The 72,089-nt window shown below is 44.1% G+C and overlaps 2 protein-coding genes across 3 annotated transcripts; both read left to right on the plus strand.

Moving 5' to 3' along the window:
* Positions 1 to 4,554: 4,554 nt before the first annotated feature.
* On the plus strand, positions 4,555 to 21,712 carry NMI (N-myc and STAT interactor). Its single transcript, XM_077320095.1, is given in 10 exon segments — positions 4,555 to 4,724; positions 8,839 to 8,910; positions 9,037 to 9,192; positions 10,207 to 10,314; positions 11,622 to 11,784; positions 13,461 to 13,534; positions 13,536 to 13,568; positions 15,760 to 15,949; positions 18,528 to 18,634; positions 20,580 to 21,712. Coding segments are annotated over 10 exon segments (1,182 nt in total). The 5' UTR covers positions 4,555 to 4,646; the 3' UTR covers positions 20,781 to 21,712.
* Positions 21,713 to 24,089: 2,377 nt separating this feature from the next.
* RBM43 (RNA binding motif protein 43) lies at positions 24,090 to 35,848 on the plus strand. Of its 2 annotated transcripts, none has more exons than XM_077320096.1 (4): positions 24,090 to 24,169; positions 30,310 to 30,508; positions 31,188 to 31,282; positions 32,931 to 35,848. In XM_077320096.1, exons 1-4 carry the CDS (start codon positions 24,167 to 24,169, stop codon positions 33,693 to 33,695), a joined length of 1,062 nt encoding a protein of 353 aa, XP_077176211.1. In that variant the 5' UTR covers positions 24,090 to 24,166; the 3' UTR covers positions 33,696 to 35,848. The 2 variants fall into 2 exon arrangements, with proteins under 2 accessions (XP_077176211.1, XP_077176212.1); XM_077320097.1 differs by having other exon boundaries at positions 24,101 to 24,173.
* The last annotated feature ends 36,241 nt before the right edge of the window (positions 35,849 to 72,089 follow it).

A 72,089-nucleotide genomic window follows, 5' to 3' on the forward strand; every position in this document is an offset into this window, starting at 1 on the left:
CATGAGCCCCTACCAGCATTCACTGGCAGGGGCTCATGGGAATTGTAGTCCACGGACATCTGGAGGGCTGCAGTTTGAATACCCCTGTTTAAGACCATCAAAATTAAATTTGGTGTGTGTGCTTGAGAGCACATAGGAAAGGATTTCTTCTGATTGTCTCCCCTCACACCACACACATCATGTATAAATCTAGTCACATGACTTGTCCAGGTACATGTGTTCCCATGGAGACTAGGGCTTTTGGGATTTCTCATCAGTCCTGGGTGTGATTGGCTGTGAAAAATTCCCCCAATAATCCCAATATTTCGCCATTAGATTCCTTTCTGTAAATTAGAACTTGCAACGACCTATCTGAGATGAATGATGATGGTAAAGCTTTGTGAACAATACAAATCCTATAAGAATCCCTAACGGTAAGAAGCACTATTACCTAACCTACCTTAGTGAGCCCTAAAGCAGGTCTTTTCAACAAACCTTTGGTTCTCTTAACAGTGTGATCATAAACAAAGTTCTTCCCTTCTAAATCCCTTGACTTCAGTGGGTTTACAGGGGTATAATCCTGTTTGGGATTGAACTGTGTCCTCATTCCAGTGTACTTCATCAGGAACAAAAACAGCTGAGCTGTATAGGATTCCAGAACAGCAACAATTTCATGGCCACAGATAATTAATGCAGCGGGTCTGCTGGCCAAACAAATGATTCCAATAGCGCCTGTGACATTTAAATCTGGAACAAATTATTCACCCCTTCCTTCCCTCAAACTGTGGAAAAATCCTAATCCTGTACACCAGTGGTCCCCAACCTTTCTGAGGCTGGGGACCGGCAGGGCATCGGTCCGCGCCCGCGCGGACCACGCCCGCGCATCGGCCCTGATTCCCTCTCCCCGCCCTCCCGCAGTAAGAAGCTTCCCGGGCCGCAAGCTTGCGCCCTGGGAAGTTTTTTACTGCGGGGGGGGGGGCGGGGAGAGGGAGCCGCGGCCCGGCGCCATGGCCTTTGCGGCCCAGCACCGGGCCGCAGCCCGCAGGTTGGGGACCACTGCTGTACACTGCTTTTGGTGAGCAGTCTTAAGTTTGATTGTGGTTGGGGTTTTTTGACGTTCAGCCGCAGCTGGCTTATGGTGACCTTGTAGGGGCTTCAAGGCAAGAGACGTTCAGAGCTGGTTTGCCATTGCCAGCCTCAGTGTAGCAACCCTGGACTTCCCTAGTGGTTTCCCGTCCCAGCATTAAACAGGACTGACCCTGCTTAGCAGCCAGGATCTGATGACACTGGACCAGCAAGGTCAGGGCAACCTTAAGTTAGTGACTATACATATTTAGAAAGTTAACTAAGGAATTGTAGGGTAAAATAGTCACTGTGTGGATACAGAACATGCATAATGGCATGTCCTGGCAATCTCTAGCTATTCAGGGGATCCCCTGCATGTTTGGAAAAAATATAATTTTGTAGGTTAACTAGAAAAAGAAAGAAAGAAAGAAAAAGAGACCTTTTAAAAATGCCTTGAAGAAGAGTGGTGAGAACAGCTGAATATTAGTGAAAAGGGAAAATGGAATATTAAAAACCAGCCTCAGTCTGTTCGTGGTTCTCAGAGCTTCAAGAATCCTGATGGAGGAAATTTTGGTGGTGGTGGTGGGGGATTTCCGTATTGTCCCCTTCACAATTTATCATGGGCCTTACTAGTAAAGAGTGGCTCTCCTGCCCATCACACAAGGCACAGGTAAGGCTTCTATATGTAAATGCCAGCTGAAGAAACAAGCCATTCTGTGTATCTCGGCTAAAAGCCAGACAAGATATTACATGTTCCATATGTCAGATCTGGGTTCTCCAAACTAAGGCTTCCATTTGATATGACATTGATATGACATTGGTGACCTGGCATTCCACAGTGTCTTGAGCCTTGATTTGGCTCAGAAGAACAGAATAGGGGAGGGAGAGAAGGAGCTTCAGCCTCTTTCCCACACTGTTTTTCCATGTTGACATGCATCCTATGGAACTAGGGTTGCCAGCCCCTCCCACCCTCCCTGCTACTGGGAAGGAGTGAGGGGTAGGGTCATGTTGCCTGCTCCAGGTTGGGAAACTCCAGGAGATTTAGTCAGGACAGGGGTACACTGCTACAGCGTCCACTCTCCAAAGCATTCCTTTTCTCTAGGGGAAATTATCTTTGTAGTCTACAGCAGTGGTCCCCAAGCCCTGGTCTGGGGACTGGGACCAGTCCACAGATCAGTCGGTACCGGGCCACAGCTCCTCCTTGTCCTCCTTCCTGGCTGCTGCCTTGGGGGCTTCTCTGCCACTCTGCTGCTGGCTCACCTTTGGTGCTCTCTGGCGGCTGCCATGGCTGGGGCTCCCCCTTGGCATGGCACTGCGCAGCTGCTGCTGGCAGTGCCTCCCAGTGGGTGGCAGGAAGGCAGGTGCACCGGTGGGAAAGCAAATGGAGCAGGGGCTCAAGTGGCGGCATCCCTCAGCAAAAGACTACCCCCCTCCAGGCCTCAGTAAACTTGTCAAGCGTTGACTGGTCCCCAGCGATAAAAAGGTTGGGGGCCACTGGTCTACAGATTCTGGAAGATTTCCTGGCATCCCTACATAGAACTCAGATCTGACTTGTGGCACATGAAATGTCTAGTTTGGCCCTTAGTAATCTTGACTGCAGTCTCCAATGTATACTGGGAGATTTTTTTGTTTTGTTTTACTGTATGTATGATTTTGCATAGGTACACACACAGAGTCAAGACCTTCAGACACTGAAAATAACAATCCACATTATTAAGCCTGAGACATCATGTGTCAAGATCATGATCTTGGGTGTGTCCCTCCATTTACTTCCCAAAAGCTTTCCTATTCAGAGATTTTTGATACAGAAATGTAAATTCCATTACATGTTACCCCTGAATTGAATTTCACATCTGCACATGAACAAATTGCATAATAATTTCTTAGCTGCAATTTTTTCCTGTCAGGGTTGGTTGAAGTAGTCACTCTGGAGCAGTTGTTTGCAATTACATTTTAATATTATTAAATGATGGGAAAGTAATAGTTTATGAGCGAGGCAGCCTGGTCACATACAAATGTGCTCAGAAGGCAGACCAAGAAACTATTCAAAAGACTTAATGAACCATTTTATTGAAGATTTAATTTTTTTAACCACTCTTCCCCATCTCAGAAAACACATATCCCAATCACATACTCCCTAGAGCTTTTCCAGTTGAAAAAAACGTGGGAACAAGGCTTAACTTATCTTCAGGCTGGGACATTCCAGAAGATTTGGAATGGGGAGGGTAGAGTTTGGGGAGGGACCTCAGTGGGGTATCATGCCACAGAGTCCATTCTCCAAAACACTCATTTTCTCCTGGGGAATTTATCTGTCGCCTGGAAATCAGTTTTAATCACATGAAATTCCAGGCTCCACCTGAAGGTTAGCAACCCTATCTTCTCTCCATGCATCGTAGTCCTAATTTGAGTAGCCTCCTCTAGATATTTGAAAACTAAGTTTCAAATACAGAATGGCCAGGCCACATTGTTGATGGGGCAGAATGGCTATGCTGTGGTGATAACCGCCAAGAGTCCATGTAGAGTAGTAGTTACAACACACTCAATAGTTATGTCAAATGGATAATAATAATAGCAGCATCAAACAGAGAGAATAACATTCTAACAGCCCAACAGTCCCATGGTTGGTTGGTTCAGGCGTTTGGATCCATGGGAGGGAGGTCTGGGGACCCAGTAGACGTTAGTTTTCAGTGGACCTCAACCAAATATCTGGCGGAAGAGCTCCCTTCTGCGGAATTGTTCTAGTTCCTCCAGGGCCTTGATGTCCTCTGCGAGCTGGTTCCACCAGGATGGAGAAAGCTCTGGCCCTGGTTGAGTTCAAGTGAGCTTCCTTGGGCTGGAACACAGTGGGCTAAGTGTAAAGCTGCAAAAACAGATTTTAACCCAATTATGCGGTCAGGGTCTTGGATGATGCCCCCCCCTTGGAGGGTTACTCTAAGTGGCTGCAACTTAGAACCATAGAGTAGGAAGGGTCCTACACAAGCCTGCCCCTGCTCGATGCAGGATCAGCCTCTGCTCAACTTTTTAATGTAACCTTGGCTGAGAAAGCCTGGCTTAAAGCATCCAGGATAAGTATCTGTCCAGCCACTTCTTGAAGGCTTCCAGTGAGGGGGAGCTGATTCCACTGCTGAACTAGTACTGTGACTGTGACCCCCCCCCCCCCCCCCCAATATCTAGCCAGTACCATTAGGTCATTTAAGCCCATTACTGCATGCCCCATCCTCTGCTGCCAATGGGAGCCTTTCCCTGCCCTCCTCTGAGTGAAACCTTTCAAATCATGTCCCCTCTCAGCCTCCTCTTCTCCAGGCTGGACATTCCCAAGCCCCTCAGCCTTTGCTCATAGGGCTTGGGAACGTGTGTTTTAGATGGCACTTCACACACAAGCGGAGACCAGCTATAAGGAGCCTCCTCTGGGCTGGCCGCTGAACAGTAAGCGCTCGCGCTCGCTCTCCCCTCCCGTTTCAGAGGCAACTCTCTCACCAGAGGTCGGATTGCACGGCCTTTCCTCCGGGCAGGGATTTCCTTCGGGCAGGGCATTTGCGCCTTGCTCTCCAGACCGCCCCCCTCGCACGTGACTTTCAGTAAGCGCCGCACTTTCCGCCCCGATGGCTTCTGGCGGAGGGGAGTCCTCCACAGCCCAAGCGGCGCCTCGGCCCCCGGAGCCGCTCTTTCCCACCATGCCGGTAAGTGTGTCCTGAAGGCGACTTTCCGACCGCCGGCGCAAAATTGCTTTGCAAAACTCCTGGAGCCCTGCTCTTTCCCTTCCCTTCCCCCAGCCGCCTCGGCTTCCAAAGCGAAAGCGAAAGCGGCTTCCTCCTTAGGAAGGCGGCAGCTGTGTTTCCTTCCCAAGAGGCTTCCGTGTTGCAGATGTCTGCGGCGTCTCTTACAGATCTACGTCCAACCGATCGGTAGCTTGGAAAGGGGAGGGGGGCTGTTGGCAAAGTCGAATGCAGACCCGTTCACACGTGCAGGCGCCTCACTGGGTGACTTCGGTGGCTCAGTGGCGTGCATGAACGATGAGCAGAGCTCATTGTGGCAAGCGATAGAACACAGTTTGAGCCCACTGATTCTGCACGGGATAATCCCCAAAGCAATTGATTTGGCCTGGCGCATTCACATTTATTATTTTATTTATTTTTATTAATTAACATCCGTATACCGCCCTCCCCTGAGCTCAGGGCGGTTCACATGGAAGGTAGAGAACTACACACTGAACTCAGTTTTGTCAATAAGCTGGAATGCAACAGTGGTAACAATAGTAACAGTAACAGAAAATAACAGTTTAACAAGACAGGTCCGTGTTTAGGTTCAGAACGTGGATTCCTGGGAGGGAGGTTCAGGGGCCCAGTGGATGCTGTTGGTTCTGGCCGATCTCAAACCTCAGTCTTCCAGATCCTTAGTCCAATTCTAGCCATAATGTTTATCTAAAGGTATCATTTTATTTGGAGGGCTATGGTGCAGTACTGGGGAAAGCCGGCAAGAAAGTCGATTTGCTTGAAATGTGTTGGAAGAGAGTTTCACGGATACTCTGGACCTTCAGAAAGAAAAATAAGTGGGTTCTAGACAAAATCAAGCCTGAACACTCCCTAGAAGCTAAACATGACTACCCTGAGGCTACCTTACTTTGGTCACATGAAGAAGACACGAAGAACTGGAAAAGACAATAATGATAGGAAAATTTGGCAGCAACAAGGAAAGAGGAAGACCCAATATGAGATGAATTATTTGATCAAGGATACCAAGGCCCTGATTTTGCAAGACCTTAACAATAGGATGTTTTGGCAGACAGTAATTTGCAGTAATTTGTCATGAGTTGGAAGCGACCAGATTGCTCCACATACACAGTTCTTGCAGTATAAATGGCAACGGAGTGACAAACATATAAAGTGGGATGGGTTTGAAATATTTGCTGTCTACAGTATTTATATTATAAAATAACTATGTTCCCTGCAAGCGCCCAGTCTTTAAAACAACAATGTTATCTTCCAGCAGATCCTCTGTAATAGCTGCACACTTTGGGTTGAATGCTATGACTCTCACTAAGTCAGAGCCAATGATAGACATTTGCTTGGACTTCCTTTAAGGTAGAAAGCTTTCTTCTGATGGAGAATATTGGGGGTGTGGGGGTTTTTTCCTGATGGAGAAGAGTCTTTCATCATTGACAGAAGGCTTTCCCGGTTGGAGAAAAACCTGGTAAAAGTTATAGGATCCAATGTTTCAGCTTGCCAAGTGACCTGGAGAAAAATGTCCTGCATCTTTAATCAAAGCTTAATGGGAATTTTTAATTACCCATTTCCATGCATAAAGGACATTTTTCTCTCGAGACTACCTGGCAACCCTAAACTTAGTGCAAGGGAATCAGAAGATCCAACCCATGATCTGTATTCTATCTAGTGTCAGTGGATTGTCACCTGTTGGTCCTTCATAATGCAGACAGCTACTTGTCAGTGTGAAGTTGCAGTTTGCTTTATTTAATGAAGTTAAGCATGTACACAGAAATAATGGGTGAGATCCTAAGATGCTATTCTACCAGTGTAACAGCGGTTTTGGTAGTAGAGCAAGTTCTGCTGATTTCCCCCTCCCTCTGGTGACACCTACTTTGCCCTTATGATTCCAGAGGGTTGCTAACCAAAGCAGAATTTCAGGACTGAGGAGATCTTGCTCAGCCATTTCCACTATTCTGGCACCACTGATAATCCAGCTCATTGTCTGTAATACCGAAGCCTTAAAATACAACAAATAAAAAACTGTTCTTGTGTTAAAATTTTTGAAACATCATGTTCCAGTGGATTTAATGAGCCAGATGTTCTCCTTAAAGAGTGATTTTGTTGGACAGAAGTATGGCATCATACTTCCTATTTAAACCATTTATTTTTAGTGGTGCACTCTTTTTCTCATATCCTTTATATTTATTTTAAAACAAATGTTTGTTTAGGTGACATAGTGGTGGAATCCCTGTTAATAAAGATATCTTTAGAAAAAGATTGGACAGAGCTTTGGAAACTGTTTGGAATAGGCATACTCAGTACTTATAGGTCAATAGCAATTACCTCATAATTATTCTTCCAGTCTAGGTTTTAATGATTCATATTGAATAAGTATTTACTATTAAAAATAAAGAGATTTTTTTTCTCTTTACAGATTTATGGAACTAAATTTGGCTTTACCTCAAGTGGATGAATTTTTCCGTGTGGCTTTAGTGCCTCATAAAAAATATTTTTCTGGATTTAAGCTAGTATAAAAATATTCATCAAAGATTACTGTAAACCAAGTAAACACTGCATTAAAGAAACAGACATTAGTGGTCTGTCCTTTTGTGGAAATATATTGACAAAATACTTGGATCTGGTTCAAAGGATATTTTGTTTAAGTTGCCATAGTCACACAGTGAACTTATGCTCAGCTGGAGATTTTTCAGGAATTCAGAACTATAATAGCCACCCATGTCCCCATCTGTTGATAGATAAATCAATGGATCAGGGCTACAAAGAGGCAAAACAGATTTTTCTGCACACTTGGGGTTTGCAGAAACATCTGACTTTTTTAAAAATGGGGGGGGGTGTTGTTAAATTTTCACCAAAATAAAAAACCTGATGCCGCCCAGCAAGTCAGGAGCTGCACTGAGTCCGGCAGTGGCTCAGTAGCCCAAGAGCCACACTATGTCTGCCAGTGTTGGCCTGGGAGCCATGATGTACCTTATGGTGGAGAGAACAGCAAGAGAATGGGAGTGAGTGGGAGGGGTAGGGAGTATAGAGTGCCAAGGTATGGCAGCAGTGGTGTTCCAAGTGCGCAGGGGTAGGTGGGAATAAAGCAAGGGTGGGGTGAGTGCATGCAAAGATGGAGGTTAGTGGAGTGCCAAGGATGGGGGAGGGCAGGTAGTGAAAGCTGCAAATGTGCCGGTGAATGAACTGCTGAGGGTGGGTGGTAGGTGAGGAGAACAACAATGGTTGGATAGATTGATGGATAAAAGATGGGGAGAGATTGGGAGGATATTGACAGACAAAGAGAATGGAAGAAAAGTGAAGTAGGGGGTAGGTCAACAGATAAAGGGAATAAGAGAAAGGTAGGAAATAGAGGCATAGGGTATCAGAGAAGGGGGTAGATTGACAAAGAAGGGTTAGGGGAGAAAGACGGACAAGATTGTTAGAGGAGGAAGAGGGAAGGAAGCAAAGAATGGGAAAGGGTGCGCTCGCTCCGTAAGTTTCTTGCAGGTCCCCACTTGTCTCTTTATAATTTTGTCTGAAAAAGATTCTGTTGACATGTTGGAAAAGACTGCCAGAAATGATGAATCTATTTATGTAATATCCCACCTAGAAGAAGTTCAAATGTGTGTGCAAAATTCAGCAGCTGTCAACATGTATGTGTGCTGTCCAGAAATTCAGGGATAGACCATGACACCTAAATGAGATTGTCAGCATTCACTGAACTATGTCTTGACAAGCAGTATTAAATACTGGTGAAAGCTTGCACCACAAAATCTGTCTGAAGATTGGTGTCTTTTATAGATGAATGTCACTGGTCACTGCATTTTACCATAACCACATTTGCAAACAAAATTTAATTGGTCTTCCAAGTAAATGAATTTAAATTTGTAAGCCTAAATATAAGACGATAAATTAAATAAATAAATTTAAAGTATTTTGATTGTAAAGGGTTTTTTGTGTTTTGTTTTCCATTTAATGATAGATTTGATATTGAACAAAATATTCAAATAAAGATCACTTTGATTTTTTAACAACCATAGAAAAATTGAGTTATGATCTTCATCTTCTCATTATTATTATTATTAATTTAAAGAAAGCAGAAGGTGAGATTACTGACCTGGAAGACAGTGAAACTGGAAATGTTCCAGAACTGGAAGAGTGGCGGGTAAGATTTTGAGTTCTTTCTACTTTTCAGAGATGGGCTCAGTTCATAGACTGAGATCAGTAATTGCTGTGAGTTTAAAATCTTACAAGCAACTAAAATTGTACTGATATCTCTTCCATTACCAAGAGGAAGGTTGCAAACGCTGAAAAAGAAAAGGCTGACTTGCTTCTATCAAAACTTGCTGCTCATGAGGAGAAACTGAAATGGGAAGAAGAGCTGAAAAGTCTGAAGAGTATAGAAAATAAATTTACTAAGGAAAGAAAGCTAACTCGGGAGAATCAGGTAATGAGTGAATAGATCACAATTGAGAAATATAGGTACTTAACAAGACCGTTTATGCACTGGGAACTTCACTGCCCCAGCAGGAGCAGAAATCGGGGGTAGATGATGTGCACTGGGCCGAATGCTTCCCTGTGTGGGTGGAGGAAGAGGTGGGGCAACCTGCCATGACTGAAACTCCAGCCTGCAGCCCGACATGAAACCTCCAGTGCGTAAACGGTCCAAGTGGGGCTTAGCCCCAAGCCTGCAATGGTCTCTGATTTGCTTTAAATCTACGGCCTTCTGAAAACTGGGATGGAAGAACAGTAAACAGTACTTTCCCTCAAATGCTTGGAATTTAAGTGGACATCAAAATAAGACTTTTACTATTATTATCTTAAGTATGTTGTGTGAGAAAGCTGTTCCCATTGATGCAAACATTACCTACTTCTCATTGAGTTCATGTTGGTTATAGTAATAAAGGTAAAGGTGTCCCCTGTGCAAGCATCGAGTCATGTCTGACCTTTGGGGTGACACCCTCTAGCGTTTTCTTGGTAGACTCAATACAGGGTGGTTTGCCATTCTCTTTCCCAGTCATTACCGTTTTACCCCCCAGCAAGCTGAGTACTCATTTTACTGGCCTCGGAAGGATAGAAGGCTGAGTCAGCCTTTAGCTGGCTGCTGGGATCGAACTCCCAGCCTCATGGTCAGAGCTTCAGACAGCATGTTGGCTGCCTTACCACCCTGCGGCACAAGAGGCTCTTGATCCAGAGGTAGTGCAAGGCTATTTGCCATAATGCCTCTGAGCTAAAGCTACCTTGTAAGGCTTAACACAGATGTGAGTTTCAGTTACATTGTTTTTTATTTGTGCAGTTCAGGTTGTGAAAAATATGAGATTAAAAAATAAGTTTGTATCCTGAGGGAACAGCAGGGTGTGTAGGTGGAGCAGGGGAATTGCAAAAAATTGCCCCTACCTGCTGGTCAAAGTACCTTAAGCAAGGAGAAAATTATGTTTAATTTTTCTTCCATATTCTGCAGAAGAATCTTAATAGAAAAAATGATGAACTGAGAAGGGAGATACAGTTCCTTAAAGACAAACTTGCAGCAGAGAAGGCAAAATGTAAAGAGCTTGCTCAGATGTATAAGGTAATCTATGTTTTTTCAATTAACTTTGAAAGGGGCAAATGTTCTACTTTTCAGTGTGGGGAAGTGTTGATAATGTATGTTGGGATAGTGCCTGGAGCACAATGGATCACTTTTTGAAAAGATTTTAAATGTAAACATTTCAAAATTGAAAGATTTCTTTTAAGGTTTGTTCAGAGTTACATAGGGTTTATTACCCTGTGGTCAGGATTACTTCATATGCTCTCCGTGCCCCCCTGACCCATGAATTTAATACATGTAAGCTCTGGCTAACTTAAATATTGTACTGTAACACTATTGCGGTACATAATACAACATACTATTTGTTACCATATCTGCATAAGTGTTGCCTTTTGTTACTGTTCGGATTGTAGGTTTAATTTAAGGTGACCGGATTTTAACGTTGGTAAAGCGGAACACCATTGAGCGGGGGGGGGGGGTCTTGATTAAAATTTGGTCTATAGAGAGGAACAAAAATTTTCATAGAACGCAAAAATAGTATTGTAATAATATATATATTTTAATTTCAACATAGGTACAATTTGCCAGGTGCCCCCAGATGTCCCTCCGAAAGTGAGACTATCTGGTCACCTTAGCCTAATTGTAGCAATGAGTCTGGACTTCTAAGCAGAGTTATTTGTACACAGTTATTTGGGTTGCCTGGGTTTTAATCTTTCCTTAAGGTTCGACTAGAAATAGAGATATGATGTCTCTGTGATTGGGATTTCTTATGGGTTATATTTTTAGTTCAAAATGGTCTTTCTCTTTGTGTGTGTGTGGGACAATAACGGGAAAATGGATTTTACCTTTTGTTATTGGCATTTACTCAGTCTAAATGGCTCCCTCCCCAAATGCTTTTCATTAAACGCATTTAAAGAAGCCCGCTTAGCCTCAACCAAGGCTTCTTTAAATGCATGATGGAGTATGTCAAGTCTAGAAAGATGAGTTGGACTGTTGTTATTTTTCTTCCCATGTAACCCTTTCCCTAATTTTGTAGTAAAGTTTCCTTAGAAGCTAAACAAACATGTCTCTGTCTTGTTCTATTCTCACTGTGCTATATTTGCTTGGCTAAATTTTTCCCAACACCTATGCTGTCTCCAAATAATAAGCTTGCAGTGGTGGCATAATGTCATGACTTGATATTTATAATATTGAGTGCATCTCCAATCCTAAGCATTTATTTGCTGGCCTGGCAAATCTTAGAAAGAATCAGAAACCTTAGGGGTCTACATGCCAGTGCAGTCCTGTACTGAATACACAAATTACTTTTTAAAAAAACACTGTCTTCTGCTTTGCTTTTAATGTTTTAGCTTAAAAGAATCATACCTGAGATGAAAATGACATTTACACACTTGGAGAAAGTTGAGAATGAAGAGATGTATAACAACATTTCCTGCTTTTTTGATGTCTCTACAAACATCCCATTCACGCTGAAAAAAGGCGAAGCTCTTATCACATTTGAAGAGGAAAATGGTATGAAGAGTCTTTTTCAACACAGGACTAGAAAGGGACTTGGGTTATACAAGGACTTTCATGCACATGCAAGGAAAAGTTAAGAGCATAAGAATCTGCTAAATCAGTTCCTTGGGCCATCTAGTCCAGCATCCTGTTTCACACAGGTAGCCAACCAGTTGCTTTAGAGGTCAAAACAAGCAGGGCACAGAGGTCGACGCTTTCTTCTGTTGCCTTGGTATCCAGCCTTGGTATTCAGAGGGTTGTTGTCTCTAAGCATGGAGGTTTGTGATAGTCCACCATGGCTAGCAACAATTGATGGGCCTCTCTGAATCTGGCTAGACCTGTTTAAAAGCCATCTGCTTACGGCCATCCTTATGTCCCACTGGCAATGAATTCCAGGGTAATTACTCACTGAGTAAAGAAGTATTTCCTTTTGTCTGGCCTGAATCTATTTGCCTTCATCTTCATTGGACACCCCTGAGTTCTAATATTAAAAGGAGAGGGATTAAAAAAAACCTATTTTCTCTATTCACTTTTTCTACCCAATACATGTTTTTTATAAATGCCTCTCTTTTATCTTTCTGTATCTTCTGAAGATGATGTGAATATGGAACAATGAAATGTATATCATATAGTTTTCAAGGATTTTTATTGAAATTTTTCTTTGAAATTGCATTAGAAGTACCTTGAACTTGTGAGCCTTAAGCTGCTTTCTAGCAGGCAGGCACTAACATGAAGCCTTATGAAAGCGGCTTGATCAGCAGAGCTTCTGGAGGTTTATATAAGAAGCTTGGGATCCCTGGCTTTCTTGAAAGCTTGGTTGGAGTTCTGGCTCCTGTCAAACACTACAGCACCTCATCTCCTGCATAGCTGGAGTAAGGCAGATCCAAGGCTGTATGTGTAGGTTTCTTCATGGGGTGTGACCTCTCTGGAGGAAGAGTTCCCAACCTGATTGCTGGGGGAGGAGGAGGAGAAGGAGGAGTTTGCCAGAAACAGCATTCAGGACCTCTTAGAGCCTGAGGGACTCCCTGTTCTCCAAAGAGTCTGCCTCAGTGGAACTGGAGTATGCTGTGTCATCATGCCTTTCATAGGAAGAAAATATAGTAGGGATACAATTGCTTTCACTTAGTGAGGAATAATTTTAGCCTTTTCATTTGTGCAAGAATTTGTGATTATGCAGAAATCTTTCATGGGATCCAGCCTAGTGATGGCATGAGCTGTGAAAAATGGAATTGGGAGGGGGGGGGAGGGTCATGGCCTTTGTAAGTACCTGTAGTAGGAGATAACACAAGGCAGGATTATGCCTTTTATACTTTGATCTGCCCTACAGTTCTACTTTCTCCTTTTTTAGCCTTCTCTTCCTTCTCTCCCCTCCACTTCTTTTTAGCACTGAGGGATCTAGTCTGCCCATTAACAGACTATGGGGTCCCTAATGGGACAGACTTCTAAACATCAAAACAGCCATTAAAAAAACAAATGAGAGTGAGGGTTTAAAAAAAAAACAAAACACACACACACAAATGAATCCTAGCCAGATCCATCTTTTACTGAGCTTTCCTTATCCACAAAGTTTGCTCCTTGGTGTGGTGCATATTCCCACCACAAGTATTCTATCACTGATGAACTTTTTTGAGATATACAATCCTAAGAACCTGCGAGTCCAAGATCATGTAAGTGATGTGCTGTTCTTTCAGTTGCCCAGGAACTGCTTCAAACGTTTCGCCATGTTGTGAACCTGGAGAATGCAGAGGCCATTTTGAGAGCCCGGGCCTGTTGAACTGGAAACGGGAATAGCATTTCAGGTAACTGAGAAGTCATTATGAAAGCTTTTCAAGGGACCCAAACTAATTATGTTCTAGTGGTGGTTCTAACACATACTTTTTTAAGAAGTTGTAATCTCATGCATAGTTGCTTGGAAGTAAATCTGACTTACTGATGGGTCTCATTTCTGTATAAATGTGCATAAAACGAGGATCCATCCCTTTGACTTGAATTACACAGCTGTGAATGTTCTTGCAGCCCAGTACTGGTAAGGAAATTGTCTACGACCCACTTTGTAATCTGTGTCAGACATTACACCAAGGATTCCCATTTAATTAATTATATTCAAGTTTCATCATCAAAAAATAGATGCTTTCCTTAGCTCTTTCCTCCTGGGAAAGAACCTGGAAACATTGGGGTAAAAGAAAGTAACTGTACATTCTTATTTTACTACATAAAGAACTTAAATTTCATCATTCATCATTCCATATAAAACTGAATTGTTGGCATATTTATGACACTTGAAACTATAAATGTCTCAGTCTTGTTCAAATGAAATTGCTGACATTCCCCGAGAGAAAGAGAGAGCAAATGCTGGAAACAGGTGCTTTCTTTGCTAGCTAAGAGCATCACTTTTGATAGCAGAAATGCATATCTTCTCCTTGGCTGCTTTGCTACCCACAGTGACAGGATTTTGATTCCCCCCCCCCCCCACGACTGCTGTGCAGCTTCCTTGGTTGCTCCTGCCCCTCTGCAACTGCTGCAGCCAATGGTGAAAGCAGAGGCTGACCACCAGGCAACTTCCCTGCCCTTGGCATTGAGCAATGGAGTTATTAATTATTTATTTATACCTCACCCTTCCCCGGAGGCTCAGGGCAGCTGAGTTGAGGCAAGGGGACGAGGGAGAGGGGCACTGCCCAGTGCCCATCCACTTGCCTGCTCACTAAGCTATTCAGCCTTGGCAGGTGTTCTGCAGCACCCCCTTTTGGGTCCCAGTTGCCTGCAGCCATTCTGACAATATGTGCTGCTCACTCCTGCCACAGCAAATAGCTCACAGGTGATAAAGTATGTTGCCAGAGGAGTTTATGAGGCAGTCTGCTGGTGTTCAGTCTTCAGACATGGCCAAAGCATTGCTATCTGTGCAAATCCAAAAGCGCAAACTGCAATGGTTTGGGCATGTCTGCAGAATGAACACCAGCAGACTGCCTCATAAACTCCTCTGGTGACAACAACCAACTGAATGGACTAATGCCAAAAAAATTATGGCTTAAACAGATTGAGGAAGACCTTACAAACCAGCGATTGACTATCCATATGGCCCAAACTATCACCACCAATAACCAAGAGTGGAAACATATTATAAACAAGGCAAGAAATCTAGTGGCACCTACAGCAACATATTGCCTGAGAGGACAACCTGCTCCACCAATTGCCAGCTGAAGGATAAAAAGAAGAACAGGAAGGAATGTGATGGGAGGAATGCAGAGGGCTGTAGGGGGGCATCCTGGGCTTTTGTCCAGTGCCCTAGAATCATGAAGAACACTGCAAGATCAGTGCTTATTTCTCATAGTCCTTTGCAAAGAGAGGCAAAACAGGTGAACCACAGGAGGCTAGAGACAGGTGTCAAGGTACTGAGTTCTAGCATCTCCACAGAAATCACCAGAGGAAGTCAAGAAGCAACCCACAAGTATAGAAGACCTCACATAGTTCATCTTATTTATGATGGCAGCACTTTCTAAGTGCAGAAACTGTCTACAATGTGGCACAAGTTGCCGTTTATGCTATAGATTGTGCTACCTAACATTGTCCCACATAAAAATCTTTATACGACATGACTCTTAGAATTCATTTCAGTGATTGAAAAGTTATCACTTATTTTTACTAATTCCAGGACAAAAAAGTACAAAGGTGTTCCTCAAAAATTCAAATGAATTTGCTGGATTTTTTAAAAAAAGATTTTTTTGGGGAAAATGAGGGGATAAATTTTATCCTTAGTCCACTTTCCTAGTTGTTTTGCTTTAATCCAGATTTATAGGAGTACTTAATCCCTCATTGTTACTGCTAAACTTGTTGATGAATTTCCAGCTCTGCAGCTACCATTGGCCTTCCTTGTCCAGGCAGTGGGAATGGACACTAATGGCATGATTGTGGTCATTCTTGGTGCGCTGGGCAAACATGGCTATCCGTCTGGATTTTGTTTCAATGTATGATGATTTTGAATTTCCCCCCCAGCTCCATGTTAAAATTTCCCAAAGGAAGATTAAAGTTTCAAACATCCCTTTTCTACCGATCTCTGATGAATGGGTAAAAGACAAGTTGGAACTGAATTTCTACAAAACGAAACTGGGAGGAGGAGAAGTGCAGGATGTGACATATGACAGACAGTCCCAGATGGCCCTCATTACATTTGCCCAGCCTGGAGGTAATCTCTGAAACATTCAATTAATTAACTTTACAGAATCTGATCCCCTTCGATGGTCTTGTTTTGGCACTGCCATTATTCAGTTGTTACTGTATAATTCTAAAATAATCCAAGTTCAGAATTTATGGATGTGATTTTATGAGTGAGCATTTCAGTAAACTTCAATTGTGATAATTGAGCCCGCAGGGCTCTGTGCTCTGCGAGTGAGAATCTTCTGGTCGTTCCCGGCCCTAGGGAAGCACGCCTAGCCTCAACCAGGGCCAGGGCCCCCACCTGGTGGAATGAGCTCCCAGGAGAGCAGCGGGCCCTGCGGGACCTTTCAACGTTCCGCAGGACCTGCAAGACAGAGCTCTTCTGCCAGGTCTATGGTTGAGGCTGGGGCTGCTGGGGTACATCGACTGCTCTCCCCTGGGCTTCTTCTTGAACATCATTGACCTCCTTCTCCTCCACCCCCTCCCTTTTTTAAGGAAGGGGGGTAGAAAGGGGATCTTATTATTGTGCCGCCATGCTGTGATATTTTAAAGTCTTTTAATGGGAGTTTTAATGGGGTTTTAAGACACTGGAACCCACCACGAGCCATTTGGGAGTGGCGGGAAATAAATCGAAATAATAATAATAAGGATACAAGGCATTACTCCACAGAAGGCATTCACTTCTCAACTGGGAGCAGGGTGTGACATGTAGTTTCTCTGAATAGAAATTTTGTCTGCTGCAGTATGAAATTCTTAGAAGCAGCTGAACAGTCTTTAAGGCAGTGAACCCTATGACTGGGTAGTGAGAGTGGACATTCAGCATCACATGGGATACTGCCAGATTGACTATAATCACCAGCTTTCCACCTTTCTGAATCATTTGCCAAATTCACAAACCATGGTGTCTGATTGGAAAATTCCCAGCAACCAGAATCAGTTTTGTCAAATGAGGAAATACCCTTTTGGATTACCCTGCTACCCAAGAAGACACTATCCAGGAACAAAGGGATTAAAAAAAACTTTTAATGGAATTTACTACCAAGTTGTAATTTACTGGTACTATGTTTCTTATGGACATTTTCATACATGCTGAATAATGCAACAACACCTTAATTGGCATATCACAAGTGAGATAATATAATTAATACAACCATTATATGCAGTTTATGGAGATCAACGGTGGACAAATATTAGATTTGCAGCTTGAGCTCTTGGACTGAATAATGCATTTTCATTCCACTTGCAGCTGGATTTTACTGTGTGAAATCGCATTGAAAGTGGATTGAAAATGCATTGAAAGTGCCAATAGCTCTCCCATCCTTTTTTAATTCATTGTAATTTCCTTGTTTTTATCTTCTTATTTTTCAAGACAAGAGGGGATCCATGATCAGATTTCTTTTTTCCCAGGGAATTGGATCATGAAAACATTACTCAGGGGAGAGGGTTATTTTCCTCCATACTTCTATGGAGCCTGTATGCTGATTCTAGTGGCAAATGTCAGCTTTGTGTCTGATTTATAGTAGTATCCTAAGCAATTAATTACTCCTTTCTTATGCACTGAGTAGGATATACCTCTGTACAGCATTGGATTGTTGGATGACCGAACTGGTGAAGGGAAAACAACCCTTATTGAGCAATGCACACTGTTCTAATTTGGCCCCTTTGAACTTATTTTTTTTTAAATAGGAAATCTTAGCATGTGTTTCCCAGCAATTGATTTAGTGTTTGTCTCATTCTCAGCATTGTGAAGCTTTTAACATTTCAGCAGTGCCCTGTTTTTTATGTTTACTCTGTAGCTCCACACAGGCCCTTAGCTACCCTGAGCTATGCATCAGCATGCAGGTGATGCTGGCAGGAGCCAGATACTTTCCCTCCCTCCTTCTCTCCAGTGGCTTCCAGCAGGTTCTGCCTTCGTAGAACTGCACTTACACAACCCTGCAAACTTCCTTCCGAGAAATTCTGCTCTGTCAGATTTCTTTTTCTTCCCTACTGAGCTGCCCTTGGCAGGAGGCTGGGGCTGGGGTCCTGAAAGCTGGGCAGGACAGATTGAAGAATGAGCACCACCTCGCAGTGCCTGCCCATGGCTACAGTCCTGGCTCCACATATGAATCTGTGTGATAGGCTAAGTAAGGCTTGGGGTATAGTGAATTCTGTCCCTCTGAGATGGGAAAGTAGACAGAGGTGTTCTGTTTATACTTTCCTTCAGTTAAATTGTCCTTGGCCATAGGTTAAGTGCTTGGAAGTGAAGTCCTATGCTGTGGTACTCAATCACTGCTTGTACTTGTAATAAATATTAGTTCCATTTTTAAAAGCATCCAGACTTAAAACAGGCAGAGACTCCTAAATACACAGTTTAGGATCGAATCTTGTATGACATTAATAGTGGAATCCTTTGCAGAAACTCACCACGAGCCATTTGGGAGAGGCGGGAAATAATAATAATAATAATAATAATAATAATAATAATAATAATAATAATAAATAATTGCTCTAGTGTAAATCACTGGGATTAGACTGGAGAAAGTCTATGTAGGGCTTCTCACTTTTTCTCTTCAGAGGGTCAAGTATTTGGTTGTAATATTGCCTCATTTTTTTCTAAAATCTAGTTGCTAACAGGATTGTGAAATGGGCAGAATACCCTTTCCATATAAGTGAAGAGACATATATTGTTACAGTTTCCCCTGTAACAGAAAAGTACCTGGAAAGATTTGAGGTAAGTAAATAGTACCAGGATTCCTAAACCGGCAGTAGTAACCAGTGTGACTCCTGTATGTACCACCACATTATATGCATATTTATTTGGAAGCACGTGACTACTAAATTCATATGGGTGCATAGCTTTTCAACTCAAGATGTAAGAATAGCTGTTCTTGCCTTCCTCTTTCCAGACAACACATTTCTTCACACAGAATAGCACAAAAGGGTGGAGTTTCCAGTATTAGTAAGGAAACTAAATATCAGAGGTGTTCCTAAAAGGGTTGACATTCCTATGTGTAAAGTGAAGTCAGATTTGTATATCATGCACTATTAAGAAATTAAAGGCAAGTTTGTGTCTTTGTAATTTGCGTAGGAAAAACAATCTTTCTCTGGTTGTAGAATGCAAGTACCCTCTCTCCTACTACCATGTTCTTTGATTAGAGCAGGGGTAGTCAAACTGCGGCCCTCCAGATGTCCATGGACTACAATTCCCAGAAGCCCCTGCCAGCAAATGCTGGCAGGGGCTTCTGGGAATTGTAGTTCATGGACATCTGGAGGGCTGCAGTTTGACCACCCTTGGATTAGAGCCTTCCAGTCTGGGAGATGTGAAAGTTCCAGAGGTGTCGATTGTTAGTCTGTTGTAGCAGAATAAACCAGAAGTCCGGTGTCATTCTAAAGTCAAAGAATATTTATTCCTGCATGAGCTTTTGTCATCGGGAGCACACTTCTTCAGGTGCTTTGGGAAGAAATTTTTTTGGAGATTTTTATAACCACAAAGTTTGATAGGATTCACACAAAGCCCCTTTCTGCCCCAATGCTTTCCCTTTCCCTCCCACTTCTGTGATTTTTGGTTATAAAAAAATAAGCAAAATGAATTCCATCTCAGAGTATGAAGAAGTGAGCTGTGAACCATGTTGGAATATGTATATGCCCACTCCCAGTATATCAAGCCGTCATTACCGCCTAGCAGAATAAAGGGAAACTTGTAAACTTTTCAAGAATTCCTAAGGGTTGTAGACCCATTAACTTTCTTCTCTAGAAACCAAGCTTGGTATTTCCCAAGTTATATAGATGTTCAGGTAGCACCTGACAACATCAAAGAATCCAGGTTCTTCCTTTTGTTTTTGTAAAGCACAAGAAGTTTGGACATTCCTTCCTCAGATCTCATATTCTGTTTAATCACCACTAAACTTACCTCACAGCAGTTAACCCAAAGCCTACACACTTGCTACCTTTAGAATGCCTGGTAACTGAGGGGAAGCTTTATAATATAAAATAAACCCAGTTTTCCCCAAATCATAGGAGGCTGTATAGGTCCCCTCAGTTGATTGAAGGGACCTGTCACAGATTGATGGGATACAGATGGAAATTTCACAGACAGTGAAATATAAACATTTAAGAACCTTTCTGAGGTAAAAGTTTTGTTAAAATGCCTCCTAAGCGAGTAAAAGCACTTGAGAGGACTCTTGAGCCTGGGTGAGGAATGGGAAGGCCGCTTTGAACCTCCTTCGGGTATGGAAAAGCGGCATATAAGAACCAACTCTTCTTCTTCTTCCCTAACATGTATATCCTTAACTGGGTTGTTGCTTCCACCCCATTTCAGAGAACAGTCATGTTCTGACAAGAAGACCAGTTTTTAGAGGGGTCTTAAAGCAGTCAGAGTCTATGAGTCTAATTATGGTAAGCCCAAGGCTGCAGTCCCCAGAATGTATTCCACGGAGCTCAGTAGAATCATTTTTGAGCAATAGAGTTCAGGCTGGACCTGTTGGCTTCTGTAGTGCTGAAAATCAGTGCCAGCAAAGGGATTTATGGTCTTTTTTAAACTCTAAAATGAATGGAACAGCGCCTTGAGCTCTCAGTAGTAACATTCTACCAGTTCTCAGCAGCAGCACTACACCAATTTCTTTCTTTTTTTTTAAAGTATAAGCAGCATGCTCTTTTCACCCCTTCCTTTTTGTCAGATTTTTTCAGGAACATCCAAGAGGACATTATTGTTGACAGGCATTCAGAACATGGCGGAAGATGAAGAGAACATTCAGGATATGATAGCAATCCACTTCCAGAAGCCCAGTAACGGTGGTGGGGAAGTTGAATACATCAGATACGTTTCAGAAGGAACCAAAGTTACTCACTTTGAGACAGATACAGAGAACATTATATGACAGCCTGTGGCTGAAACCTACCTCACCTTCACCTTTTTGTCTTGGGATTTACAGAATGATTTAAACACTTATGTAATTTTGACTATTTGCCTTTGACGTGTGCCTTTTTGTTTAAACACCGCTGATGCAAATGTCTGTGTTCTAGCTTGCAGCTAGTCATGACTAAGTCCGTTAGAAAGCAGGAGGGCTCATTTGTCATAACAAACTTGTCCGTTTTGACGACACAGTGACTTACTGCAATAGGATTCGGGCTATACAAGCAATTGGAAGATGGAATGTCACATGTAATAATGGGGAGCGATGCTTTATGGTCTGCAAGTATCTGAGCATGGGTGTTCTCTGCAAGTAACATCTTCAGTCTCTGTTTATTGCATCACTTAATCCAAAGTCCAGTCACATATTGTTGATATACATCCACAGGTTAGTGCGTCATATGAACAAGAACCATGGAAACAATAACAGGGCTATAGGCAATGACTGTGCACATGCAGGGGAGTGCTGGTGAATCCCTGGAGGAAATACTTGGGATTTATAAGTCAGACTTGTTCACTCTCTCCCCACGCATGTGTATTGCAATAGTTTTTATTCTGAAGCCATTAATGCACAGTCAAGGTTCTTGGAAGCTTTAACTGTGTTATAGAATATAGGATTTGGCCATTCTTTGCACTGCCTTGGTAGTTGAAAGCAATTCTGTTTTGAAGAGATTAACATCTCAGATCTTCTTTTCTGTCATGGCACTATGCAATTCTTTCTGTTCAAGTTTGGTGGTGATCTCTAGAGTTCCCCTTGGCACACATCCCAAATATCAAACTCTGTCTACAGTGGCCTTTTGATAGCGTTTGTCTGCCAAGAGTTTTTATCTTACAGTAAATGAGCCAGATCTCTTCAAATGTACTTTGTTCTTCCGAATAAACATTTTCTTTAAACATTTATTCATGGCTCTGAAAAGTTCATTTTATTTATATCCTACCTTGTCTCCATATTCTTTAGGGCAGCATTCAAGTATGATTGTTCTACATTAAGGTGTGAGACAGGGTTGTATCCTACCCCCCTTTTTATTTAACTTCTATGTTGACTCCTTAATCAAATGCTTTCAGAACTCTGATATCCATGCCCATAAGCTGGACGATAAGAAAATACCAATTCTTATTTATGCAGATGATATTGTGATCCTTTCACAGACCAAAATTGGCCTGAAACGCGCTCTGCTTATTTTAAGCCAACAATGCAAAGAAGAACATCTAAATATAACTATGAGAAAACTAAAATAATGCACTGTACAGAAACATCACTGGTATATTGACGGGCACATAATTGATCAGGTTAAGTGTTTTAGATATTAAGGAGTCAACTTCCAATATAATGGTGGTCATTACACCCATATACATTTGGTAACAGATTCCGCAAAGAAAAAGTGCTCTAGCCATTCTTAGATTATTTCATACCAAAGGTGGTAAATTTATTCCAGCAGCTATTTTCTGCGAAGGTACTAGCGCAAATCCTATATGGTACCCAATTGGGCCCTTGCAGGAGATATGTGCTGCTTGAAAGAGTGCAATCAAAAATTTTGAGAGATCTTTATAAAACACCTAACTGCACACCAAATATTGTTCTATGCCGAGAATCTGGCCTTCTGAAGGTAGAAGGTAGTTGCCTGGCTGACAACCATCAATTACTGGTTAAAAATTTACCTCCATCTGAAGGGACTAATGCCGGAAATTTTAGCAGTCTCCTCCATATCTCATAAACATCTTAATAGTAAAATACCGTTGGGCCTTCTCAAGAGCACGTTTTAACTCATTCCCCTCAGCCTCCTTCAAGGGCAGGTTTCTCAATTGTCTACTGGAGCCAAGTTTATGCCCCTGTAATAATACCTGACTTGAGACAATTTCACACATTGTTCTACATTATCCTCACAATGAGCTTGTGTGTTAGGCTAGGGCAGGCTTTCTCAATCACAGTTTTGTGATACCCTGGGGTTTCTTGATGGCCCTGGATTTTCTGAATGAGTAGGAGTTAATTCATTTTTAATATACTTATTGGGTGATATGACCATATATGGTTTTGTCTACCTCCCCCACTCCCAAAATGGCCAACGATGGGCCTGGAGGGGGGGGGGGAGACACCCTGGATGGGCATTTACACAGCTACGCTTCCCAACCATATTCTACATGATTGCGCCACTTCTGGGGTTTTTCAAAGCCTGAAGAAAGGCTGGGTTAGGGTGAGAGGTTTCAGGCTTTGATCTCACCAGCACACATTCAGAGGAGCCAAGCTGAAAATTCTATTCTCATGGAATGACCCAAGAACTTCAGCCTATAAACTATTTTGCTGGGGATTATTTGTCCAAAGTAATTATATATGTTTACCATTCTATTTTTTGTCTTTAATGAAGCATGAGCAAATTTTGAATTTATAAAATAGGTATCCTCAGATCTCCCTCCCCACCCCCCTAGTAAACTGTCCATCAAGCCCTTATGTGACTGGAGTAGGGAGCGCTAGTCTACAAAAACTGACCTGGAACAAAAATGTGTTTTTAAGTTGCATCAAGACATCTTTTTGATGCAACAACAATGGTTACCCATTTGCCATATTCTTTTGAAGATGACCTAAGCAACGTGACCCAGAAATAACAAACAGATGCATATCCTATTAAAATATGAAGGGTGCTGGTTTACCTACATGGGGCAGCATCTTGAATTTCTGGATGCAGTTTGAGGTATTGGGGCTTTTACTAGGGATCCCCTGTAATCACAGCTCATCTCGAGACTAGAGATCACATTGGAGAAAATGGAGGATGGACTTCGGCTTTCTATCCCCTGCTTCCCCCCCCCCAAAAAAAAAAAACCGTCTGTCCCCCAAATCTCCAGAACCTAGATCTGGCAACCTTTACTTCTCTTCACCTTCACCCCACCCCATCCAATTCCGCGTCGGTAGCGAGGGGAGACCTAACTAACCCGAAGAAAAATAATGCACCATGAAAAATGTTAAGAGCACATACTGCTCGTGTGCGCAAATTGTATCGGATGATACAACTAAGTCTGATTTTGAAACACAGGAGCGTTTTAGATGAAGAGTGAAAACCATTCCGATTCTTTCCTCTAAAAAACCTATTAAGTTTAAATACATTTAACTTCGGCTGAAGTGGAAGCAACGCGGCTTCTCCAAGCTTTCGTTCTGCCTGGAGAGCGCAGCCTTTTGGTTTTCGTAGTTGATTGCAGTGGACGTTTTGTAGCGCTGCTTATGGGCCCCTGAGTCACACAGAACTACGCTTCCCAGCATGCACCTTGCCATGCGCATCATTGGTTTCCAGGATCGCAGAAACGAAACCAAACTTTGCACTTCTGTGGAGCAGGGTGTGATCGCGAGGGGCTATCTGCTGAGTTATGGCAAGTGCGAGTGATTCATTTTATATGTTGTCTTTTAATGTTGCTGCTGCTGCTGGCGGAAGTTTTGCCTCTGAATGCATGTAGTTCACGTTGCTTTTCTCGGTCCCGTTTCCCTTCTGATTATAAACTGAAACCATCGCGGTAGATGTAGAGTTCTAGAAAAGGAGCAGACGATCTTCGGAGAACTCAGGCCCTCGGCTTCATTTCCTTGTTTGCTTTAGCGTGGTGATAAAGCTAACAGTCGTCTGTTTTATAGAGCTCGTTTAAAATGTGGGGCTAGGTTGCTGCATGAAGACACTAGCATTAGTAGGCTGGATTGTAGTTATGGTGCACTTCCTGGCGAGCAGGGATTCCGATTTCAGTAGGGTTCCCATATTTTGAAAAGCAAAAAAGAGGACATGTTTCCTGATGGATTGCTTCAAACGAGTGATCGCTATTACAAATCTCATTTTAAAGGCCCCCTCTTCTAAGCTGTGATTATTGCTAATAACTTGGAGGATTCCTAATTTGACAAACCCCAAAACGGCCCCAAAGAGGATGGACACCCACAAAACTATGATGTGTCCTATACAAATAGGACATCTAGTAACATCAGTTTAGGTTTTCTAGGGCCTCGATAAGCACTTTAACTGCTGTGATATGCTGTCTCTCACTGGATGTTGTTACTGAAAATAAAAATTGGGGGGGGGGGAGGGGGAGTGAAGGAGGTAAAAAGTATAATGCCATAATCCTTCTGTATGCTAATTCTTCTTGTTTTCTGAGCGTTTTTTGAGGGGGCTTCTTTAGTGCTTTTTGCCTCTGCCTTATACTTGCTGTATTAAGCTACCCCTGAACTACGTATACTAAAGAAAGCTTCTTCAATGAGGATAAAAACAGCTTGGGAATAATAATATCCAGTGGGGGGAAACAGGTGAACAGGTTAAGAGCCCCCCTCTCCCGAAAGAAAACATAAATTATAGTTTAATATTAAATGGGCATTTGAACCTGGATTTCCCTTGCCACTGAAATGTACCATAGTGGTGCCTGGAATCCTTCTGCTGCAGCCCCTTTTAAGGTTTCTTCTGAATGGATCCTACTTGCGCTGTTCCCTTTCTTACACATATAAATAATTACACTGGGATGTTGTGGTGGGGAATCCCTACTCTTAGAATCATAAAGTTGGAAGGGACCTCCAGGGTCATCTAGTCCAACCCCCTGCGCAATGCAGGAACTCAGAACGACCTGCCTACCCACAGTGACCCCAATTTCATAGCCAAATGATCCCCCCCCCCAAACAAAAAATCTCCAGAATCCATCCTGGTCTGGAGGAAATTCATCTACCATCCCACAGTGGCGATCAGCAATTCCCTGGGTAGGCAAGGAAGGACCACAAGAGACAAACACTGGCACATCCCTTCCTGCCTACCCACTCACAATATGCCTACATTCATAAAATCAGCATTTCTGTCAGATGCTTATCTAGCCTTTGCTTAGAAACTTCCAAAAAAGGAGAACCCATCACCTCCTGAGGAAGCCTGTTCTCAAGAACTTCTTCCGGATGTTTAGCTGAAAATTCTTTTGAATTAATTAAATAACCCATTGGTTCTGGTCCCATCCTCTGGGAAAACAGAAAACAACTCTGCACCATCTTCTATATGGCAGGCCTTCAAGTATTTGAAGATGGTTGTCATATCACTTCTTAGTCTTCTCTCCCCCAGCCTTTCCTCATACGACTTGCATTCCAAACCTCTCACCATTTTTGTTGCCCTTTTCTGGACACACTCCAATTTCTCTACATCTTTCTTCAGTTGTGGTGCCCAAAACTGAACAGAGTAGTCCAAGTGAGGTCTTACCAAAGCAGAGTAAAGTGATAACATCACCTCACCTCACTATACTTCTTTTAATACAGCCCAAAATCCCATTTGCCTTTTTAGCTACTGAGTTACACTGCTGACTCATGTTCAGTGTCTGGTCTACTAAGACCCCCAGATCCTTTGCACATGCCAAGACGAGTCTCGCTCATCCTACAGTGATGTATGATTTTTCCTACCTTAATGAAGAACTTTACAGTTATCATGATTGAAATTCATTTTAGTTCAGTTTTCTAGCCTGTCAAGATCATCTTGTATTCTGATTCTGTCTTCTGCTGTGTTTGTTACCCCTCCCAGTTTAGTATCATCTGCAAATTTAATAAGTACTCCCTCTATTCCTTCATCCAATCCAATTCATTTATAAATGTGCTGAACAGGGCACAGGACGGATCCCTGAAGCACTCCACATCAGTCCCCTCCAAGAAGATGACAAACCATTTACAAGCACCCTTTGGGTGTGATCTGTCAACCAGTTCTCAATCCACCTACCAGTAATAGGATCCATACTGCATTTTACCAACTTGTCAATAAGAATATTATTTGGAATCTTATCAAAAGCCCTGATGCAAAGAGGTAGCTGGATATGTATAATGTTAGTAAAAAGAACCCCCCACCCTGAGCAAACAAGTCTACTGTTAGGGATAGGTGAAAATATGCCAAAATACCTGGAGGAAGAGTTATAGACTATGGAATGGATGGGACATTGCCAGACATTGGAGACACAATTAATGGGCATATTGCACAATCTTTTTTTGTAAAAAGATGAAAACAATATCAGACCAGTGGAGAAAATACAGAAGATCTCTGGGCTTGACTTGGGTTCAAATCAAATGAAAACAGGTGACATAGACATCTTCCTTGTCAGAAATAAGAACCACAAAGCCTCTGGTATGTAGACAATGGAGCATGACAACAAGTACATGTATGGATTTGGTTTATCCATTCCCTTTCCCCATCAGTCCGGCGAGACCTGATCCTGGGGGTGGTTAGGACAAAACCCTACAGGGTGCGTGGGTGAGAATGCCGTAAGTAGGCATCACTGGGCTAGCACTAAAAATGCTGCAGCACTGGAATTCCTGCTGATGGGAGGGGAAGGGGTTCCAGTGCCTTGTTCTCCAAGCAGCCCTATACATACCCTGGTCCCAAGCCACATAAAGATCTATAGGTTCAAAACAGCCCCTCGAGCAGTAACTCAAGGTTGCAGTTCTCTCCTTTTAAAGGCAGTCATGTGGTGGGGCTAGGGATGCCGGACCCCAGGTGGAACCTGAGGATCCCCTCGGATTATAGCTCGTCTCCAGATAAGAGATCAATCCCTTTGAGAAGGTGGCTGCTTTGGAGGGTGCATGCCATAGCATAATACTCCTCCCTGCCTCAAATCCTGCCCTCTCCTGGCTCCACCCCTGACATCTTCCGGTGTTTCCCAGCACAGAGCTGTCAACCCTAGGTGTGGCCGATAAGGTGAAACAGTTCAGCCTGCCTTTCAGTGTTTTGGACTGAAGGGCACAACAGCTAGTTCTGCCCAATGACTCAAGTCCAATGGTCTTCATTCGGTACAAACACAGGACTGAACTAGAGTCTGCAGAAAGAGAGCATGTGTCAAGATGTCATGTGACAAACAAGGATGAGCCAAATTTGCTGCACCTGCCGATGTATAAAGGAAATCTCTCAATTGCTGGGCAGACATGCCTTGCTGTCTTGCTGCTTTTTAGCAGGAATGGGAAGAATTATGGGGAAATTATGGTTTTGCAGGGTGCATGTGAATAGGACTGCTAGCTAGTTGGTTGTCAGTGTGCAGTTTGACCACACAATGCCAGTGATCAATGGGAGCTGGGGGCAGGAAATGACAGACATATTCATGACTATGCAGATGGTGCTCTGACTCACCTAATCATCCTAATTTGTCACTGACGTGGATTTTTGAAGTTGTGAAGGGGGGTAAAGGAGGATATGGGAAGCCCCATTGCATGAACAGAAGTCCCTTTCTGCTGCTTGGTATCTCATCCTCTATTACTTACTGGCATTCTGGGATTTCTAAAAGACCCTCACATTTCTGAAAGACCCCCACACACTTACCCTTCTTCCTGAACATGTTGCAGGAAAACGATTCTTGAGTTATGATTCCCCCTCCCCATTAAATCAACAAGAGAATAGTGTAATAAGAAAAGTTATCCTGCTCTTGCGTTGTTTAAAGGGGACATCATATGCTAGAGAAAATGACAATTACATAAGTGGGTGCTTCTGGCCATTTTTAGAGTCCCTTAAAAATAGGCCTGGTGTCTTCTTAGATTAAAAGTTTGTGTTTAAAACTGGGGAGCTGTCTCTTTGGATCTGTCTCTCCACTCCTGCTGGAAATAATAGATGGTGATAGTTCTGTTTGCTCGGCAGGGGGAAAGAAATGCCTGCCTGCAGCAGAGTTTTCAGGCGTTAGACTGCTGCGCTTGTCTAAATCTTCCTACGACGGCAAAGTTCTGAGGGATAGCCATTAAGTACCTTGCACAGAGATGTGACGTAAAATTGACTTTCGTTGCAAGATGTCAGCAGCTGTTGGCAGTTCCTTTCGATAAGCTGACACACCAAATTACGTACAGAGCTGTCTGCATTTTCACATCCATAGCAGCTAGTGACATAAGTCATTCAAGCAGGGAGTGTGGAGACGTAGGACTTTCACCCCCCTCATTTCTCTTTCCTCGTCTGAATCTAGAGATTTGATCCTGCAGGGGCAATATGCCAGCATATTGGAATGTGAGCCTGTTGTGTCAGAGCATTCCAGGAGAATGGAGGTGATCAAAGAATGTCCTTTTCCAAACAGAAAGGAGATTGGAAGGCAGTTTTGGGGAAAGCTTTGTGTCTAGAAAAAGGGAGCAGGCCTGAAAATCAGGCTTCTGAGACATGCAGAGAAGCCTGGGCCAGTTTTTGAAGTCTCTAGCGATAATAAAAATGTGACAACAACGAAAGGCATCCAGAAAGACGGAGACAACATGTAAAATGTATCAGATACCAAAAAAATCAGCAATTATCTACATTTCAGGCTTTCTTAGCTCTTCAGGCCCAGGTCAAATGGCTCCCTAGTTGGACATGCTGATAATCTTAATGTTTCCATGTGTAAAAAATGAGAACTTGGAGGGCAGGTGCAGTTGATAACTGATAGACAATAAATTCCTGAAATAACAGCAACTATTTCAGAAAGGAATGATTTTTGCTTTGAATTATTTAAATTGTAAAACTTAAGAGAAAATTTAAACATGGGTACTTTAAAAGCCTCCCTCGAAAGCTTGAAAGAAAATATATATTGCTGAAAATAGAAAGTGAGGAATATTAATTTTTTCAGCAACTTTGCCCATTTGTATATGTTTATTTTATATTTTATTATTTTCCCACACACACCAAGAGGACACCCCTGCACAAAGCAAATAAGACCTGTTAAATGGCTTTTAAAAATGAAGCATCAAAATCTGCAAGTATGCCTTTTGAAATAGGCTGGTTTGTTTTTTGCATTGTATGATTTTGTTAATATAGTCACTACCTATACAGTTATATCTGTGTGTGCTTCTTCTTTTAGAGCAATGTAAGGGGCAAAGCCCATTGCATTCAGGAATACAACAGGCACTAGATTGGGGTGTGTGCGGGAAGAACTCTGTGGATGGCCTCCCCCTCCCCTCAGGACCTGGAAAGGCTGCAGGCTGGAGGCCCTGAGCAGGGAACTCACTGGCCCTCACATGGCAGGGATCTGTGGCCTCTGAGCCTTGGAGGGAACTGGAAGGAGGAGGGGATGGGCAGGGATGGGGGACGGAAGGCGATTGGCTGGCTGCTGGACAGACAAGCAAAGCAGTTCAAGAAGGAGGCACTTGGGCGGGACAGCTGCCCTGATTGGGTGCTAAGCGCTGAGTGGCACTTAAGCCATGAGACCAGCTCCTCCTCTAGTCCCTTAGCAGAAATATTAAGTGGAACAGATACTTTGGATACTGGCTAGCATGGTGCAGTGGTTAGAGTAGTATTTATTTATTGTACATATGGTAGGTGTTTAATGTAGCCAGGAGATCTTATGATTATAGCATTGTCTTGCAGCCAGGCAAGAGACATTTGAAAGTGGTTTGGCACTGACTACCTCCACATCGTGACCCTCGTTTTCTATGGAGGTCTCTCATCCAAATACCAACCAAGGCCAACCCTGCTTAGCTTCGTTGTGTAGGCAACCGTTAGCCATTGTCAGGATAAGAGTGAGGACCAGAGAAGGGCAGAAGTCAATCCATGTAACTTGTACTGTTGGTGTCTCATGTATTTCTTTCACAGGCTATGGCACAAGCTGCCAAGCCACAAAGAACCATTGTAGTCTGTGGCATTCCGAGCGGCCTGCTAGAGGATGACATCATGGCTGATATACTAATGATCCATTTTCAGAAGGCAAAGAATAAAGGCGGAGACGTGGAAGACATAGTCTACCCAACGCCAATCAAAGGAGTTGCATACATAACATTTGAAGATAAGCAAGGTAATATCAAAGGAAGAAAATAGAATTTCAGGACCTTGACCCTAAAGCAAAATTGTATAACGCCAATTATAAAAGGGAATTCGTGTTCTGTAACTTCCAGCGTTCTAAACATGCTGCCGAAATGTCTCTTGTTTTGAAATCTCCAGGATTTGCTGCCATTCATCAGACAAATAAATGTAAGCAGGCTCTAGAGAAAGGGTGGCCAAACTGGCTTCCTAGATGCCCATGGACTACAATTCTCATGAGCCCCTGCCAGGGGCATGCTGGAAGGGGCCCATGGGAATTGTAGTCCATGGACATCTGGAGAGCCACAGTTTGGCCACCCCTGCCCTAGAGAGAGTGTTTGTGTGGGTGTTTGAAATACTCATACATGAATCAAGTCTATCCTCTGCCTGCCAGATGAGATTTTTTTGCAGCCAGGCCTTGAGGGAGTAAAATTGCTGCCAATGACTCTTATAAAGAGACAGGCTGCTGTCTCTCTCTGAATAATTTTGCACAGTGCAGAAAATAATCTCGAGTCTGGAGACCATATTGAGCAGCGGGGGAATCCCAAAGGGAAACATCAAGGTGGGAGGGTAAGCATCTGAGATATTCCAACCCTGAGATCAGCAACAAAGCATTGCTGTTTTGTATTTGCGTCTTCCTTCACGAGACAAAGTAACCTTGAATTTCTTCTCAGTTGTAGATAATGTCCTTGCAAAAGCTGAACACAGACTACAGGACAAGAGGCTGCCTATGGACTATCCTCTGAAAGTATCTTTGTATGCAGAAAGTGTAAGAATAACTTAACCTTTCTCTTGAGAACTGTATTATGTTATGTTCATTGAGGCCTTCTGGCTGTTATTTGCGAAGGGGTGAGGGTCAGATCTCTCTTCCTCAGAAGCATCCCGGTCTCCATCCAAAGTGGACACTTCGGTACCTCTGAAGAAGTGAGTTCTGACTCAGAAAAGCTTGTATGTTGTTAAACTGTAAGGCCCTTGCCAACATCTTTTGTGGTCCCTGCCAAGTGTTTTTTTTTTTAAGTGGGTGGGGCCAGGTGGTACTTTTGGCCAGCAAGGTTTCTGGTTGGTCATTGGAGATTTGATTGGCCGTGCAGATTTAAGGGATCTTCATTGTGTGACTGAAAGTATTCTGTGGCAGCCGTTTTGTAGCTGCACCTGCATGCTCCTCCAGAATTCCACAGCTACCCACAGGCTCAAAAAGATTGGGGACGCCTCTCCTAAGATGCTTAAGGACTCCTGTTTAATTTTGGAACTTCCCAGTTTTTTTTTTAAAGATCCCCAGTTAAGATTGTATCACAGGAGTAAGGATTTAACCAATCAAAGTCAACATTCACATCCTTCTGATTTCCAATGACTGGCCAGGGAAAGAAAACATAACAGGCAGAGAATGTGACTTTCTTTTCTTCTTTGCTAATAGCAAATCAGGGAAGTGGTGGTAGCTTTAACTGATGAAATCATCTATATGTGCAGAGTGTTTAAATCCTTTCTGCATGCTGCAGACCTGATTGATTACTTTTCACTTTGGAAAATGCTGGAAGATCCAATCAGAGGTTCTCCCACCTTCTCTTTAGTAGAGTAATCAATGCTTACATGAACAAATTTCTGGTTTAGGGTCTTATGGCTTGTTAAATTATTCTGATGTCCCCCAGAATATGAAAGTCAGTCTTCCAATTTTTTTCTTATCAGCATCAGTATTTTGGGGGGGATAGCAAAGAACAGTGCCTGATCTTGGGACTCTCTCTGTTCAGCACGTATGACTGTGCATTTATTTTGTTGCTGATTTATTGTTATATATATGGTGGCCCTCTTAATATACATAATGTTTTACAGAAATTAATAAAAACTACACTGCCCCATGGAGTTTACAGTTTAAAATTGAATATGGAGAAGACAGATGGACCAAGGGACCAAGCCCTATGAAGATAGGTTGAGGGACTTGGGAATGTTCAGCCTGGAGAAAAGGAGGTTGAGAGGGGACATGATAGCCCTCTTTAAGTATTTGAAAGGTTGTCACGTGGAGGAGGGCAGGATGCTGTTTCTGTTGGCTGCAGAGGAGAGGACACGCAGTAATGGATTTAAACTTCAAGTACAACGATATAGGCTAGATATCAGGAAAAATTTTTTCACAGTCAGAGTAGTTCAGCAGTGGAATAAGCTGCCTAAGGAGGTGGTGAGCTCCCCCTCACTGGCAGTCTTCAAGCAAAGGTTGGATACACACTTTTCTTGGATGCTTTAGGATGCTAGGGCTAATCCTGCGTTGAGCAGGGGGTTGGACTAGATGGCCTGTATGGCCCCTTCCAACTCTATGATTCTATGATGGGGCAATTGAGACTATGACATAGATCTCATAGCTCAAAAAGATAAATAAATTGGTATCATCTTTCAGATGTGAACAAGTTTTTTGTTTGTTTTACTTTTAGGTGTTTACCTGTGTCTCTTGCCTCCTTGATTTATCTATTTTGAGAGAAAAATCCACCTTAGAAGATCTTGTGGAAGGCTTTAAGAAGAATTTCCCAGTTTTGAGCTTCGGAACTTTGCATCCTGATGGACGAATAACTGTGCAGGGGCCATTTTCAGCAATAACATCCCTCCAAAAGAAGCTCACAAGAAAACTACATAATTCTGTTTCAAAAGCAAAAGTTAAACCTGGAAGCACTACAGCTCCCAGGCCTACTACCAGGCTAGCAAAAACTGATTTATCCTCAGAAGTAAGCAGTAATTTTGTTCAAAGCACCAAAAAAGAGGGATTAATTCTTGCCCTTGACACTGATATATATCTTTACATGAAAGCTTTCCAAGATAAGACGTATGAAGAGAGTCTAAAAAGTTGTGGCGTTATCAGTCACAGATTCAGTGATGGTGAGGTTACCACGATCTGTTTGGACAATGATCCTGCTAACCCAAATGCTGGACAGTTAGAATTAGCCAAAGAATTAGTTGAAGATTTAGTAGCAAGTTTACAGAGTGATTTGCGCAAAGAAATATTGTCCCTAGAAGGATCTAACAGGGCAGAGAAACACCAATATGAACAGGCATGTGAGACTGTAAGCTCCCAATACCCCCGTGTTCTGGTTATTCCATACTTAACTCACATAGACATTATAGGAACATCTTCTGATGTTTATGGGTTTATGCAGCAAGTGAATACAATGGTAGGGAATTTCCGAAAAGAACCTTGGAGATAGTTGCTTGATTTTTGAGGGCAGGCCTAAATGTTACATTCAACAGAAAACAGAACCTATCCTAGGCTAAACAATTTTCTAATAAATATCAATAGACGTTTCTTATCTCTTCCTTTATATATATGTATATTATAACAACCAGAACGGCCTCTAGATTAAACCGTTTTCAAATGGGTTTTCCTCAGTGGTTGTTTTTCTAAAATATAAAAGCATACAGTTAGTACAGGCTTATCAACCATTTTTACAAAACAGAAGAGAACATATTTATCTAAACACAGTCGTTATTCCAGTCTGCAATCATGCATACCTCCTGTGATTTTTATAAACATATAGTCATAGTTTCTTTAAGTATCCTTATATATACATATAAATCAAAAGCAAGCTTTTTGGCTATTATTGTAAAACTTATACTAAAGGGCCAAGTCTTACCAACTTATTGTATTGTTAATTTATCCTTCAAAAGGATCTAAAATAAAATAACACTGTTTTAAAATTTGTAAAATGTATAAATCTGTTGTCATTTGGAAATATTATTTGAAAATATTAATCCTTAGTAATAAGCTCTTACCAAGTTTTCCTCTCAGAATTTAAATCATATATGTGTGGCCTTTGGCTCCCAAGTTCGGGTAGGTCTAGTGAGAAGACTCTTCCCACTGGGTTGTAAACTGCCTCTGGTAATTATACTCCAGCTAAGAAACTTACTCCAAACCACACCTATACCAATTAAAGCTGCAGTCTCATCTAAAAACAAAGAGTTCCAAATATATGTAAGAAATTATTTTAAGGGCTCTAAATTCTCACCATTGGCCATGAAGCCTATCAGTTAGCATTTAAATCATAATAAACCTTCTTCAAAGGTACCCCAACAGGGGCTATTGATCTTGTACCTAACTTGAGTTCAAGAAATCACAGCATCATTTTGCAGCACTTGTGTTTAAAGCTGCTGCCTCACAGGAAGCAAGAAAGTTCCAAGTTCGTGTTTAAGCCCTTAGGGCTCATAGTTTCCAATGAGCAAATATAGAAACTTTCACGTTGTCTCAAGATCTTATTGATGTCCATCTTGTGGTGTCCAACAATTCAGATTTGTTCAAGTCCAAAGAATAGCAAATCTTCTGGTTTGTGTCCTGTTTCCATGAAGTGAGTCACCATCGGAGCATCTATTATCCGGTGTCTAAGTCTGGACTGGTGTTCCTGGATCCGGACCCTAATTGGACGGCTGGTAATGCCAATGTACAATTGTGCACATGGACATATAACACAGTATACTAAGTTTTTGCTTGAACAGTTAATAAACCGATTGATCCTAACATAAAAGCCATTACCTGTTGCTCTATATTCCTTGATAGGTAACAAGTACAAAAACAACCACTGAGGAAAACCCATTTGAAAACGGTTTAATCTAGAGGCCGTTCTGGTTGTTATAATATACATATATATAAAGGAAGAGATAAGAAACGTCTATTGATATTTATTGGAAAATTGTTTAGCCTAGGATAGGTTCTGTTTTCTGTTGCACTAAATGTTACATTAGGCATGTGTTTGCCACTGAAAATGTAAGCCCTGAGTTTAGGTAAACCTACCTAAGTTTGACTGCTGTCCTATTTGCCTGCTCCTGCATCGGATGTTGGGGTGGGAGAATGACACAAATAAATGTCCCTGAATAGGTATTCAAGACTGGCATTTTAAACAGCAACGTCATGCTGAATGTAATGGCTAGTTGTGCTCTGAAACCTCCCAAGAATGCCAATGAATGAGCAGCAGTTGGTCATCAGAAGGGATAAAAGCCTCATAACTTAGCATGTATTTTTTAAAAAGATGACTAGTTCTTTTGTATTTGTCCCTTCTGACCTCAGTGCACTAATTATGGAGCAGTCTTGCTTCATTAAAGGTTTTCCCACAGATACCGGAAGAAAATGTACATTGTTTGAACAGAACAAGTTCATATTCTCTGCTGCTTCCTGTTTAGCTGGAACTTTTCTTCTTCTGCAGCTTCTATGGATTTGTTATAGAACAAGTGATATAGCAACATATTTCTTGAAGCTTGTACATTCTTTCTCTTAATGTTTATGCACAATGTAGAATGTTCTTGTATCTTCATTCTGTGTATAGTTTGGTCTCATTGGATTAAACCAGTGCTGCACAGGTGTTTTGAATTAGCCCAGAATGACAACCAGTTTTTCCTTATGGGCAAAAAGAAACAGAACCTGAGACTGACCACATGTGTGCATCCTTTCCCTTTAAGGGTTCTTTCTTCTTATATCTGAATTCACTGGAAGGGTTAGAACAAGCTTTCTCAACTAGAGTTTTGTGAAAACCTGGGGTTTCTTGAAAAGGTGGGAGTTAATTAATATATATCTGTAAACCGCTCCGCGGTATTAAATAAAAGGCTAAGTGCTAAGTGGGAGGAGAGTGGGCGGGCGCTGTCCTGGATAAAAACTCGGAGGAGCGAATCAGGAGCCATGAAGTAGCTCCTGATTCGCTCCTCTGAGTGGTACTCCAGGGCCAAGTGGCCAATTTGGCCCGTCTCCTGAATACCACGCCGCAGACTCTCCAGTCCTCCCGAGCCGCCATCCGAGCCGCTGCGCCCTCCAGACTGTAAATCGCCTCAGGATTTCGGCCGAGAGCCGGGATAGCCGCTGGGGAGGAGGGTCGCCCCACGCCACTGGACTTCAGGAAAGCTGCTTTCCCTCGGCCCAGTGACAGCCCTTGCCTGCCCTGGGACCTGACTGCTATCCCCACTGCACCTTCCCAGCCGCCTCTCCGCCCGCTGCTGTCCACTCCCTTCCCAACCCGACCCCAGCCGTCCCTTGGGGGCCCACCACGCTTTCTTCCCGGCCCCGACTCACGCTTTGCTCCTGTGCATGGTTTGCCGCCTCTTCCCTCCGCTTGCGACCAGCACTGCTGCCAGACCACGAGCCGCACCTTGCTGCCGCCACGATGTCACCCCCTGCCGACTCCCCAATGCCGTCGCGCTGCCGCCCATGTTGCTGCCACACCGCCACCCGCACTTCCATGCTGCGCCCACCAACGACAGCCACCCGGAGCACCTCCACCGCCGCAGCCAGCGCTCCAGGCCCGTGCGCCTGCCGCCGTTATGGCGGCGCACTTCCACCCTGCCCTGCTTGCCGCCGCCCCTTCGCCTGCCCAGCCCCCCTGGCCTGGCCGTGCCACTGCCGCCGACCACGGGGGACGCCACCCAGAGCCAGCAAGCCTCGCCCAAGTAAGTGTGGGACAGGGCGGGAGGTCCCCAAAGGGCCCAGCAGCTGCGGAGCCGGCCACGCCCAGGCGGACAGCTGCACAAACCTCCAGACTAAGAGAGCTAGCGCTCACTGTATTTACACCACAGCGGCCTTAATTTCTAGTATATATATATATATATATATATATATATATATATATATATATATATATATATATATATATATATATATATATATATATATATATATATATATATATATATATATATATATATATATATATATATATATATATATATATATATATATATATATATATATATATATATATATATATATATATATATATATATATATATCCCAACCACATTTTGCATGATCGTGCCACTTCTGGGATTTCTTAAAACATGAAGAATGTTTCAGGGGTTTCACAATTGTAAGAACATTGAGAAAGATTGGACTAGAAGAATGGAAGATGGATAATACAGCCATGCAAAGGTCAGGTCAGAAATAATATGCAATAAGAGATAATAAGGAATACATATAAGCTGAGAGCATTTTGCTTTAGCACCTGTTGTGCGAGTGAGTCTACCAGATTGTTGCTCCCAACCTTTCTTTTCTTTTTGACATCCCACTGCATTCTCCTTGTCTTGGGTCTAAATTTAGATGGATAGTGAATTTTTTGTTTAGTTGTGTGGAATGCCTAAGCTTGTAACTGGCATCTCCTAGGCCAAATTCCAGCTTCTTCCCCCTCTCCTGTGGGATGTTATCTTTTTCTCCTATTAGCTGGCAGAAGTATGGGGCTATTCAAAGTAACTTCTCAGCAGACCTCTTGGAAGGAGATTTATGTATTTCAATAATATATATGACTTGCTTAAGGCATCTCACAGAATATATATAATTATAAAATCAAAGATGAGTATTTCTGGAACGTGACCAGTGGTCCATCTAGCCTAGTATGCCTTACCAGTTTCTCTGGAGCTTCTCTGGTTCCCAATCTTTTTATCACTGGGGACCGGTCAACGCTTGACAATTTTACTGAGGCCCGGGGGGGGGGTAGTCTTTTGCCGAGGGACATCGCCGCCTCCACCTGAGCCCCTGCTCCACTTGCTTTCCCGCCAGCGCACCTGACTTCCCGCCACCCGCTGGGGGGCGCTGCCAGCAGCAGCTGCGCAGTGCCACACCGAGGGGGAGCCCCAGCCATGGCTGCCACTGGAGAGCACCAAAGGTGAGCCGGCGGTAGAGTGGCAGGGCAGCCCCCGAGGCAGCAGCTGGGGAGGAGGACGAGGAGGAGCCGTGGCCCGGTACCAACTGATTCACGGACTGGTCCCGGTCCCCGGACCAGGGGTTGGGGACCACTGCTCTGGAGGATCAGCAAACAGGGCATAGAGGCCAAGTCCTTTACATTAGCGGTCCCCAACCTTTTTCCGGTTGAGGACTGCCACTCGGGGTGGGGGAGAGCTGCCAGCCTGGGTGCTGCGCATACACGTTTTTGCCAGCAGGTGGCGCCAATGCACATGCACAGAGTAGGCATGCATGTGCGTTTTCGCCAGCAGGGGGCACTAATGCGTATGTGTGGCAGCTCCACACCTGCCTCTACCCCCTCCCTCTCACAGCAAGAAGCTAGCCGGGCCACTTTGGTGGCCGCGTCACTCGGGGCCTGGCGAGCTTCTCGCTGCGGGGGTGGGGAGAGGCAGGCATGGCTGCCAGCGGCCCGATACCGAGGCCTTTGCGGCCCGATACTGGCCCGCAGACCGGGGGTTGACGACCCCTGCTTTACATTATGCTGTCTGCTGGTACTGGTGTTCAGAGCCTTACTACCTTTCAATATGGAGATTCCATTTAATCATCAAGCTAAAAAACTACCATAATAGTAATTAAAATTAACAAACCACTTGACAACCATCTGTTTCAGAGAGAACTGGGGATGAATACTGAGCTATTCTCCGTTGGCCTACAATACACTCAGCCAACCTAACAAAATTGGGATCATGTTGCGCTAGTGGAGGAGGGCAATCAACTGGTTTTCTGGTTGACACTAATCATTGTTGGAGAAAGTTGACCAGGTCTGCCAAGCAGGCAATGCAAATCCACAGAGGGGACTGGAGCAAGATCTGGCCATGGAAAGTCCTGGTATAAAAAGAAAGATTCTAGCAGGAAAATTATTAACATTAGGTAAAAGGAAACAAATTGTAAAAGAAATGTATAATTGGTATTGTTTTAAAGAAAACCTGAATGTGACTTGTATTCATTTTCCTAGTGTGCAGTACAGAATAGGATGGCCATCTGGTCAAGAAAGACAGGAAAGTAAAACTGGAACAATGCAAGTGTTATAATGCTGGGAAAGCACAAGAGGGAGACACATACCATGCAGATGCATTTCCGAGTCACTGAAATCCTTGCAGCTAAATCGTATACAGATGGCATATTTATTTTGATTAAGGATCTGTATTCTGTAGAACTCTGGTTGACACTCTGGTTGAACTCTGGTGCTGGAAAAGACTCTTGCGAGTCCCTTGGACTGCAAGGCGAACAAACTGGTCAGTCCTAGAGGAGATCAGCCCGGACTGCTCCTTAGAAGGCCAGATCCTGAAGATGAAACTCAAATACTTTGGCCACCTCATGAGAAGAAAGGACTCCCTGGTGAAGAGCCTAATGCTGGGAGCGATCGAGGGCAAAAGAAGAAGGGGACGACAGAGAATGAGGTGGCTGGATGGAGTCACTGAAGCCGTCGGTGCAAACTTAAATGGACTCCAGGGAATGGTAGAGGACAGGAAGGCCTGGAGGATCATTGTCCATGGGGTCGCGATGGGTCGGACATGACTTCGCACCTAACAACAACAACAAAATTCTGTAGAGTGTCAGAGGAGATAAAATAGAGAAAACCATTGGAAGTATTTTTGCAACATGGTTCATAACATTAGATCAAAAGGATTTTTCTGAGGTTACAGGATGTTACGATTAAGTTCCTTCATATTTTACTTTTGCAAGGAAGAATTGTTCTTCCGCTGACAAGTTCACATTCAGAGATCCAGTTTTCAGTAAGCCCTGTGAGATATCTGAGTAGCTGCACAGTATGTAGAGTCTGTTTTTCTCTTCCTATCAAACAGGAGGGGAAGCTGGACACTTCTTGGTTGGCTGAGCATATCAAATGTAGGGGCATCATATTCCAGTCCGCAGTTACAGTACCAGCTTGTGGTTCTCAGAATATCAGGAATTCTAATGTTATGTTAGTCATCAAACAAGGAAGGTGGTAGATTATACTTATCCTAGGCATGTTTGAAGTAGGAGCCACCTACACCTGAAACAAGTCTTTGCAAAACACCACAGCCTGAGACCTAGCTTATACAGCTATTGCATGTTTGGAGTAATCCATTCTTTGCAGTTGGACTACTGTCCACTTATGTCTGATGTATTCATGAAACAGCATGGACTTTTTAAATGGGGTTTCAGTGGCGGGATGCCAAAATTGCAATTTGTGTTCAGAGTAAAGAGCTGAGACAGCAGATGCACCATGCAACGTGGTGGTGAGCCAATTATGTGTACAGTGATGGGATAATATTGTTTATATGGATAGATTAAAGGTAAAGGTATCCCCTGTGCAAGCACCGAGTCATGTCAGACCCTTGGGGTGACACCCTCTAGTGTTTTCATGGCAGACTCAATATGGGGTGGTTTGCCAGTGCCTTCCCCAGTCATTACCGTTTACCCCCCCGCAAGCTGGGTACTCATTTTACCGACCTCGGAAGGATGGAAGGCTGAGTCAACCTTGAGCCGGGTGCTGGGATTGAACTCCCAGTCTCATGGGCAGAGCTTCAGACAGCATGTCTGCTGCCTTACTACTCTACGCCACAAGACGATAGATTACTTATGTCTTTACTCGGAAGTTGACATAACTTTGGCCAGTAATGGCATTAGAATTGGGGAGGGCATGCATAGGGCATGTAGGTTCTGAGGCTGGGTGTCCCATTCAGTTACGATTTTTAATGAAAATATGGGGGCATCAATGTGTATAGCATTTCAGTCACCTTTGCCAACAAGTATTCAAATGATTGTCAAAGAAGGACACAATCGAGCAGGGGGGGGGCTGCAGACTTGGCTACTTTTGCCCCCCTTTGGCACTATGTCCATATTGCCTAAATTGGCAATGAGGTCATAAAGTCTACCCCTTGGGAAAGGGGAGGTATCTAAGAGTAGACACGATTATTACAACTGCTCTCTTGCCATTCTCCTTGCAAGTTGTTTGTGACTAATACCAAAATCTGCCGAGAGGGGTGAGAGATGTTCTCTCGAGTAGGTGACCTTGGACCTCCCAGCCTAGCCTGCCTCACAGGGTTGTTGTGAGAATAAAATGGAGGAGAGGAGAATTATGATAGCCACCTCAGCTCCTCATTGGAGGAGAGCGGGACAGTAGAGTATAAGTAAAATAAATTTCGGTCTTTTGGTGATCTGATCTTTATCTCAGTTCCAACGGCCGTGTGGGGGGCTGTTGCATTGTGAATATGCCCAGGGAGGGGGTGGTGCTGCTGTGAATACCAGGTGACATGAAAGTGAGCTTTCAGGTGGGATGCCTTCGGAGCACAGAAAGATGTCTTCTCCAACACTTCCCTCTGATGATCAGAATTATTTCTAATAGGAGTATTGACTTCACACTGAATTAAATTAACTTTTCCCAACAAGCCTAACAGTATGCTCCTCCACCCTAGTAACAGCGTGTGTACACCTACAGCCACTCTAAACTTAGACGTCTTTTAAACAGAGACCACAGGTGGTTGGCAACTGACAAGGAAACTGAGCAATTGCTCAAAATAATGGATTGCACAGGGCACGATGTGGCTGGTTTGGGTTCTGGATGTGTACTCAAATCAGGCCCTCTCTGGGAAGCCCTTACTCCGCTCCCCCCACAATGCACTGCAATACAGGGGAAGAATTAGCCTAAGAACTCTGCTGCTGATGTCACAAAAAAGTATACATCCAGTGCACTAAGAGATGGATAAAAGGGCATGCATGGGTTTGATCCGGGCTGTCGAGCCCCACTATGTCTCCCCCAAACGAATGTCACAACAAAACAACCACAGGCCTGGTGGAACGGCTGCCTTACATGTCCTTTTTTCTGTATGTCTAAATGCCTATTTGCTTTCTTGATAGACAGACAGACAGACAGACAGACAGATAGAATTAAAAAAAAAACCAAAACACTCTCAAAAAGCACTGATCTGCAAAATTCCTTTAAACCCCCCCCCCCCCAACAAAACAAAAAATAGGTAAACTCAGCATCGTTGTTGATGTATTTTATGTGGGTTTGAAGATTTTATTGTAAACCGCCATGAGCCAGCAGGGTCTGGGAGTGGTGGTTAATGAATGCAAATTTAAACAAACAAATCAACAAACATGAAAATACTTAATGGGGGAAGAAAAGTTGGAATTTATTTCCCAGCAGGGCTGGTTCCAAGTTTTCAGAGCCTCCACCTCAGTGGTGGGGGGACAGTTCCTAGGGGCCCCCTCCTCCACCCAGCACCGGGCTCCCATAGCCTCCTTCTCTCCCACTCGCTTGCCCGCCTGCCTCTTGTTTGTGTGTGCTCCCCTTGTCTTCTCACAAGCCCTCCCACTGCCCATGCTCACAGCTGCCTGCAGTCCTTTCCCCAAGGACACTGGCCAGTGCATGCAGCAGGAGGCAAGGGTGGTGGGATATTGGCAAGTTAATGGGCAGCGAATGCCATCATTCATGGATCCTGGGCCCCAGCAGGTGCCCTACCTGAGTGTATTGCTGAAGAAGCAAGTGAGCCAAGACCCCCAGGTAGCCATGTCCTCCTGAAAATGCACCAACTTAGCAAGCAAATTTGAGTCTCCAGATGCTGAAATCCAGCTAGCCCCAGCTCTCCTTCCTCTCCTCTCGCCTCGCTCTGCAATGGGTGGCCCAGTTCTCTGGCCGGCCCACCTACTCTCAAGGAGCCCTCCCACACTTTCCCCTCGAGCCTTTCTGGGGCCCATTTTCAAAATGGGATTTGCTACTAGTTAAGTAGGGATGCGGGCGATGAATGAAACTGGAATATAAGTGTGTGTGTGTGAGTGAGGGAGGGAGCAGTTTGACAGAGAAGATTTGTGATAATCACTTTGAGGTACTTTGGATAGCAAGGTGTTTTAAAAACACAATAAACATTGCAAGCAGTGGCAGATGATGGAAGGAATGTAGGAAAAGAGGGGAGGACTCAGGGTACCACTTCCAAATTGACTCTGGCTTACTCCATCGCATGAATGAAGAGAGGATTTCGGCAACCGCACACACTGGATAATGTGCTTTCAGGGTGCTTTTGCAGGTGGATTTTCCTGTGCGAAGCAGGAAAACCTACTTTTAAAATGCACTGAAAGTGTATCCTCCCCAGTATGTACAGGATGGGCCTTGTTACTAGTGGAAAGGTGGGATGTAGCAGTGTAAGCTCACACATATAAAGACCAGATCACCGTTACCCTGATCAGAATCTTGAGGTTACTGCCATTTTACAGCACTGATAACATGATTCCCAAAGGAAGCCTTACGCTTTGTTCACCAAGACCTTACAGAGATGCTGCTGCTATGCAGGTCAATAAAGTATGAGGGCTGAAGGGAACAGCCTTGCTGATGTGCATTGCAATTATACCGGAATATGCTAGTGCTGGCCAATGCTAAGCAGGATTTCTTGGCAGCTGGAAAGGCTTGCTGCCTTTTGACCCTTGCATAGCTTTACATGCCACAAAATGGTCCCCATGCAGCACTGGACACTTGCCATTTGTGTTTGGAACAGTAATTAATGCTGTCACTTTCCCCCAAATTAATGTTACATCAAAAGCCTCCCATTTGCCTTGTGGAAAGAGCTTAGCCCTGCTAATGAGCCCCAAAGAGAGAGGAGGGCCCTGGCTGTTTGCTGCGGCTGGCGCCACTTGCCAGAGGGAAAGCAAAACCCTCCCTTTAAAAGTTTCCATATTTCTCACCATTTCCTGACTTGTGACCAACATACCTAAAGGGTTGTCTCTTCCCGTAGGAATCTGTGTGATCTCTCTGGTCCTCAGAGCAACATCTGCTTACTCTCCCCAGTGGCAGAACAGTTGCTGGATGGTCCTGGGCTTTTCCTGAAGTGGCACCTATTTCATGGATTGCCCTTCCTGAGCAGATTTTTTAGGAAACTTTGCCAAACAGCTCTATTCAGTTCATTCAAGAGAGCATTTCAGGGGCAGTTGAATCAAAAGCTTTTTTTGGCCTGAGCTATTGATTTCCTTAGAATATTTCAGCAAATTGCTTGTGGTCCCTTGCTCAGATAATCACGGCAATGTACAAAGCTGTAATCATTTTACCATGTGATTGTTACTAGTGTTGCTTGGAAGCCCCTTCAGGGCATGAGAATAAAAGGAGATGGTTGATGTGCCCATGTCACTTCTGGCAAAAACTTAGAAGTGATGCCTCTAGGATTCTGCTGATCTCGATAGTAAAACTAGTTTTAGCCAGAAGTTACATTGATGCATTGACCATGTCCCCACTTTCTCCAACCATTCATTTGAGCATGGGTGGGAAATGGGTGCTTTGGAAAGGGTTTGCCTGCAGTGTGTAGGCAAATGGCACCTCTAAGGGTTACATATATAGGCTGCATTTATTATATTTATACACCGCTCTCCCCTGAGGCTCAGGGTGGTTTACTTAAAGCAGGAACAATACAGATAACTCAGATTATAATAATAACAATACAGTGATAACAACAAAAAGTATTGTCGAATGATAGAACCCTGGGGAGAACATTAAATCAGTGCATACTGATGGCCCAGTTGGTTGAGCGGATCTGTAGTGATTGCCCTAGGAGGCAGGCTCTGGGAGGGGGGGTGCAATGGGAAGTGGTGGTTCAGGTCAGCCTCAACCAAATACCTAACGGAGGAGCTCCCTTTTGCAGGCCCTGTGGAACTGTTTAAGTTCTGTCAAGGCCCTGATCTCCTCTGGGAGCTCGTTCCACCAGGCGGGGGCCAGGATGCATATTATAGAAGAATAGATTCAGGTGGGTAGCTGTGTTAGTGTGAAGCAGCAGAACAAAATTTCAGTTCGGGGGCACCTTTAAGACCCACCAAGTTCAAGGTGTCAGCTTTCATGAGCAAACACATTTCTTCAGATCCAGTGAAACAGAATTTTCTGTATTCTGCTTCACTGTATCTGAAGAAGTGTGCTTGCACACAAATGCTTATATCTTGAATAAAATTTGGTTGGTCTTAATGATGGCACTGGATATTATAGAAGAGTATGATAATAGTGTGTATGGAGTTTGTAGTTTGTAGGGTTAGGGTTAAATTAGGCGAGCCTCCATCTGTAAAGAGCAAGTATCATTACAGCCAATCAGATTACTAATATGAGATCTGGCAAAATTTTCAGTGTCATGTCAAGCGTGGAAATAAGGTTGCCAACTCCAGGAAATACCTGGAGACTTTGGTGGTGGATCCAGGAGTGATTTGGATTTGAGGTAGGAAGGGATCTCAGTGGAGTATAATGCTATGGGATCTACCCTCCAAATCAACCATTTTCTCCAGGGGAACTAATCCCTGTCACCCGGAGATGAGCTATAATCCCAAGGGATCTCCAGGTCCCACCTTGGGACTGACATCCCTACCTGAAAGCAACCAAGTAAGAATTTCAGGCAGATAAATCAGTATTTTCATAATTATTTTGCTATTTGGAGAAACCTGGAGGTTCTGCAGATCTAATTCAGCTCTTTGCTGGATTGCACTAAAATACGGTGCCCTGTCATATTTAATTGGAGCTCAGAGGTTCTCCACTGAAGAGCCACCTCTGCTAAAGATGCATTACATGGATGAGTTATTTTCAGCCCCATGTTAATATTAAGAAGAGAAACAAAGTTAAGATTGTGAAGTACTTTATAAACAAAAAAGCACCGCATAAAAGATTTTATAGAGGGTGTTCCAGCTATACTGTGAAGCCTAAAAGAGGTCTGTGTTGATACAAGCATACCGGGGAGCTGAGCTTGGAAATCAGCTTTATTAATATGGCAGACATGGCACTGCGAGAGAGTCTTTCCTTAGACTGTATTTGTTTGATAGCTTAGGGAGGCTTTTACATATTAAAGGTTTGGCTACACATGAAAAGACAGTTTCCTTCTGAGATTTCTCTTTTTTAGGCGACATGTTCCACATTCCGATTCAGCAACAGCCAACAGGGGAATCAAGGGAAGGAGATGGAAACAAAGAAGCAATAATTTAGGAGGATACAGCTAACAAATATGCTCTGTTTCTGAGTGGGTAAAACGTCTTTAATGCTGACTAGCTATTTCTTTTCCTTCCCTAATGCTTTCAAGATCTTCCCATCAGAAATATGTACAGTGCAGCCTAAAGATCCTGGTGATCATGAGGTTACTGGGTGGCCTTAAGCAGATTTACACTGCAGTCTTACACAGAGTCTCATCCTTCTAATCCCTCTGACTATTCAGGGGTCCAGTTTAGTTCACCTCTCTTTCTATAGCATTGTCAAGAGTAGATGGAACGGATCATGACGTTTTACTGGAATTGTGGGTATGCAGAAATCTTTCTGCAGACCAGTGGATATGCCGCACAGTCCTGAGGAAGGGGATTTATGAAACGTGAGTCATAATATTGGCTCTGTAAATATGGTGCTTATGACGGAATAACAGATACCACTGGTATTTTTAAATAAAATTTTAATAAATTTATTTATTTATTTATTATTTGTATACAGCTGCATTTCCTAGGAATGCGTGGCAGTTCACAGAATAAAACATTAACATACAATAAAATAAAATACAATATCTAAGAGTTATAGAGTGCTTATAGGGATACCCGTCTCCAGGGGGGATATGAATGACAAGTCATCTCTAGACCAAAGAGGTCAGTTCCCCTGGAGAAAATGGCTGCTTTGGACTCTGGACTCCATAGCATTAATCTCCACTGAGGTTCCTTCCCACCCCAAATCCCATCCACTCCCATCTTCATCCCCAAAGTCTCCAGGTATTTCACAACATAGAGCTGGCGGCCCTGAGTGCTTATGGTGAATTTTTGCTACTGTAGGATTGCCATTTCCAATTGGGAAATTCCTGGAGATTTGTGGGTGGAGCCTGGGGAAGGAATGCTTGGAGAGTGGAGGGACATCACCACAGTATAATACCACAGTGACTAAAAGGTTGCTATTTTCTTCAGGGGAATTGACCTCAGTAGTCTGGAGATGTATTTCCAGGAGATTTCCTTCCTTCCTTCCTTCCTTCCTTCCTTCCTTCCTTCCTTCCTTCCTTCCTCCCTCCCTCCCTCCCTCCCTCCCTCCCTCCTTCCTTCCTCCCTCCCTCCCTCCCTCCTTCCTTCCTTCCTTCCTTCCTTCCTTCCTTCCTTCCTTCCTTCCTTCCTTCCTTCCTTCCTTCCTTCCTTCCTTCCTTCCTAAACCTTTTTGCTATTAGCAGGACAACCAAGATACATAACAGATATAAAACATGCATAATTTAAACAGATTTAAAAACAGATTTAAAACATGGAGAGTCTGTCCCATTGGATAGAATGGGGTGAATGGGGACACCCTTTTAGAAAACCTCTGGATGTGGACCCCGTGGTCCAATCATTGTGAAATTCAGAAGGGGGGGGGTCATGGAAGAGCCTTCCAGAGCTACCCTGAACATTTGGAGACTGTAACTGGAACCCCCAGCCCCCCACTCAAGGGAAAATCGGGAATGCTGGAATTCCCATTAAAGTCAACGGCACCATTGACTTTAATGGATGCTGAAGCCGAATCTGTATGGATCGGGCTCCTGGTGCAGAAGCCTAGTTCCAGGTATGATTAACTATGTGGCTTCAACAGAGCCTTAACAGATTACAGCATACCAACCTTTCTCAACATTTTTACTATTGAGAAACCCTGAAACCTTCTTCAGGCTTTGAGAAACTTGAGAAGTAGCGTGATTGTGCAAAATATGGTTGGGAAGCATAGCTGTGGACATGCCCACCTGGTGCCCCTCCCCTCCCCACCCCTCTAGGCCCATCATGAGACATTTGGGGAGGGATGGGTGGGTTAGCATGATCATACACGGTCACATTAGATGATAAACGTTTAACAAATTTTAAAAATATATAAAAATGAATTCCATCTATTTAGGAAACCCTTGTTGTGAAAGCCTGTAGTAGACAGACCCATATACTGAAAAGTTACACAGTGAATCACAGCTTCAGGGACCATGATAGCTTTCTAGATCAAGAGTCTAGAAAAACTGAAGACAAGAAGTTTGGACTAATTTTACAAATGGTAAATAAAAGTCTTCATTTTCCTCAAAACTCACTAAACAAGAAAAGGGGATGAGGCTTTGCATTCACCATCGGGAAGGGTGAAGTTTTAAGGTGGGGATTGTTTTTTACTGTTTTACTGTGCGGTATTTATCATTGTAATATGCCACAAGCTAGCATGCTGGGAGCGGCGGGTAAGAAATCAAAGAACACAAATAAAAATAAAAGAGTAAAAAACATTAATTCATAGCAAGAGGTGACACCTAAGTTGACTTACGTTCATGATACCTGTACATTTTACTTGCCCTTAACCTGTTTTTTAAAACAAGCATCACTACGTAAAGCCGAGGAACGAAAGGCATTTGGCTTTTCTGTTATTGGGAGAATATATCTTACGCGGGACATGAAATAAGTGTTCTTTAATGTTGAAGGCAGTTCAAGTGGGAATAGGAACTACCTTTCTCCACCCTGCTATCATTGCTTTTATCTCTTCACGCAGTTGAGAATGAGCCACATATTGGCTTTGATGGATGCGTCCTCTGTAAGGAATCCCTTTTCCAAGGCTGCAATAGACACAATTAAGATCAGAAAGTCTAGGCATGTTGTGGACAATAAAAGGCATTATTGCAAGAATTTGGTCCACAGGTGATATACTGGAACATATCAACACTACAAGGGGAAGAAAATATATTGTCTGTGTCTTAATTGACACAGAAGCTTAATAGAAGTTGAAGGGTTTTTTTTTTCTTTTGTTGGCATCATGTCGACTATAGATTTCAACTCTGCTTTGGCCCTTGTATTTGGTCTAGATTTAGTAAGTGCTTACCTGAAATCATAAACTTGGCAACATTCTTTTACACACTCAAGATTCATTTGCCCTGACCCAGAGAAAAAGTCCCTATTTAATGAACCACAAAACATGCAGAGCACTTAATGAAGTAAATTCATATAATGGACTTAGAATTAGGTGTGTTGTGGCTTCCCCCTTCAAGTGTCAAACCTTGTTTATTCTCAGAGGCAAAGGAGACTTGCCATTTTATGGACACATTGCCCATCCCTGCTGTTTGCCAACTGGCCTTTGCAGGACATTGGGGGTAGCCGGGGAAAGTGGGAGGGACATCGGAACCTGTCCATTTCCTAGTACCTCTCTTCAATGACTATACCGATTCAGGGGAAAGCAGATTTGGCTTGGTTGCAAGTCATATGTAGCAGTGAAGCACCAGAGAAAAGAGAATCCTTTACAAACACCCCCCCCCCACACCCCAATCAAATGTGCTTTATAATATTCAGCCAGACAAGAGTTCGCTAAGCAACAAGGCCACTACCATTGATCTGAATCAGTACTTGGACCTGTTCAGATCAGTGGTGTACCAAGGATGGGGCAAGGTATGTGGTTTGCCTCAGTGCAGACTGAGGAAAGCTCTTGAAGCCAACCTCATGCTGCATCCAGCCAAATGTCTTTCCTTTTATTTTTAACATGCAGTTCTGTACTCTAAATGTACTCTAGGGCAGAGTCTGCACTTACTTTGTTTATTCCATTGTCAATCCTGTTGAATTCAGATCGCTTTGAACTCGGGCCTTCCTCTTCCCCCCCCCCCCCCATTGAAACAGGAAAGTCTTCTGCACGTGGTTAGGGAGGCTCAGAAGAGGGGGGGGAGGCAAAGGGAGACTCTTTCTTTGTTTTCTTGAAGGGGGGAGAGGATCAAAGAAGTCAGAGGTGGGAGGAAAAAATCCTTTCTTTTCTTGAAGGTAGGGGGAACGAAGAAGGCACAAAAAAAATCCAAGGCCAACAGAAGTTGAGAGAAATTAGGGGCTTCTCCTTTAAGGCAGGCTTGTCACATGATCACCTGTAGCCAATCACAGGTCCTCTACCATGGAGGAGAGCCCAGATTCAAAACAATGCAATTTTAAACCATATTGAGCATTAAAAGCACTCTAAGGCATCGCACAATAAAGGTAGGGTCACTCCGGATCAATCCTTCTTGCCACAGAAGGAAATTTTAAATTGCCCCAAATCCAAACGGAAATCGCATTCTGTGTAGAGGGCAGGGACTGAATCGATCTGGGGTTGGAATAAAAGCTTCGTGCAGTTTACACCTAGGACTGGCTAGACTTCCCTTTCTCTAAGACAGTGGTAGGCTGAGAGTAAAGGGACACAGGGGGAAAGACCCAGCTCCAAGTTTGGCTCAGATGGGACAGAGATCCATGCATATGATAAAAAGCACCATTATTTTCATTTTTGAGTCATGTGGTGCTTTGAGTCTTTAGATCCATCTCTCGGATCTGAATAAAGATGAGTAAGGAATAAGGCATGTAGAATACAATTGATGCGGTCTCTCTCTTTTGCATTTTTTTGATCAAGACAGAGAAGCATGGCGGATTTATAATTCCACTTCAGGTGCACATTCTGTCTCCCCTTTTATTTATTTATTTATTCATTTATTTACTTCATTTATAACCCACTTTTCTCCCCAATGGACACCCAAAATGGCTTACAGAATTTTTCTTTTCTCCATTTTATCCTCATAAACAACTTTTTATGATAGGTGAGGTTCTCTGATTGGCCAAATATACCTGGCAGTCTTCTGTGGCAGAATGAGGATGCAGACCAGAGACCTCCAGATTCTAATCTGACCCTCGAAGCACTTGTGTTTGCGCACAAAAGCTTATAATTTGAATAAAATTTTGTTGTTCAGTGTAGATCTCCATGATGGACTCAAACTTTGTTTAACTTTTGATTGTTAAACTGCTCTGTGGGCTGCCATTGGGGAGAAAAGTGGGATATAAAATAAATACATAACTGAAATGTCTCATTAATGAATACGTAGTAGTAGCCCTGCTCAATTAACTCCAAAACACATGATGCAGTGTGAGTTCAAACATCTCTCCATAAATGCGAGGACAAGGGATGACTTGGAAGCAGCCACCAGAGACCAAAAAAGAGCCACAGAAAGAGTTTTCATGTCAACTCAAGGAAGACGATTTCCAGTAGAGAAATGCAAATAGTTACCTGCGTTATCCTGAACTATTTATTAACTTCATTTATATTCCACTTTTTTCACTACTAGGGAACCAAAACCCTTTACATTTTTCTTCTCCACCATTTTCTTCTCACAACAGCTCTGTGATGTAAGTGAGGCTGAGAATATGGATGTCCCAGATCCTGGTCATTACACCATGCACTGAGTGTAGGTGGGGATCAGTTTTAGCAGTATCTCAGGAGTCAAATGATTGGTGTGTGTTTTAAAGGGTTCAGTTGACCCATGCATAAATCAATAAAATGTCCTGTTTTCACAAAGACGAATTTCCTGAGAGTCACTAAGATCCCATCAAAGTTAGGTATACTCTAAGGCATCACTGCTACATTTTGCTGGCCCGTTGAAATCCATAAATCTCTTGCTACACTACAACCTTGCACTATGATTTAAGGATACAATTATGGTTTGTCAACCCATATGGGAAAATGTTATGAAAAAATAAAAATCTGAATTTAAAAAGACTCCCATACCTAGGACATTTTAAGTCTGTTGTGTGTGTGTGTGTGTGTGCGTGTTTTACTTACTGCAATGAACCTTGCTGGAGAACTAATTCCCCACATTAGAATTAAAACACTCTCTAAAGTTGTTAGCTGATGTTGTTGTTGTTATGTGCGAAGTCGTGTCCGACCCATCGCGACCCCATGGACAATGATCCTCCAGGCCTTCCTGTCCTCTACCATTCCCCGGAGTCCATTTAAGTTTGCACCTACTGCTTCAGTGACTCCATCCATCCACCTCATTCTCTGTCGTCCCCTTCTTCTTTTGCCCTCGATCTCTCCCAGCATTAGGCTCTTCTCCAGGGAGTCCTTCCTTCTCATGAGGTGGCCAAAATATTTGAGTTTCATCTTCAGGATCTGGCCTTCTAAAGAGCAGTCAGGGCTGATCTCCTCTAGGACTGACTGGTTTGTTCGCCTTGCAGTCCAAGGGACTCGCAAGAGTCTTCTCCAGCACCAGAGTTCAAAAGCCTCAATTCTTTGACGCTCGGCCTTCCTTATGGTCCAACTTTTGCAGCCATACATTGCAACTGGGAAGACCATAGCCTTGACTAAACGCACTTTTGTTGGCAGGGTGATGTCTCTGCTTTTTAGGATGCTGTCTAGATTTGCCATAGCTTTCCTCCCCAGGAGCAAGCGTCTTTTAATTTCTTTGCTGCAGTCCCCATCTGCAGTGATCTTGGAGCCCAGGAAAATAAAATCTGTCACTATCTCCATTTCTTCCCCTTCTATTTGCCAGGAATTGAGAGGGCCGGATGCCATGATCTTTGTTTTCTTGATGTTGAGTTTCAAGCCAACTTTGGCACTCTCCTCCTTCACCCGCATCAACAGGCTCTTTAGTTCCTCTTCACTTTCTGCCATTAGAGTGGTATCATCTGCATATCTGAGGTTGTTGATATTTCTCCCTGCAATCTTGATCCCAATTTGTGACTCCTCTAATCCCGCATTTCTCATGATGTGCTCTGCATACAAGTTAAATAGGCAAGGCGACAGTATACAGCCTTGCCGAACTCCTTTCTCAATTTTGAACCAGTCAGTGATTCCATGTTCAGTTCTCACTGTTGCTTCTTGACCTGCATATAAATTTCTCAAGAGACAAATAAGATGCTCTGGTATTCCCATCTCTTTAAGAACTTGCCACAATTTGTTGTGCTCCACACAATCAAAGGCTTTAGCATAGTCAATGAAGCAGAAGTAGACGTTCTTCTGGTACTCCCTAGCTTTCTCCATGATCCAGCGTATGTTGGCAATTTGATCTCTAGTTCCTCTGCCTCTTCGAAATCCTGCCTGTACTTCTGGAAGTTCTCGGTCCACATATTGCTGGAGCCTAGCTTGTAGGATTTTGAGCATAACTTTGCTAGCATGAGAAATTAGTGCGATGGTGCGGTAGTTTGAACATTCTTTGGCATTGCCCTTCTTTGGGATTGGAATGTAAACTGACCTTTTCCAATCCTGTGGCCATTGTTGAGTTTTCCAAATTTGCTGGCATATTGAGTGTAGCACTTTTACTGCATCGTCCTTTAAGATTTTGAATAGTTCAACTGGAATGCTGTCACTACCACTAGCTTTATTGTTGCTCAGACTTCCTAAGGCCCATTTGACTTCACATTCCAGGATGTCTGGCTCCAGGTCAGTAACTACCCCATTGTGGTCATCAGGGATGTTAAGCTCGCTCTTGTATAGTTCTTCTGTATAATTTTGCCACCTTTGTTTGATCTCTTCTGCTTCTGTGAGGTCCCTACCATTTTGGTCCCTTATCATACCCATCTTTGCATGAAACGTTCTCTTCATATCTCCAATTTTCTTGAAAAGATCTCTGGTCCTCCCCATTCTATTGTTTTCTTCTATTTGTTTGCACTGTTCATTTAAGAAGGCATTCTTATCTCTTCTAGCTTTTCTCTGGAATTCTGCATTCAATTGGGTGTATCTTTCTCTTTCTCCCTTGCCTTTCACTTCCCTTCTCTCCTTAGCTATTTGTAAAGCTTCCTCAGACAGCCATTTTGATTTCTTGCATTTCTTGCATAGCTGATGTTACTGCATTACTAATCAATAGAGAAAATACAGGGCTCATGAAAAATGTGGTCGCCCCAGCATACAACAAAATATGTTTTCTGGGATTTGTTGTTTTTTTTTTTTTACTATAGCCAATCAATGAACTGACCAGACAAGATGAGTTTAAATGGCAAATTAGTTTGGTCATTTGGTTTGGGACCAATCGAGACATGATGATTTCGTATCGCTTGTGTCTAAGTTCCCCAACCTGACTTTCAGATCATCAACCACATGTCATACCTCTGGGAACCAATTTCCCCAGTGTGCAGGACCCTAATTCATATTCAGACTTGTGTGTGTGTGTGTGTGTGTGTGTGTGTGTGTGTGAAAGAGAGAGAGAGAGACAGGCAAGCCTTCACTACTTACCAACTTTTTGTGTGTGTGTGAGAGAGATACACACACACAAAAAAGTGCCTTTACTAGGGCTTACCAACTTTGCGTGCAAAATTACTTGAGGTTTGGGGGTGGAGCCTGTGGAGGGCTCCCAGCAGAGTATAAGGCCCCAGAGTCCACCTTCAAAATAAGCCATTTTCTCAGTAATCCTGCAATCAATCGTAATTCCAGGGCATCTCGAGATGGCATCTCTGCCCTTGACCAAGAGATGATATAAAGTCTAAGACCTGTGTCTAGGAACAGTCTACTTATTACTCCCACTTGCAGACTGTTACTTTTTCTGTGTTTTGTTTCTCTAATCTTAATTTCTGTGTTTCATGGCTTTTGTTGTTGCTGTTGTTGTTGTTGTTGTTGCTCTGTAGGTGATTTCTTGCTGGTAAAGTATTTTTCTCCAATTTTGAATATAGTAATTGGGGCATGAGCAAGATTTTTTTGGGGGGGCGCTTATTAGAATTGTAAGTGATTGTACACCTCTTAGGCTTTCTATGCCATTAATGTTTGTAAGCATATTAAACAAACATGCTAAATAAATATCATTTGGTGTGCAAAGAATGGAATCATCCCAAAGCAGAAACTGGCTAATTAGTTCTAGGTGGGGAAGCCTATTTCTCATGAGCTGAAATTTTCTTAATAATTTGCCTTGAAAGATTAGATGGATTTGCAAGATGTGTCTTTTCACAAGCAGCTATCTGATGGCTCCTGGTCTCCTGTTATCTTGCCTAGAAGACACCCAAATACCTTATCTTCCCCTTTGTTTATCCACCTCTTCCATCCGCCAGTGACTTTTCCTGGGCCGTTCCCTGGAGCTTGTTTTCACATCCTCATCTAGATCTATTCTGGGAAAACAGCTTGTAGGACATCCTGAATCTCCTTCCCGGAACAGCACTTCCTTCCTTGAGTACCCAGACACCATCCTGAATTGCAGAGGTTTGGAAGCTGAGTTCTGTGTGACATAAATATATTACTCTCAAGCCTTCCAGACTGGCATAAAAGCCATTTCATTTCTGTCTGCCAATACTTGGTATTAATGTTCTCCAGGACTGACGTGATTTAAACAGATTCCTTTCCTCTGTGTGGCCTGCTTTTCTTATTCACAGTCATGATTGCAAAGGGATATCTAGCTTGTGCAGCACTTACTGTTTCCCTCCCCCCTTCTACAAGAAACCATGGCAACGGTGGGTTCAGAACATGTGTAAGCAATTTAATTTGCCCTAAACATTTTACGAGCATTACTTTACCCATTCTTTTTACGTACATATTTTTGTGCATTTTTGAAAGTAAGTAATATTTTATGGACCCTCACAACGGGCCTCTCGTAAAAACAGAATTCTCCAGAGTTTTATAGGTACAACTAAAATTCCCCCCCCCCCACATATCCACCAAATGTTGTGGAAAATAAATACCTTATAATTTAATGGGCGTTGCACAAATCTTGCTTGGCATTTTGTTTAACCTTTGGAATTAAGCTAGACGAACTCAATACAGAGTGGTCTCAGTCACAATTTCTCTAAGGACTGGTTTATAGTATGACTGAGCTGAACTTCCACAATGTTTGCCTTAGAAAAGAAAAAAAGAAGATATAATAAAAAGAATGGAAAGCAGGACAGATTAAGAGAGACAGAATTGTTCCCTCTAAATGTCAACTAGTGTAACAAACAAACAACATTTTGTTTGAAAATATTTTCATCATGCAGCTAAGGAGGAGCCTATTGTCTCAGACTCCATTTTGAGCAACTATGTAAATATTATTATGCTCACTGCAATAAATTAAGACCTAACTGCTTGTTAAGTTTTATATCTTGTGCCCCCCCAGAAAACACAGTTCTCAAGTGCATACGGAGAAGGGACTTCCTCTTTCTCCACTAAACAGGAAAAAGGGTCAATGAGGGAACAGCAAAAATAAAACCGATAAGTAGCGGAAGACAATGATAGAGGGGGAGAGATATGAGGAAGGGATTTTGATGCCACATTTGATTTGGTGTGCCATTTTGGGTCAAGAAAGTAGTGTGGGGAGAAAAGTGTGAGTACCCTCTTCCTACGTGACACAATCCCAACCCAAATCAGAATTGTATGTGGTTCAAAATTAAGTTCCACTGGGAAAAAAAGGATCAGTTTGCAGAAATACCAGAATTTTTTAAAAAGCACAAAAAGACTAGAGGGTTAAAACCATCCAATATAATAGAAGAAACGCCCGTAACTTTAAGAAATGAATGCCCTCAGTGGCTGTTGCTAGATAAGCATAACAATATTGCCAACCTTCAAGGCTTTGTTTGCATCTGAACAAGACAGGGGGAGGAAGCAGGACCTTTTTCAAGGTAGTTTTGGCCTTGAGGGACAACTTTCTAGGGCAAGCCCAGATAACAACTATGGGCAACTTGATAACACTTATATAACTCATGCAGTATTGGCTGCTTACTAGTGTTCAACAGCAGTCAACACAGCCCTGAGCCTGCCTGCTCGGAGGGCAGAATAGATATCTGTTGAGATTTTTGAACTTGACTTAGTCCTGAGTCCCTCCAGAGAAATAGTGCTGCAGAGTAATAGAGCATTTTGAAAGTATGCAGTTATTAGTTGCCTATGTGAACGAGGCACAGATCCAGACTCACGGCATTTGTGGTTTAAAAAGAGAGTAATTTTTACTGGAAAGATCATTTACAAATACATGTCATATTAATCTCCTTTAGTCTCCTTACTGAAGTAGAATACAAAAATTTAGAAATAGTTACAAAGAAAATACATTACAAACCTTTATGGCTGGGCTGCAAGCAGACTACAAGCCCACACATCAGCAGACGGAGAGAGCTGAAAGTCTTAATGGAGGATGCTGCTCCTTTTCACTAGCAGAAGAGCTTTTGCCTTGCAGGGGGATATTGACCACCTAATGAGGACACTGACAACCATAATTTTGGCATAAAATATTTGGCCACAGCCTTTATTCAACATTGAGCGTGGCAAGCATGGGAAGAGAATCATGCCATCTTGTGGTTACCCAACCACAAGGAAGCCCACCACAGCCTGCTCCTCAACGGGTTGCCTTGGCTATCCAGCCCCAAAACCCGGACATAATGGCAGGCTGAAACAGGGGGGGAGGCACCATGGAGTGACCCCTCTGGGCACCAGCCTCTGTTGGGTTCTCCTGCCCCCCGGAAATGCTAGCCTTCAATCAGGCTCTGCATCCACACAGCCCTTTAAAGGGCCCCCCAAATCTAGGGGAGGACAGCGCGCAAGCTTGGCCTCCCCAAAATTGATCCTTCCCATGCTCCACTTCCGCAGGCTGTGACAATTAATCAATAATATAACCCAACATCTAACAAAAAGTCAAACAATTCATAAACAGGGAGGGAGGGTGGGTTTTGCGTCTTTGGGCGCCCTGAAGGGGGAAAAAGGCCAAAGAATATCAGGCCATCCGTTTAACTGACGCCCAGTTCAGCCACACCCCCTGTTGCCATGCCAACACACATACTGCTCAGAGAATGCCAGGGCTGGGCAATCTCTCCAACCAGCCAGGTCCCTGTAGGTGTTCCTCCCCCGCAGCAGCAATGGCCCCCTTAGATAAGTCTTGGGGGCTTTTTGCCTTGCAGGGGGATATTGACCACCTAATGAGGACACTGACAACCATAATTTTGGCATAAAATATTTGGCCACAGCCTTTATTCAACATTGAGCGTGGCAAGCATGGGAAGAGAATCATGCCATCTTGTGGTTACCCAACCACAAGGAAGCCCACCACAGCCTGCTCCTCAACGGGTTGCCTTGGCTATCCAGCCCCAAAACCCGGACATAATGGCAGGCTGAAACAGGGGGGGAGGCACCATGGAGTGACCCCTCTGGGCACCAGCCTCTGTTGGGTTCTCCTGCCCCCCGGAAATGCTAGCCTTCAATCAGGCTCTGCATCCACACAGCCCTTTAAAGGGCCCCCCAAATCTAGGGGAGGACAGCGCGCAAGCTTGGCCTCCCCAAAATTGATCCTTCCCATGCTCCACTTCCGCCACTGAGCCCGAATAGGTATATACCTCTTCGAGCTCCCGCCACCGCTCAATTTTGCAGCCAATTCAAAATAACATGTTGGATCCCATGGAGCCAGATGTCCATGCCCCACTCCAACAAGGGCATCTCAAGTGCACCCCATCACTCTTATAAAGGGCCCAGAACTGCAAATGCCATACCATGGGGCCCCCAATGAGTAATACACATCCCAATACAGCTAGATACCCAGGCTTTAGCTCCACCTGAGATCACAGAACTGTGGGCGACAGGTGAAAGGGTCACTCGCCACCAGGGACCATTCCTTGGTGATTGTCCACTGTGCCCAGTAGGGCTTCTTGTGAGACATAGCTTTTAGCAACATGGCATCCTAGCCACTCAGCCCAGACCATAACTGTCCCTTGAGGTTACCAGGGCCCAACACCATTGCCCCTGCCAATGCTGGCAAAGTGTCATATGGCAATTACTGCAACAATGTTTCCTGGTGCTCAGCTCAACGTTCACAACTATAGCTAAGCCAACGTCCCATGATGGTCAGCCAATGCTTTGAGGAATACGGATTCCCACTGTCACGCTTGAACAGGAAGTCTGCCATCGCAGCAATGTCCAGGAAGGCAGCTGCATCCAAACAATGTCCGAGCCAGGTGATGCCTTCAGACCCCCAAGTGGATCACTTCCAGGTCTTATAGCATGCCATTCCATCTGCCGCATGGTGCCATTCTCTGTAACCAGCATCAGGCACCCCTGTTGACTGCCGCTCTGAAGGAAACCAAAAGGTTGTTACTGGGAAAGAGTTACATGAGCACCCTCGCACACTGATTGACACTGGCCACGGTCCCATGCTCGCCCTGGGCCAGCCGCTCTCAGCCAATACCCCGCTCTGCATACTGCATACCCTGCAGGAGCCCTAGAGATGTTTCCCCTGAGCACCAAGTACCAGGTTGTGATATGTGGGAAAACATTGTACTACATGCCCTGGCAAAGCCCTTAGTACTGTGCCACCCAACCTAGGCAGACCTCCCTTGGCCAATGCCCTGCTCTGCATCTACTGCATACCTTGCCAAAGCCCTTTACATGTTCCCCTTGAGCACTGAAGCCCAGCCCACCTTTGGTTCCCCAAGTCCTACAGGTTGCAGTCCGTGGTGACATTGTGAACCACCACTAATGTACATAACCTTCTGATCCACAGATGTCATACCGGGGTAACCCCATATGCCAGCATATTGAGACCTGACTGGATCTGCTAGTAGCCCAGCCATGAAACATCCTCCTGAACCTGCAATATGCTTAGTGTCCAATGCACAAGCAGATGGGGCCCATGCCACTTTCCCAGATTGGAGTCTATGCAGTCCCAAGACAGCTCCCTGAACTCATGCTGGCCATGTGACACTTCCCCCTAAACCACTTGTTTGTCCCAGCCCCCGACATAATTTAAGCAACCTCCCTGAAGGACAAAATTGGTCTCTCTAGTCAAAAGAGGCCCCATCACTCCTAGAACTGGAATCCGAGCAACCCCAGGCCCCCACACTATGTGGGGAGTGGGTGAGGACAGGTGACAGGTTTGCAGCCACCTCCTCCCACAAGGCTGGCCTGGTCAGACAGTATCTCATATATCTGCAGACCTGGGCTGCAATGCAAAACTCAGATGATCAGTGAGGCTATCCAAATAGATCGGATGCATAGAAGTGAAGAGGTATGAGGGATTGATCTGCAGAACTTAATATGTAGTCTGCCCCTGCTCCCTCCAGCTGGAAACAGCATTGGCATCACGTGATGGGGAGCCAAATAACGCTGGCATAAATATGAAGCTAGGGAATTCCTGAATGGGATGAAGAGGTACCTGCATCAGAGTGATCTACCAGTTGTTGACACACCTGCAGTCTATCATAACTGAGACTATATAACCAGATGAATGCTCCCTTAGAACATTGTACCTTACTATGTGGGTGCCTTAACTTCATTTCCTTGGCCAAAGATCTCCACCGGCTTCTAGGGTGCAGCACCTTGCATACCTTGTGTGGTCCTAAGCAGCCACTTCCTGTGCCAAGCACATTCCAGCTCAAGCCCTGGGAAGCTCTTGGCATTGCTCGCCCATCCACACCAACAGCACTTCCATACTGGACCTGTAATGAGACACACACCCCTCCAAGCCAGGCTGGCCCATTAACTTCAAATAACCTGCGATTGGCCGCCCTGCAAAACAAGACCAGGTGATGACTCTGACACCATTTGCAGAAGGCGTGGCTTGCCTGAAGCCAACAGGTGATGTCCGGCCACTGCTGCAGGTTGACCCGGCCACCAGGGAGCCACCTCCCCTTTTGCAATGATATTCTCCCCTGGAGTAGCCTTTGGGTTGGTGCCCCCTGTAAACTGGCCCTTGTAGGGCCCATCATGCATCACAATGCCACTGGCTGAGGCCCACCAGTGGCATCCAACAATGCCCCAAGACCCAGAGTACATGGCACCCCCGTTCCCCCAATGCTGGCACCCACTGCCTGTCTGATGGGCATGTATTGCCTGGCGAAGACAACGGTGTAGCCCTGGCCAGTGGCCACCAGACACCAGTGGCCAGCTGAGGGCCACTGGGTGCTCCATTCCCCACCCATGGGGTGGGTGCCTTCCTACCCACCTGAGCCAGGGACCAGCAGCCAGGCCAGTGGACAGTGCTCACCATCTGCTGTCGAAGATGCCATTGTTCCCCATGGCTGCAAGCCCCCTCAGATTTCCCTGGAGACCTTCCGAGCTGGTGCACAGCAGCCTGCCTCAGCATGAGGCAAGGGGTTGGACTGGATGACCCCCAGAGTTCCCCGCCAACTCTGTGCTCCTGCAAACCAAGACCGTTGCCTGAAGCAGGGGACTGGACTAGACAACCCTGATAGATACTTGCCAACTCCTCGCTCATACAAACCAAGACTGCTGTCAGAAGCATGGGGTTGGACTAGATGACCTTGAAAGGTACCTGCAACTCTTTGCTCATACAAACCTTTATGCAAATAAAAGGTTACTGACTGACTGCTTATACAAACCGAGACTGCTACAGAAGCAGGGGGTTAGACTAAATGACCCTGGAGGTCCCTGCCAACTCTGCTTATGCGAACAGTTCCCATGGCATACAGCATGGGGTTGGACTAGATGACCCAATGAGGTCTCTGCCAGCTATGCGCCCTTGCAAAAACTGTAGTTGGTTGTAGCTCCACTGTTGGATCCCAACCTTCCCCCCCTTTTTTTGGAAGAGGGCTGACCCCCACAAAAAGGCATTTTTGTAACCACTGGCTTGTCACGTCTCTTCTTCAAGTGGGCTCCACCTTAAGCCTCGCAGCAGTGCTCAAAGTATTGGCACATGCTCATATTGAATTCCCAACAGGTGCCCCACCCATCATTCCTATACATGGGCTTACATCTGTCTTGTTCTGTCCTCCTGACATATGGGCCCACATTCATGTTCTAGGTGTCATGGTCCTTTAAGTCCCACCTTGTCTGAATGTTGTTTGAAGATCACTTGCAGGCCTAATCATTATGCACCATGGCCTCTGCATCCCCAAAAAGTGCTTTGGCCTCCAAAACATTTGTTAAATGATTCTCCAAGTGCCAAACTCCCTTCTGGGAGAGCATCAGCCACAAAGCGTAGAAAATCTGTTTACCCCCTTAACCAGTTAGTGAAGGAGTGATTGTTATATCCCACTGTAAAGTTGTTTTTGTTTTTAAATCCCCTTTGAACCCTATTTTTGGGACATCTCCGTCTGGTCACAACCTGTTAAATATGTCAACATAATACCCATCATGGGCCCTCTTGATTTCCTAGTAAGGTGAGTACCAGGTGGGTTTTCCCCAGATGCATAACCCAAAGGGGATTTCGTGGACTAACCCATCCCTGCCTTATCTTTATAATAAATATGCAAAGAATGCAGCTGATTCATCATCCAGATCAGATACCCAGAACCAAAGAATCCTGACGCCAATAGGTCCCATCCTGTTGGCCTTCAGAGAAGAGAACTCACCCGAGGTACCGGCAGCCTGCCAGGCCCTGGAGTACTTTCCTCCATACATTATACTCTTATGCCCAGTTGTCTCTTGTTGCTCTGTTCCTCCCTGTTGAACATTCCTGGAGGAGCTAGGAATACTAACCGCACCTACACTGGCCTGTCCCTGATGTGCTGCTATAGCAATTGCTATAGGGTCAATGCCCATGTGTATGGTCTGCATACCTTGATGTGGAGCTGGCCAACCCTGTCCATACTACCCAGTCATCGTAGGGCCAGGTTGCTTCCAGCTTTACCCAGGCATTGCCTCCTGGCCGTATGACCAGGGTGATCTTGCAGATGTGCAGCAGCAGAAGTCCTGCTCCCCATCCATGTCTGCAGTCCTACAGCATAACCTCAAGCTTGATAGTCAGCCAAGTGTTGGCCCACAGACCCAGCAGACAAATCCTGATGGCCCCCTCGCCACAAAGGGGGTTGTTGGTATCCTGGACCCCATGGAGCCACAGGTGAGCAAGATGAGAAACTGCCAATTCCACAGTGGTTAGACACACGTGAACCTAAACCACCTCTGACGGGCTTGGTTGTGCAAATCCTCTCAGAGGAAAACCATGGATGTTCCCTTCCCCATGGCTGGTGGTCCAGATGATCCCTGCCACCAAGATGGGCCCGCAACAACCTGCCCCAGTCCTGCCCCAATTGTACAACTGCAGCCAGGATCTACCGCACCCCCAAATGATGGGCCCGCATGTTGCAGAGTAAAAACACCCCCTGCATAATTGTTGGAAGGGGATGAGGGGCGGAAGCCTCACCTCTCCCTCCTAGACCCCCCCTTCCTCTATCAAGGTGGATGATCCCACTGCCACGCATCTTAATGCCCCCAGCATCTCATGAATTGCAGAGGAACCTGCTGCCGCTGCATCATGAAATGTGCCTGTCTGATCACTTGCTCCCAAGGCCCTGGAACCAGCAGCTGCCACCAGCACAGCACAGTTCATGGGCAGTTGGGGCTTCCCCCCACTGGCATCCTTTTTCAGCACCATGGTCACTTGTTCCTCTCTCCCTCTCCTTCCTTTTCTGAAGGGGCGAACGCTCTTGCCAAAACGGCCTGTGAGAGGCTTAGTTGTTTGTTAGTTTAAAAAAAATAAATAAATAAATAAACAAACAATGCCCTGCAGCATGTCTAGCATCCGTTTTCCCTCAAAAAGTAAAATGAAATAAAATTGCTGGGCTTCCCTGACATCGCGAGGTGGTTGGGCCAGGAAAAAGGCTCCTTCCACCAAGCGATGCGTCTTTGGGCGCCCTGAAGGGGGAAAAAGGCCAAAGAATATCAGGCCATCCGTTTAACTGACGCCCAGTTCAGCCACACCCCCTGTTGCCATGCCAACACACATACTGCTCAGAGAATGCCAGGGCTGGGCAATCTCTCCAACCAGCCAGGTCCCTGTAGGTGTTCCTCCCCCGCAGCAGCAATGGCCCCCTTAGATAAGTCTTGGGGGCTTTTTCTTCTTGAAGAAGGAGGAAATGGGTCAGAGCCCAGCTTAAACAAAGGGAATCCCAGCTTGGGATTTTTCAACTGTAATCCCAGGGTGACCATTAGGTATCACTAGTGAGCACACAGGTACAGCTTAGAACTTAACAAATTAACAACAACCACCCTTCAGAGTTGACTTCACCCAATTACTTCCAACAACATATAACTGATAAAAAAAATCCCACAAAATTCAATATGCTGTAGTGGTTGGAGTTTCAGAAAAAGACCATTTCCGCATGAGGATTTTGCCCGTGCCTGGTTTCTCGTTGTTCATGGGTTTTAATGCTGCTTCCTCATGACATTGGCAGCAACCCATGGCTGTGCAGGGGTTGGCATGAGTTTTCACAACTTATCCACCCTCACACCCCTCTCCATTTCTGGATCAGAATTAGAAAAAAACATAATGCCATGGTTCGTGTTGCAATTGGAATGCAAAATGACGTGCCCATGCATCAATGGAAACTATCATGTTCTCTTTCAAGTGCATAGTAATATATTGGCAGCAGCCAGCAAAACTATCCAAAATACATTCATGGTTTTGTTTTCTGGTGAGAGGTCATGAATGGCAAAGAGGGGGCGTGTTATGAAGCAGACCTCTCCCCATTAGCATGCTGTCCATGTTCTGTATTTTTATTTTGTATTGTGAACTCACAAGTCATGTTTATGAATCCTGAAAAAAAATCAAGAAAATGTTTTAGTGTTGTTGCGGGTCCCTGTAGCATTGCAGGAGTTCCTTAAAAAAATGGCACTCAGGGGGGAAGTTGAGTCCCCAAAACCACCACTGAGAGGGGATTGGTGGCTTACCTTGATTGACATCTCAAGGAGTGTGTGTGTATGTGAGGGGGGGGGGGCTGTGGCTTGTCCATGCTTCCAGCTTCTCTGCCACCTAATCAGGAAGGGAAAAGCCATGACAAGATGGTGGGATAACATGGGAGGGGTCTCCCATCAGCAAGTAGCCAAATGCACAGTTTACAATCATGTTTTTCCAAGCAGGAGGGAGCATGGATTGTCCACCTCTGTGCAGAAATGGTCAAAGTGTGATTCTGTAATATTAAGGTACTCCAAGAGTTTGCAGAAAAATTAAAAAAAACTTACCTAAAATGGAGAGGGGTAAGTTCCTCCAAAGAGAAAAATATTGCATGCGCTTGCTCAGACTGGGGGCCTGGCTCAGGCACTGCTACCTCTTCCTGGAGGATGGGTGGAAGGACATGTGGGCAGGAAAGGAAGATGGAAGCTGCCACCCCCCTGTGATGAGAGAGAAGCAAGCTTGGAAATGAAGCAGGGCAATAGCTGCATGTGCTGGCAGACAACTGTGGCAACCATGAAGAGAGGATGCTGTGGCTGGCCAGCTGTGTGGAGGCGATGAAATGGTGGCTGTGGACATAGTGAGGAAGTGAGGGTGGGCGGACAGTTGGGCAAATGAGGCAGAGAGGAAGAGATGAGGTGCTAGGAAGATTGAGAGATATAACTTCAGCATTACGGATAATGGGTAAGGGAGATGCCCACAGTGGTGTACGCAGGTGTGCTAGGCAGTGCATGTTGGCAGTGATATGGAGGCTGGTTTGTATTGTGCTGGCCAGAAGTGCCTTTCCTACAATGTATTAACAGAGCTGATGGGGAGTAATTCAAAGCAGCATCCCAATGGAGGTCATTAGATATCAAATGGCCCTGAGAGCATACAGAGCTGGGATCTTGATATGTTTCTTGTAGCTTTGAAGGTAGTATTGAGTCATGAAGAAAGAAGAGTGCAAACAACTAAAATAAAGAAAAGGGAGAGGTCTACGAACACTTAGGGAAGCCTTGTCTTATTTTTAAAATTTACCGTGAAGCTTAAAAAAACATACACTCTCTAATTTTAATGGATTTTACAAGGGCAGAATCATACCCTTGTAAGTCCATTCAGGTCAGTGGCTTGACTTTGTTCAGATCTGTGCTATTTCTAATTTTACCTTTTCCCAGGTGTATTAACTGAATAATCGCTAGATGTCATCAAGTAACAGAGAGTCAGACATAAAAGCTTAATAGGTGTCATGCTTTACATTTTTGGTGCAATCAGAAGTTAAATGCTTCCACTCAATTTACCATCACTTGAGGTAATTTGAGCACATTTGTCAAACATTTTTACTAGAAATGGTTCATATCCTTAGTACAGCATAACTCAGATTAATCCATTAAAAACACTCTCACAATGAAGACACAAACAATCTTATTTGCATTCTCAAGGAGAAGGTTTTGAATGGAAATTTTAAGTAAGAGATAAGACGTGGATAGTCTTTCTTCAGTGCTTAAAAAACACACATCACATTTTAACTCTGATCCCCACCCCTTCCACTTCGGCCCTGTTTACACATCACAGTGTCCATGTGTACATCTACTTGAAAGGAAGAGCCAATATGCTTTCATTTTACTTGGATAAACGTGGGGTTTGACTCATGCTCAGCTGTTACATGCACTGAGAGTAACATGAAAATTACTAAATGCATGTCTAAACCAAAAGAGTACAGTAATGGGCAATATCCTGCTATTCTACTAAGCAAAATGTGAAGCCTTCTTTTAGTTTAAGGAGCCTTCTTCCATTTAACTTTAGAAGGTATATTTCTATTGAACTTTCTAAACTGGAGAAGGGCCCCTGAGGCTGGGCATCCTGTCCCCCAAACTACCTCTGCCATGTCTCATTTTCACCATTGATAAGGAATATATAATGAGAATTTCAATGTTTTCCCCAACACACAGTACACTCCATTTATTATCCATATATGACAGGTTGTTGTACAGTGGCAGTAAAAACAACCAGGCATTGTCCATGCAGTGTGAGGATGGTTGCTAGTCCAGACCTGGCAACCAGCAGATGACATGGGATGGATGGCCAGGAAAAACCTGGAGGTGATGTCACACATCTCTAATATCTGCTGAGAACTCTGTGGTAAAATCATACAATTTCTGGTGACTCTTAGAGTGAACTGCTGTCATTTCCAGGTTTCCTACTGAGGAAATATCAAGGCATAGGCCTGATAGATATTTTCCCCCAACTCAGAGTGGTGGAGGGAACAGGAACTGGGGCATGGGAGCCCTCACACCACTGAGGGGCTGGCAACCCTAAATATGCGTAACGTTGTATGTTGAGAATTAATAAAAGAACTGTTGCAATCAGCAGTTTTACTATATAGAATCTGTAGAATGTGGTACCATAATTTAAAATTAACCAATCTGTCTTTGGTTTGGTTGTAAATTAAGGTACCATTTTGCTTCAACTTCTGACAAAGCATCCCGCCTTTGTAAGCAAGAATAATTTAATTTGCTATAAAACTGAGTCATGAGAGGACTGCTATCGTGACACGAATGCTAGCTGTCAGCAGTCATGACATTCCATGCACGTGCGTATTGTGGGATGAAGCAGTCAGGATGAAGACAGGAATAAATGACATTTCAAGAAATGCTAATAGAGCTCGGTGAGGAAAGATTAAGCAATTCAGACTTTTCTCTCTGAAATTTCATTGCATAGTTGAATGAATCCGCTTCAACTACTTCAGGGTTCAAGTAAAGGGGAACCGCTTCAGAATTTCACAATTCCATTTATCATATGCAGCTAAATGCATTTTGGAAACAATCACAGAGACCCTTCCAAGTCATGGCACGACTTGCTCTTGGGCAACATTGTGAAATGGTTATGTTAAAGATCAGTGTAGCCAATAAGCATCTGCAGGCCAAATTCTTGGCAGTTCCTTCGCAAAAGAGTTTCCCAGAGCCTTGACATAAATGGAGACCACACAGAAAATGTATCCATCAGGATCCAATGTGCATTGCAAGAGCTGAGCCAAAATAGGTGTATATATGTGTGTGTTTCACATAGAGGTTGCCAACTCTGGGTTGTCAAATATTGGAGACTATGGGGGTAATGCCAGGTGTGAGTAGGATTTGGGGTGGGGAAAGGACCTCAGTGGAGTATAATGGTACGCTCCAAAGCAGCCATTTTCTCTAGGGGAACTGATCTCTGTCACCTGGAGATGACTAGAATTCCAGGTAATCCCCAGATTTCACCTGGGGACTAGCATCCATAGTTTCACAAGACCATGCTTTTAAAAAAGTCTCTACTTATAACAATTTGTATTTACTTATTTAGATATTTATTATCCTGTTTTTGTTCCTAGTGAAGACGCTAAGCAGCTTACAACATTGTTCTCACCTATTCCATTCTATATTCACAACAACAAGCCTGTGAGGTAGGGTTGGCTGTCAGAGTGCCATTGGCCAAGGTCGCCCTGTGAGCTTCCATGACAGAGAAGATGTTCAAACCCAGGCCTCCCAGTTGCTAGTCAGACAATCCAGTCACTACATCACTTTGGATCTTTTTCAGGGGTGAGGTGAAAATGTCCAGCTTTTGTGCTGGGGTATGTGTGTGAGCCTCTTGTGGTGCAGAGTGGTAAGGCAGCAGAAATGTGCTGTCTGAAGCTGTCTGTCCATGAGGCTGGGAGTTCAATCCCAGCAGCTGGCTCAAGGTTGACTCAGCCTTCCATCCTTCCGAGGTTGGTAAAATGGGGGGTAAACGGTAATGACTGAGGAAGGCACTGGCAAACCACCCCGTATTGAGTCTGCCATGAAAACGCTGGAGGGCGTCACACCAAGGGTCAGACATGACCCGGTGCTTGCACAGGGGATACCTTTACCTTTACTTTTATATGTGTGTGTGAGGAATGAAGTGTCCTGTTGCTGTGGCGACCAGGCAGTGCTGTCTGACTTTGCATGCTGGCCTGTGATGGTACTTTCATTGCCTTGTTCTTGCACAGAAAAACATGCCCTCTTCTGCTGCAGGAGCACTGGCATTCAGGGATAATCTTCCTCGCAATCCAGATGATATTTCTGTAAAGAAAAAAAGGAGGGTTTTTTTATACCCTGCTTCTCAAGGCCCGAAGTAGACTCAGAGTGGCTTACAATTGCCTTCCCTTCCTTTCACCACAGCAAACATGCTGTGAGGTAGGTGAGGCTGAAAGAGCCCTGAAAGGACTGTTCAGTCAGAACAAATTATCAGGGCTGTGGTGAGCCCAAGGTCACCCAGCTGGCTGCTTGAGAAGGAGTGGGGAATGAAAACTGGGCTGATTCTGCACTTACTTTTTTCTGTTATGGATCCTGCTGAATTCAGATTGATTTGAACTCGGGTTTTCTTCTACCCCCCCCCCCAACAGAAAGTGTTTTGCACTCAATTGGGGAAGCTCAGAAGGGGGGGGGGAGCCAAGTGGAGCAGGAGCTTATTTCTTTTCATGAACTGGGGGGGGGGGAGGAGGATTGGAGACAACAGAGGAGGGGAAAAACAAACAAGAGGCAAATCTATGCTGAGATAAGTTAGGGCTTCTGGAGTGCAGTCACTTTAAGGAAAGCCTTGCAACTGGGAACCAGGAAGACTTTGAACTTATGCCCTGGCCAATAAGGGAAGACTGCTTTGTTACAGCGTTGGAGGCACATGGCAAGAGGCAGAGTTAATTTGCAAAAAGCAGAGATCTGCATATTTACTGAGGCCGATTTTCAAATATCGAGGTTTATATCCACTTCTGTATATTACAGGGGAAAGGGTCACCTTGATTCAATGATTGATTTTGCTAAGCGCCCAAAATCAAAATGCAAACCAGATTCAGTGTAGATGGGAGAGATTCAATTGAACTTGGACTGGGTAAAAAGCCCCGTGCAGACTACACCCTGGCTCGCCAGATGAGAAGTCTCTGCTCCTAACCACTATACCATCCTGGCAATTTTATGTTTTTGTACAGGGACAGGTCTTCTGCTTAGGAACACTGACATTATCGTGTAGCCGGTCATCTTTGGCTTCATTGCAACCATAGGAGTAAAGGCTGGCAAAAAACCTTCGTGATGCAGCATTTGTTTTGATGCAGTGACTATCACTGAATGAGTGTGAAAAAGATATGTTGGCTGTGTGTGTTCTTCCAGTGTACATCTCAAGCCGCATTAAATGGGATTGTGCATTAAAAAATAACATAATTTGTAGACTGCACCTTTTAGGGTATACATGACCACTGAAAGTAGCTACCAGACCACCTCCTCCTTTCTTTTGCAGTAAACACCGCTAGTTCTTGCTGTGTTTGCCAGCATTCTTGCTTGCTGAGCTCACGTCCTCACATCTTTTCTGTGTCAAAGCCAAATCACAGCCTGCTACCTTCCAATTTTCTCCACTTGTTAAATGCCTGACTTGGAACCCGCCTCAATACACCTCACTGGGATTTTCTTTATGGTCTATCTGAGCCCACCGATGAGGGCCAAATGTGCAGAAACTGCACAACTCACCCCCGCCCCCCCAATTCATAATGAGCTATTGCTATAAAGGGGCCCTTCCTGTCAGTAACATTTCTTTTTAAAGCTGTAAATGTTAATGCAATGCTTTTTCAACAAAGAAAACAGTAATCACATACGCAAACTCACGGCCACTAAGGAAACTCTCTAACGAACTGTCTCATGTGGTTCCTTTTAAGAGCCCCGTGAAGAAAAGAAAAATAAAACTACAGCTCAAATTTTATACTTTAACAAACTGTTGTGGAGAGCTGCAGAGGAAAAAAAAAAATGGCCCCGACCCACACTAAAAAAAGAAAGCAGAAATATGTCGGTTATGATTATTATGTGATTTAATTTCTTCTTTGATAGTGTGTGGGAATTCCTTGCTTTTATTTTGATGGAATCATTGTGTTGTTGCTATGGCTTATTCACTGAGGCAATAAAGACTGACTTAATTATGATTTCTCATAATAAGAGCCTAACTGTGTAGCAGCCAATATTCTCCACCGTGGCCCAGACAAATGCTGGGATAGAACAATTTGGGAAGCATACCATTCATGGGGATACCATAGGCCAGAGATACTCATTTGCTGGCTTGAGAACCACCTGTGGCTCTTCTGAGTATTGCTGCCCAATGTGTTACTTCCTCCATGTTAAACCAAAGTGGGCAATTTCTTTAGAAAAAAAGATAATGTCCTCATTATTGTGAGCCCCAGGAGCCTCTTGTGGCGCAGAGTGGTAAGGCAGCAGTCATGCAGTCTGAAGCTCTGCCCATGAGGCTGGGAGTTCGATCCCAGCAGCTGGCTCAAGGTTGACTCAGCCTTCCATCCTTCCGAGGTCGGTAAAATGAGTACCCAGCTTGCTGGGGGGTAAACGGTAATGACTGGGGAAGGCACTGGCAAACCACCCCGTATTGAGTCTGCCATGAAAACGCTAGAGGGTGTCACCCCAAGGGTCAGACATGACTCGGTGCTTGCACAGGGGATACCTTTACCTTTAGCTTTACCTTTATTGTGAGCCCCAGATTTTTAAAAGGTGTTATTTTTCACACACAAAACAACTTGTCCATTAGGATTATATCAAGGTTGTGGAGACCCGGGAGTTCTGTGTATGTGGCTGGGTCAACATGTACAGATGAAGGGGTGAACCGCTACTGAATGCTATCCCATTGTGTAGGGCCACCCAACACTCTGGGTCTTTCAGAACACTTGCACTCCCCCTCTTTACCTGAAGGGCCCAGGGGACAGCAGAGGCACTGCCACTTGTTATCACTCAGCTAAAAGATAAAGTATCACCAGAGATGCTTCCCAGATAGATGGGTATCAGCTGGGCTTGGGAGACAAGGAGTACCAAGAGAGCGCAGGCAACCGTGGCCAAAATGATTCAATAGACACCAAGCAGAGCAAGCAGGGACCAGGAGGAGCACCATAGAGTGGTGGCCAGGGCAGGATGAGTATGACTGAGGCATATATGAGGCTGTTGGAGAAGTCTTCACTTAGGGAAATACTGATAGGGAGTGCAGCTGGGATGGCAGGAGTAAGGTTAGGTGAGCCCCTGGTAATGCAGGGTGGAGTTATTTCCTTATAAAGAACTGTGTTTTTGAGCAGCTGAGGAGGAAGAGGACTAGAAAGTTCCCAGCTCTGGGAACTGGTCAGCCAGGGTCAGGAAGCGATTTACTCTTCTCTCATGTCCATTCTGAGGCCAGGGAAGCACCCCTTGGGAAAGAGGTGAATTCATAGCAGAGGACAGGCAAATGGGCCAGACTCAAGATGTGCCTTACACTCTCTGCATGTAGTAAACTTAAGAAAGAAAGAGAGGTTTTGGTCACCTGTTCTCCTGCAAGGATGGTGTAAAACTTGAAGGAAACTTTAAACATAGAAAAGCATTAAAAAAAAAACATCTAACTTGTCTACCATTTTGTGCCATAAACTATCCTGGCAAGCCCTTTCCCATATAACCAAATACTGGTGGAAAATAAGGGGGAGAGACAACCCTGATGCTCAGAAGTACTCTGAGAATTAAAGAGGGTTATACAATATATTGTTGTTTGGGCGTATCTGGGCAAATATGTGTGTCATACAGAAATCCAGTCACTCTTTTGCTTAGTGGGAATTGTCCCAGCCTGGCTCTCTATGAACTGAGGAGTGAGTACCATGACCATAGGGTCTTTTTTCCCTCTTGCACTGCTATTACAGAAGTCTTGGA

Source organism: Paroedura picta, chromosome 2, assembly GCF_049243985.1.
Source record: "Paroedura picta isolate Pp20150507F chromosome 2, Ppicta_v3.0, whole genome shotgun sequence".
NCBI classification, from domain to species: Eukaryota; Metazoa; Chordata; class Lepidosauria; order Squamata; family Gekkonidae; genus Paroedura; species Paroedura picta.

Excerpts from the sequence above, each read along its gene's own strand:
- RBM43 (XM_077320096.1), top strand. Across the intron at positions 30,509-31,187 it reads AACATTTGAAGATAAGCAAG|TTGTAGATAATGTCCTTGCA; the intron begins GTAATATCAAAG and ends ATTTCTTCTCAG. Across the intron at positions 31,283-32,930 it reads TATCTTTGTATGCAGAAAGT|GTGTTTACCTGTGTCTCTTG; the intron begins GTAAGAATAACT and ends TTTTACTTTTAG.